Raw genomic sequence first — 72,089 nt, 5'->3', positions numbered from 1 at the left:
AGCATCTTTAAAAAGTTGGGTAAGCATTGGTTGGGATTCCCACCCCTAAAACGCGAGTGTGGCGCATCTCTAAACGCGCGAGAACTTACGAGAGCAAAAAAGGTTGATATGGGCGAGAATCTCCAACCCAAACACTGTCCAAATCGATAGTTTTCCACAAGTGAAATACACGTGTGTTGATTTGGGAGAGGGCTAAAAGAAGCATCTTTAAAAAGTTAGGTAAGCATTGGTTTGGACCCCTGCACGTAAAACGCTAGGTTGGTGCATCTCTAAACGCGGGAGAACTTACGAGAGAAAAGAAAGTTGATATGGGCGAGAATGTCTCACCCCATGAGGGGACGGAATTGACTTTTACTGTAAGTATCTCTGCCTGGGACTTTTTTTTAATGCTTTGAGAACAGGGCTGTATTTCTCTAAGGCTGTGGGTGTAATTCGTAAAAACACTGAGTTGCAATAAATCGTTTAGAAATTCTTCGTTCCGGTTCAAATTTATGTTCGTAGCAAATTAGCCTGCGAACGCAGAGGTATTTCCGGGTGTCACTTGGTTCCGCCGAAAAATAACGTCTGCGAGTCCGAGCCAGGAAACGATTTCTGTGACGTAGGAATTTTAAGTCAATCACCGTTTAGCTCAAGTAGCCCCAGAACTACTGCGAGAGGTTTTTGCTGCGAGGAGCACTCGAGTTTCATTCTATCATGGAATCTGATAGGGCAAGGAGAAACAAAAGTCATTACGGCACAGAAATCGTTTCCTGCCTCGGGGTCGCAGACGTTATTTTCGGCGGAACCAAGTGACAGCCGGAAATACGTCTAAGTTCGCAGGCTACTGACACATGGGTGGGCACTTTATATGTAGACCGTGATGTAAGATCCTTAAACTATTTTTACTGTTCATGATGCACTGTTACGTTAGTCTGCTTTGTAAATATTTAATTGCTTTGGTCGGGTTTTTAATTTCAATACGATTAAACGTTCTTTTTATGCGTTCCTGTTAAAAATGATGCAAAGTTGTCAGTTTTAGTAATTTCAATTTGAAGAAAAGGTCATGTTAGTACCTTCTTGTTACTTGAGGAAAATTTTGTTTTACCAGGGCGCTTCATGACGCATCCTGGAATAAGCTATACCTTCCCTAGTTGAATCGTCATCAGTTTATCGTACTCTATTCAGGTTATTGATTGGAAAAATATTATACTTTTGAACCTTAGTTCCTCTATTTTCAGGGGATGGGGGATGGGCTTACTTCTTTCGTGTACGAGCCATTGGCCAAGCGATTGGCCAAGACCTTGGTAGCCGTGCATGGTCACCTAAAGCACTGACAATCTATCTTAACTCCATGTACTAAGTTTCTCCTCGCGCTTGTTTTGCCCTCGACTGTGTAATTGTGTGATATTTTCTTTTCTTCTGATAGCTTCAATTGCCGAGCCTGATAATACTGTACGTGGCCCCGACTGCCAACGACATACTCAGACGAGTATTCCAGATCATCTGGGTTTTTATTCCCTAAGATCTGTTTTAAATTGATTAATCAAACGCTCCTTTACGCCCGGACAGGCATCTCGATGCAAGCTCAGAGTTTATTGTGATGGCTTTCATTTGGTAAACAAGACATTTACGTCTGCTCTCGCAGAACACCACTCAACACCCTTTCGTAGGCACTTTGGTATCTTCAAGTTCAGTTCGTAGATCTGAACTTGGTTCAGGGGGAGAAGCAGAGGAAGGTTTATGTTGTGTAATTCGTTCATCATTGCGGGATTACTTGATTTATGGGCATTCCCCGGTTTTGTCCCCTCACGTTTTTTTCTTGCCCATGCATTTCTTCACGTGTGTTTAGACGTGATCCGATTTATCATGACCTTGTTTTGTTCCAGATTATTGGCGTCGGTGGAGTCCGCCATCATTTGAAAGCATCGAGAATGACTCGAACGCACTATTTACTTTTAAAGCACTATTAATATCGTGACTTATACTCTAATCACCCTGAAACGATTATAAAATATTTTGTAACTAATCTTAATAAACACAAACACAGCATCAGGGGCGGGCATCTCGTTTATTGATGCAGGATACAGCGAGCGTTACATCATCATAAAGAAAATACAGCAGTCAATAAACAGAAAAATTAAAAAGCAAAGTTGAAAGAGATGCCTTCGAGTGGCTCTTGCATAACTTACAAATTCTTAAATAGCCTACTAGCCCCTTAGGGATTCACGCCTAAAATACTTCTACAGTTAACACGAACCATACATAGTAAACATACTCCAGTGTAATAGCGAAACGTTACAAAATATATTTATACTCTAATCACCCTGAATAAAATATTTTGTAACTAATCTTAATAAACACAAACACAGCATCAGGGGCGGGCATCTCGTTTATTGATGCCCGCTTTCGAAAATAAAGAAAGAGAACAAAGGAATTTAAGTGTGCAAACTTCTAGACACTGAAAGTAAAGATTCTAACTTATCGTAATATAGCTGTGACTAGCCGTCCTTGGCTCGATCAGTCTTCTATCTGCCGTGACATAAAAAGTGTAGATTGCTGATGCCTGCTCCTTAGCGGCCCCTGTTCTTAAGCTATGTAGATCAGTTAAACAAGTGTATAAGATATCCTAGTTCCGCAAACGCATGCCTAGTCTAAAACTTTATTTTAATACGAATTTTTTGAGAGCAAAATATGTTACATCTCCGAAGAAAATAAATTCATAAAATTAAAACTAAACATTTCTTATAATAAACATCTGTTTTGCTCTTACATATATAAATCTTGACAAATGCATCGCAAAAACTAACGTTACAGCAACGAAGGCTAGCTAACTCGTTGCCGCGGAGAAAAGCCCACTAGGCAGTCAAGCAAATTACGGCTAAGCGAAGATTAGCAGGATTAGCCTTGGCGCCCGCAAACCTATTATATATCCTCAAGATCATCTCGGGAGTAACAGCGCCCCCCTTTTTATGGAAACAGGTTTTGCAAGCTCAATTTTAGCCGCCTCGAGAAAACTTCTATCACAAGTCAAATCACAAGTCGGAAAGCCATACCGATGGTGTGCCCAATTTATGCCATAACAGGCAGAACCAAGTGTGGAGTAGAGGGAACTCTGCTGTAGCAAAATACTCCAAATAGGAGCAAAAGACGTCTCATCAGACGGCAAACAAGCGACTTTCTCAAAGCGCGAAGACCATTCTCTAAATGTTTGAAAGTCACTTGAATAACGCTCTGTTGTTGAAGGGGCCTTTGCTTCACAGGCACGCAAGGGAAGATCTTCCGCTGACTTGCGAAGTCGTCTGGATCTCTTGAGTGGGCAACCTTTGAAGTAAACACACATCCACTTTGTAGACTTGAAAGATAACAAAAGAAATGTGAGAACAATTAGAAAAAATAAAATGCAACAACACGCAGATCAGAACATAAGGAAGGCCCAGAGGCCTAAATCTTGCATTCAGCACACTATATACTGGCAGTCCTGCACAAAAATGGCATGGCTCAACGGCCTAAAACAGTGTAATCACCTAAGATAAACACGTGATAAACGGGCAGTCCCGCACAAAAATGACATGGCCCAAAGGTCTAAAACAGTGTAATCACCTAAGATCAACACATGATAAACGGGCAGTCCCGCACAAAAATGACATGGCCCAAAGGTCTAAAACAGTGTAATCACCTAAGATCAACACATGATAAACGGGCAGTCCCGCACAAAGATGACATGGTCCAACGGCCTAAAACAGTGCAATCACCTAAGATCAACACATGATAAACGGGCAGTCCCGCACAAAGATGACATGGTCCAACGGCCTGAAACAGTGCAATCACCTAAGATCAACACATGATAAACGGGCAGTCCCGCACAAAGATGACATGGTCCAACGGCCTAAAACAGTACAATCACCTAAGATCAACACATGATAAACGGGCAGTCCCGCACAAAAATGACATGGCCCAATGGCCTAAAACAGTGCAATCACCTAAGATCAACGCATGATAAACGGGCAGTCCCGCACAAAGATGACATGGCCCAACGGCCTAAAACAGCGTAATCGTGACCGCGCGGCATGACTTCTCCATAGACAGATTCTACTGGACACTGGACTGTACAGCACCGACAAGCAACTAAAATTCTCCGAGTCAAAAGGGAACTGTTATTTGCCCCATGGAGATAAACATCTTTACCGTTCTCAACGAAGAGAAAATCAATAACAAAAGATCTGAAACCCCACCTACGCTCCACCAAAAAGGCCAAAAGGGAGCTGAAAGGCCAATAAAGAGTAACCAGTTCTATTGACAAAAACATATGTGGCGGATGACATTTTCAACTAACGAAACAGGTGGCACCAGCCAACAGGTTTCTCCTACCCAACTAAAAATGCTAGAGAATCTTCGAATAGAAACTGGGAAAAACTTGATTTTTTTTTTTTTTTTAAACTGGAAAAGTAATCAATTGAACAGGGACCCCGATAAGAGGTTACTTCATGAAAATAGCTATCTTTAACTGACCAGTCATCAATCGACGATCTTGCATAAGTAATCAGCTTTCTCGTTAAATGAACGAGGTATCAACTCAGCCTCGATTTTGATATTACTTTCTTTGGCGGTATCAAATATGTCACCGGCGAGTTGAAGCGAACACAGTTTCATACTACCAGAATCGACGATCAAAGGTACAGATTGGTTGTCAGTAAACCACTTAACAGAGCACCCTGAAAGAAGATGTGCAAACTTTTCAAAGCAAAACAAACACAGTGGAGTTCTCTCCACGTGGTACTCGATCTGGTATTAGTCTACATAGAATCTCAGTTTTTGTGCGAATACAGGCAATGTTACCAATGGCAATAAAAGCAGCCAATCCAATAGCGCTAACATCCGAGCATACAATACAAGATAGTCTGCGAGCAACGTCTGGAAAACACTGGAATTGAGATAAGAAACATTATGATTCTTCCAGAACTCTAACTGTATGGAAACTGACAACGGGTTAACAACAGCAGGAGCACACGCGCACTCGACCACTGAACCTGTAGCCAGAAGATCAGAAATAGCCTGCTCGACAAATCACTATACTGGACTGGATGGCTGAGTGATTATTAGAAAACTGAGCTGAGGGTGGAATGTAAATAAAGAGAATCTAATACCCATCAAAAATAGTATCGCGAATAAAGCTAGAAGCACCTATGTGATTTAAAAAAATCTACATTAACCATAAGGTTGCCTTTAACTTAAATATAATGCGTTCTGTCCTGATAATCAGTCTTTTATTCATTCATTCAGTCATCAGGGCTAGTACAATTGTTAACCCTCGGACTAACACCCCCATTGTGGCACAAGGGGGATGAAACCCTCTCCTTGGGTTTTCGTTCTATTAAGGTACAGGAAGCCCTGAGCTTGCTCTATAAAATAATGACATATTTTTTGGTTGTGACGTCGCATGACGTCATTTGTCCCACCATCTTGGATAATACTATTTTCTTAAAAAGTCAAAAAATAATCTAGAATGCTTATGAAATGTACAATTTAGTGAAATTCAGCAAAATGATGAACAAAGCTGGAAAAAATAATACAGAAGTATGTAGAAAAAGTTGATTTTTGTCCAAACCTATACGAAGTTTGCGGTTGCCATGACAAAGTCAAAAGTAATGGACACAATTGACATAACCAAAATTTACGCGAACGATGAATGAACAGCTAAGGAAATTTTTCAGCCCCTTAGAGTAAATTGTCTTTTCAAGACTTCCAAAAAACCTTGAATCACATGGTTCAACAAAATTATCAATAAGTTCAACCGGGTCTCCCAATCATTTGATTAAATTGAAAAAATTATATACTCATCTTATCCCATTCTCTTCAATGCAGCTTGGTATTTGCCATAAGTATGTATTTTTACTGCTTGGAGGGGCTGCAGCGGCTTGGGCAGGAAGATGGATTTGCTCAGTGGCTTCTTTGGCCGCATCTGAAACACTTGTCTGCTAGTTGAGGCTGACGTCCACGAAAGGACTGCATGCGAAAAAAACAAAAAGGCTGATTAGAAGAAAAATAGTTGCCAGTGGACAGGCCATGAGTGGATGGAGCTTCACTGGATGTAGAGCGGGTAGCTGTAGAGTTGGCCAGCTAGACTCATTTTTCCGCTTTTTTTCCCGGATCTTAGCTAGCGTTCGTATTTCGGCTGATCAGAGCTTTTTCTCTTCCTCTGAATCTTCGGCGAGTTCGTCGATTCGTACTTGCACTGCTGCCCAAACAGCGGGGTTCTTGTCCGCGGAACGAAATAACTTGGCTGCTGAAAGGTTTCCTTTTGAGATGGTCTTGCTGGTCCCATCTGTTGCATCCAGCAGAGAGTTGCTGAACTCGTATTGTACTTTAGAGTTAAAAGAACTCGAAGCCTTGGATACCGTTTTTAGCTTCTACAGTTGAGACTGAGTGGCAGCTTGTTTCTCGTCGAGACCGCGTTTGAATGCAGCGAACTTCTGAACAAACTTAACGTCCAAAAGACGAGGAAACAATGTTCGTGAAGCAGTCTCATGAAAAAGATCTCCCTCAGTGAAGGATTGCGCGATCGAAGCGGGAACGCTCGCTCGTTCAGTATTCGGCGACATAACAGCAAAAGCAAAGTTGAAAGAGATGCCTTCGAGTGGCTCTTGCATAACTTACAAATTCTTAAATAGCCTACTAGCCCCTGAGGGATTCACGCCTAAAATACTTCTACAGTTAACACGAAGCATACATAGTAAACATACTCCAGTGTAATAGCGAAACGTTACAAAATATATTTCATGTTAAAGCTTGTCTCATATTCCATCGGCCCTTTCTGGTTTATTTTTTATTTTATATCATCGACATGTCACTGAAACAGATTATGACGCCTTCCCTGGCCGCAAGACGAAGATCCCTAGTGAGAGTATGTAAGGAATGCTAGGAAAATTTCCTACCATTTCTCTGCGGTACTTACAGTTGAAGCCCCGTGCGTCCCGTCATGAATCGCTAAGCTATTTTCAGATTAATTAAAATAATTTGAAGAAGTCATAAAAAAGACAAAAGAAGCTAATTTGTTTTTCTTTCTTTTAAGTTTCATCTTAAATAGATTTATCAAAACCTGAACTAGGTACAGATCACTTAGATGAAGAACGTGCCGCAAAAATGAATATTGTATTAGTGTACATATAAGACTTTGGTGAGGAGGTCATCAAGGGGGAATGAGACTCGGTTTCGAATACGGCAGAGGGAGAGTAGTCGGACACCGGAGGGCAGCCGTAAGCGGGGCAGACCGATAAATACACGGCGACGCACTGTCGAGAGAGAATGAGAGGCTAATGCCACAGCTGGAGCTCCATCCACAGGCTAGCCGGGGACAGATAGCCGTGAGGTCCTTTGTTGCTGCCCTGTGTCCCAGTGGGCATCACGGGCAGTGAGTGAGTGAGTGAGTGAGTGAGTGAGTGAGTGAGTGAGTGAGTGAGTGAGTGAGTGAGTGAGTGATATAAGACTTAGTCCCCAGTTAATCTCTCAAGTTATTTTTATAGGAGAATCTTTGTTTATAATATTTGTCTCATTAGCCTAAGCGATACAGTTCCTGTTATAGCTACAAAAATGTCAGTTCTAGATGTTGAAAGGGGACAACACGAGTAATTGTCCCAAGGAATTTGAGCCGGCCCGATATATTAAAAACTTTTTTGAGCGACGCGGGTTTAAAACCTCAAATTTTGCGAAGAATGTGTGAGCTCATTAGCGCTTTTGCCACCCAGAGATTTTGCAGTTTTTGAAAGCCAATTTTTCCTCGAATGTTACATCCAAAGAGCAACAAATTTCACTAGTCACGAAGTTTCAATCACGAAGCTCTTTCAATGTTTGTATTTAATTCGTGGTGGTATGTTAAAGAGGAAAAATACAAACAATCAAGTCAGCAAAGAGTGTCCTATTAGGCTATACCCAGCTGGTACCTTGTTCCCACGCGGATGTTAGCGCGCGCGTTGCGTAGATTTTAACTTGGTGGATGAAAATGCGTGTAGAGCCGCGTACGTGTAAATTCTTGTCTAAGGGTTAGCTATGTCTAAATCCTCCTGAGATTTAAAAAGTCGGGTGTAATCTTGGAATTGATAACGCGAGAGGAACTACCATGATTCGGAATAAGCCCTGCGTGAGGGACTACCTCTCTTAACGTTCGTCCTTTACTGATAGTAACTGAAGATCATTTGTATCTTTCTGTTACAGATCTGCTAAATGGTGGATTTTGTTTAATTCCAATATTCATGTAGGATAAAAATAAAATAAAACAAAAACGATGGAAATTAAAAAACAATGCAAAACAAAACAATGATAATAATAGACCTTCTATTACCCTTACACACAGTGGCAGTTATAATTCAGGGCAAGATAAATATTACAACCTTCTCGAAAAACATTCTGAACTCAGTGAATTTATGAAATAAGTGCATTGCTTTTTATTCCCTCGACATTACTGTTACCGTGACGATTTTTTTTATAGCCGCCAGGACTGCACTACTTTTCTTTGTTTCTTATCCGCTAGTTAGATGCCCACAATTCATTACGAGATACACTGAATAGTTTAAACCAGTTTTATTCGTTTTATACCCTCAATACATGCCACATTTCATGAGTTAGTTTAATTCATTTTTGACTTCATCAAAATCAGCCGAAAATATCCATGTACTTGCAAACAGCACTTTCACAGCTACAAAGACAACAGGAACTGAGTGTATTGCAGATGGCACCTTGGCATATATTATACTGGCCGCAGTGCTCTGGATGTATGCATTCACAGTTCCCTGCAGAGAGTGATAAAGTTGAAACATGTATAAATATTAACAGTCATGTTAGAACTACGGATGGAAATTTACTAAGGAAAGTTATAACAACAATAAAAAATATTGATTGAAAATCGTGTCAGGGAAGGATGAATGACTCGCCATTCCTATTCATTCCGATTTCCAAAGGCAAGACAGGATTAAGGGTAAAAGAGTTAACCCTCCCCCACCCCCAACCCTTATTCCTAAAGGACTCCCTCTCAAGTTATTTTAGGGTGCGTTCCTTTGGGTGATCTGTATCAGGATCATTGATCCAAGATCGCTCAGATCATGGTGCATCAAAAGAACCAGTAAATCCACTCTGGTAATGGATTCATCGGTTTCTTTGATGCATCATGATCCGAGCGATCTTGGATCACTGATCCTGATCCAGATCACCCCAAAGGAAAGCACCCTTAGATAACTCCCGGCTTCAAAAGTAGTTTAAAAGTAGGTAATTATGTCACGAGAACTTTCCTCACGTGGACTGCCGAAGCTGCTTTGCACGCATATTTCATCTAACGGTTGGTTTTCACTGCGATAGTGTAGCAGCTCTCGTAAGCTTGTAATTCTATTTGTCGTTTGGGGCTAGGGGGAATTGTTTCTGTTTTTGTTTTACTGTCCTCTCAAGGGGTTTCAAGCCATTCATGTCAGACCTCACGCCCTCTATATCAAAATGAGAATCACTGTCGAACTTAAACGTCATCATAGAGGGTCTTACATCTGATAAAACATAAACTTCAGAAGGATGTTAATTTTAATTTTTAACCGGCAATACGAAATCAACGTGGTAGAGAATTGGATGCAATATCTAAAAGTTACTTGAGAAGAATTACCTTGAGAATAAGGTCTTTAAAAGGGATTAACTCTAGTTAATTAACCTCCATGTTCACTTAAGAAAGGTTATTTCCCTATTATGGGAGAGCTTGACTCTAATTTCCAACCAATGTTCACCTTTGCACAACATTTCTGTGAAATGCATTGCTCTATCATTTCCTTTATGAGGGATTAACTCTCTTTAGTTAACCTTTAATTAACCTTCATCCCTTCCTGGTTCTATTTCCCCATCCTGGTTCTAGCTTGACAATAATCTCCAACCAATTTTCGCCTTTGCATACTGACTACCTTAAAATAGAATAACTTTGTCAACTGTTGGGAGTGATATGAGTGGAGAGTTTAAGACGGATTCCGACTAAAGTTCGAGCAGTAAGTGCAAAAATTATTTACTAAAAATCTATTCATAGCAAGGTAACTTTTGGAATGCTATTTAAAACAACTCACTTTAGTTAATTTCTCTAAGTGACCCCGTGATTAAATTCTCTAGCGTTTTCGAGAAAGTTAAAGCCAAACCTCGTAGGAATGCTTAAAGCGTGTGTTATTGTGTTAACGCGAAACGTCTGTTTTAATTGAAATATGGATAACTTTAACTTAAGGTCAATTTTCTCTCGCGGGGTCAGCTTGAGAGCTTTATTCTCGATAAGTTCTTCTTTTCTGTGTTTCAAATATTACCATGCTAAGAGGTCTTTTGGTAACTTTATTTTTGCCATTTTGCTCGAATGTTCTGCAGAAATCATCCTAATAAAAGATTGAAATGATTGAAACAAGTGTCTAGCCTAACCTAAATTAAGAAATTATACAGCCTTAACTTACCAATTGGTGGTTGGAATAAAAACTGCGGATTGAAGTGAAAACAACAGTTGGTTAGCTAAGAAAAAACATGTAATTCTGAATTACAGTTTGACCCAGCCGATTCGTACTCTGTTAATTCGAATTCCCTGTTATTTTGAACTTCAAAACCATTTGCCTTGGATTTGCCCCTCAGTCATATACTATCGGCTATTTTGAACTCCCACTATTTTGAACAATTTTTCTTTTCCCCTGCAAGTTCAAAATAGCGGGATTCAACTGAATTTAATGCGTTGATTGTAGACTAAAATCTAATAAATATTATAACAACACTCGTTAAGGGGGAAATATGATGTAATATTTGAAATAAATAAAAGAAATTCAAAGCAAATCTCAATGAAAGTTTGTGCTTGCCGTAATTTGATGGTTAAAACGGAGAAAGAAGAAGAAGAAAAAAAGAGCCCGCTCGCAGGCTAACTAAATTGTTTCCGAATTATTACAAGAAATGATCTGTACTTCTCCCGAGCAGCAAACGAGGTAATTTTTCTCTCAAGCTAAACACGGTTACATGTCCATGTCGTATTTAATTTCTCCTTCCTGGTTTTCTTCCTGGCTTTCACCACTAACTGCACCTTTAATGATCTTCAGAGTAATTTAAGGAACATAAAGGCAGCACAACGTTAACATGAAAGCGTTTTTATAGTGTGAATTCTTACCGGGGAACTGTGCACAGATGCGAAGCATACGATCATCAATACAAGCAATATCTTGGACATTTCGGTTCTGGTCTGTCAGAATGCTAAAAATAATATAAATGAATGCCACAGTCAGTTGTCTGTGAACAAGAAAACAAGCAAGAAAGCAAGAAGCATGAAAGCAAGAGAGCAAGAGAGCAAGAGAGCAAGAGAGCAAGAGAGCAAGAGAGCAAGAGAGCAAGAGAGCAAGAGAGCAAGAGAGCAAGAGAGCAAGAGAGCAAGAGAGCAAGAGAGCAAGAGAGCAAGAGAGCAAGAGAGCAAGAGAGCAAGAGAGCAAGAGAGCAAGAGAGCAAGAGAGCAAGACAGCAAGAGAGCAAGACAGCAAGACAGCAAGAGAGCAAGAGAGCATGAAAGCAAGAAAGCAAGAAAGCAAGAAAGCAAGAGAGCAAGAGAGCAAGACAGCAAGACAGCAAGACAGCAAGAGAGCAAGACAGCAAGACAGCAAGACAGCAAGAAAGCAAGAGAGCAAGAGAGCAAGAGAGCAAGAGAGCAAGAGAGCAAGAGAGCAAGAGAGCAAGAGAGCAAGAGAGCAAGAGAGCAAGAGAGCAAGAGAGCAAGAGAGCAAGAGAGCAAGAGAGCAAGAGAGCAAGAGAGCAAGACAGCAAGACAGCAAGACAGCAAGACAGCAAGAGAGCAAGACAGCAAGAGAGCAAGAGAGCAAGAGAGCAAGAGAGCAAGAGGGCAAGAGGACAAGAGGGCAAGAGAGCAAGAGAGCAAGAGAGCAAGAGAGCAAGAGAGCAAGAGAGCAAGACAGCAAGAGAGCAAGACAGCAAGACAGCAAGAGAGCAAGAGAACATGAAAGCAAGAAAGCAAGAAAGCAAGAAAGCAAGAGAGCAAGACAGCAAGACAGCAAGACAGCAAGACAGCAAGAGAGCAAGACAGCAAGAGAGCAAGACAGCAAGAAAGCAAGAGAGCAAGACAGCAAGACAGCAAGAGAGCAAGACAGCAAGAGAGCAAGAGAGCAAGAGAGCAAGAGAGCAAGACAGCAAGAGAGCAAGAGAGCAAGAGAGCAAGAGAGCAAGAGAGCAAGAGAGCAAGAGAGCAAGAAAGCAAGAGAGCAAGAGAGCAAGAGAGCAAGAGAGCAAGAGAGCAAGAGAGCAAGAGAGCAAGAGAGCAAGAGAGCAAGAGAGCAAGAGAGCAAGAGAGCAAGAGAGCAAGAGAGCAAGAGAGCAAGAGAGCAAGAGAGCAAGAGAGCAAGAGAGCAAGAGAGCAAGACAGCAAGAGAGCAAGAGAGCAAGAGAGCAAGACAGCAAGAGAGCAAGAGAGCAAGAGAGCAAGAGAGCAAGAGAGCAAGAGAGCAAGAGAGCAAGAGAGCAAGAGAGCAAGAGAGCAAGAGAGCAAGACAGCAAGAGAGCAAGAGAGCAAGACAGCAAGAGAGCAAGAGAGCAAGACAGCAAGAGAGCAAGAGAGCAAGAGAGCAAGAGAGCAAGAGAGCAAGAGAGCAAGAAAGCAAGAGAGCAAGAGAGCAAGAGAGCAAGAGAGCAAGAGAGCAAGAGAGCAAGAGAGCAAGAGAGCAAGAGAGCAAGAGAGCAAGAGAGCAAGAGAGCAAGAGAGCAAGAGAGCAAGAGAGCAAGAGAGCAAGAGAGCAAGAGAGCAAGAGAGCAAGAGAGCAAGAGAGCAAGAGAGCAAGAGAGCAAGAGAGCAAGAGAGCAAGAGAGCAAGACAGCAAGAGAGCAAGAGAGCAAGAGAGCAAGAGAGCAAGAGAGCAAGACAGCAAGAGAGCAAGAGAGCAAGACAGCAAGAGAGCAAGAGAGCAAGAGAGCAAGAGAGCAAGAGAGCAAGAGGGCAAGAGGACAAGAGGGCAAGAGAGCAAGAGAGCAAGAGAGCAAGAGAGCAAGAGAGCAAGAGAGCAAGAGAGCAAGAGAGCAAGAGAGCAAGAGAGCAAGAGAGCAAGAGAGCAAGAGAGCAAGAGAGCAAGAGAGCAAGAGAGCAAGAGAGCAAGAGAGCAAGAGAGCAAGAGAGCAAGAGAGCAAGAGAGCAAGAGAGCAAGAGAGCAAGAGAGCAAGAGAGCAAGAGAGCAAGAGAGCAAGAGAGCAAGAGAGCAAGAGAGCAAGAGAGCAAGAGAGCAAGAGAGCAAGAGAGCAAGAGAGCAAGAGAGCAAGAGAGCAAGAGGGCAAGAGGACAAGAGGGCAAGAGAGCAAGAGAGCAAGAGAGCAAGAGAGCAAGAGAGCAAGAGAGCAAGAGAGCAAGAGAGCAAGAGAGCAAGAGAGCAAGAGAGCAAGAGAGCAAGAGAGCAAGAGAGCAAGAGAGCAAGAGAGCAAGAGAGCAAGAGAGCAAGAGAGCAAGAGAGCAAGAGAGCAAGAGAGCAAGAGAGCAAGAGAGCAAGAGAGCAAGAGAGCAAGAGAGCAAGAGAGCAAGAGAGCAAGAGAGCAAGAGAGCAAGAGAGCAAGAGAGCAAGAGAGCAAGAGAGCAAGAGAGCAAGAGAGCAAGAGAGCAAGAGAGCAAGAGAGCATGAAAGCCAGAAAGCAAGAAAGCAAGAAAGCAAGAAAGCGAGAAAGCGAGAAAGCGAGAAAGCGAGAAAGCGAGAAAGCGAGAAAGCGAGAAAGCGAGAAAGCGAGAAAGCGAGAAAGCGAGAAAGCGAGAAAGCGAGAAAGCGAGAAAGCGAGAAAGCGAGAAAGCGAGAAAGCGAGAAAGCGAGAAAGCGAGAAAGCGAGAAAGCGAGAAAGCGAGAAAGCAAGAAAGCAAGAAAGCAAGAAAGCGAGTTTATTTCGTATAATTATAGGGAAAATATAATCTGTAGACATTTTACTGATGTGACAATAACTCTAAGTTCTACGAACACAAGTTTAAACTAAAAGGGCTGATTTTTCTAAATCACAGATACAATTTTACGAAATAATCATGCCACGTGTCGTCAGGCCGCATTGTCGAATAAGACGACTTTTATACCTGAATCTTGTTATTTAGCACCTCATATTTGTATTGAAGGTCTCCGGCGAATTACAAAAGTTTTAAAAGAAGTAAAACCCTTTTGATATTGAAAACAGAACAAAACAAAACGTTAACCTGGTGGTGTTCGACTTACCAGCTTTTGATGCTTAATGCGAGTCTCCGTCACGGAACAGTTCTCACCGCAGGCTATTATTACTAACCGTTGAAGACTGCGCAGCAAGGCATTCTTATCTTGAATTCGCATTCCGCGCTCGTGGATAATCAACATTGGCATCTCAAAGCAGCTGAGAACATATTCTAATGTTCGATAGAGATGGAAATGTTTTATACTTTTGCATGGCACCTTATAATTGGTCTTTCGCACTCTTGGAGTTAGCAGGGTGCAGCTAGGGTGCATGACTAGTGGTTCAGGCGTTGTGGGTTGCAAGATTTATTATGGTGATTTGCAAAATAAACCACGTGCTGTGTTTTCTGGGTAACTTGCCCATAATGTTGGAAAATTTTATGTTGAAACAGAATTAAAGTTATATCTCTTTATTTTACCTCATGGGTGAATATGACTTGCTAATGAACTTATTCAACCCGATATATAAGATTTGTCAACTCTGTGTTCGTTATATTTTTGACTTCATTTTTTAATTCTTCATTCAAAAAACGAATGAATAATCAAACGAAAGCAGGAACGAGAAAACGAACGAATAAAAAAATCATAGTCTCATTTTTATTCGTCCCATGGCACGACAAGGACGGACGATTCTCATTTAGCTCACACTTCACGATCGACTCCTTTCTCCTTAAATACATCTGAACAAGGCCTTGATTCGGAGAATCAATTTTATTGCTGCTTGTCTGATCTTCTTCTAGACATAGCATGCTATAACATTTCAGACACGACTTTCCCTTTTTGAAATAATATCGAGTCGAGATACCTAATACATTGTTTGTAAACACATGTTCTGTTGCAAGCGATGATAATTAAAACGTTCCCAGATCATTTGTGACGTGTGTAAAATTCTATTAGCTAGAAAAACAAATTTACCTTTTGGTGACAAAGGAGGTGACGAGTCGTCGAGGCTCATTGATATAGGGCGTGAATTCTGAACTAATTTCCTTCCACCACTTAAGAATAAATCAAAATGTGATGAATTTCTTTTTAAAAAACACCCTCCTGAGTTACTTACATGTTTTTTATCATATGCTTTCACTGTTGCTATACAGCGACCAGTAATGAGTGGAAACTGAGCAGCGCTTCTATGTTTTCAAATAAATCGTGAGTAGTAAATATATAATAAGGGTTGAGTGGTTAAAGGACTTATCCCCTTATACTCAACCATGCCACTTTACTATTTGGTATGCCCTTTTCGGTCAGAAACAAAATCTTGAGAGAAGAAGAAAAAGAAATCTATGGACATTTCAATGTTGCGAATCAACTGTACGTTTAACGAAAATTCTGTAGTCTTCGAGTGTTTTTAGGAATGTTTCATTGTACTTACATGTCAACAAAAAATAGCTACTTAAATCTGATGAAAGCAAAATCCAAAGAGTTTTACTGGTTCTCGGCAGATTTTTCTAGATCACAAACACAAGTTATATTTTACTAAATTACAACATGCCACGTGTTGGCGCTATTGTCGAAAAAGACGAAATTTTCTTGTAAAGAATATCTGATATTACTTGAAACTTATTATTTAAAATCGTTTTCCGGCGAATTACAAACCTTTTAAAAGAAAAGAAAAGAAACCATATACAATGATATCGCAAAACGGTTGCCCACTTTTCAACTCACCAGTTTTTGGTACTCAAAGTGTGTCAACTTCACGGAACAGTGCTCAACAAAGGTTATGACTGACTTTGGAAGAATACGAAGTAAAACATTCTTGTCATAAATTCTAATTCCGTGCTCGTGGTTAATATGTTTGGCAGTTTAAAGCAGCTGAGTACATTGTAACCCAGCCCTAGGTCACCTCATTATTACAGCCATTTTCTTACTGGATATAAGAATATTTCTTATAAGAAAACCCTGTTAATGCGGTCGCCATAAAATACGGCTAACGGTCTTATTTTGAAATGTCAAGCTGTATAATAATCCTGTACAATTTTACCTCTTTCATACAGCCACTCGAACCAAATACGCATTGATAATTCATCAAACAAAACAAATGTTAAAAAACAATAGCATGTCATTTACCTCCGTTGTTAACTTTAAGAGGTCACTTAAAAGAATAGACCTGTCATGAAATTTGACCCCACCCAGTAAATTCACGGTAAAATTTTCATGGCCCATTGGTGATCGAATTGATAGAGTTCCATAATAATGTACGCATAATGTGAAACACTTATTGTTGATTTAAGCTTACTGACTGTGTCCCTTTAAGTGGTAAATTTATGATAAGAGTTGAGTGGTTAAAGGCTAGTCTTCCTATACTAAATCCCACCACCGTCCTATTTCGTATGCCTTTCTTGGTAAGAAAGAAAACCTTGAGAAAAGAAGAAAGAAAAAAGTATGGGCATTTCTATGTTGCGAATATAACTCTATGATTAACGGAAATTCTGTAGTCTTCAATCGTTTTCAGGAATGTTTCATTGTACTTTCATATCAACAAAAAAATAGCTACTTAGATGTGATGATCTGATTGACCTTCTGTGGTCTGCAAGTCATCAGAGTAGGGGATGGAGCGCCAAATCGCATGGGTGAGTGGGCCCTGCATATGGGTCGTGGTTCTGGTGATTTATTATGGCGATATGCAAATCCAACAATATTTTTCAAAGGCGCGCTGTGTTTTCAGTGTAATATGTCCATAATTTTCAGATATTTCATGTTCAAATCGCTATTTAGCACTATTTCATGAGATACAAGGGAATTTAAAGATAGGTCTCTCGGCTTACAACTTGGTAAATATGACTCAGTCTTAATGAAGTTATTCAACTAGCTAAATGGGACTATTTAACTGTCTGTTTGGAATGTTTCTGGCTTCCAATTTTTTAAGTCCTCATTAGAGCCTTCTACAGAATAGGTCAGTGAGATTTTATGAGAAAGAAGATCGAACGAACGAATATATGAATTCTGTTCTTATTTAGCTAAAAAAAAAAAAAAACGCGATCGACTCATAGCGCCTTAAATGCAAAGTTTAAGATAACGTGCAATTGTCGTGATTCAGAGAATCCTTTTTCTTGCTGTTTCTGATCCTCTTGACATAGCTTAATCGAAATTTGATCAAGTTGACACACCTTATGCATTGTTTGTTAACACCTGTTCTGTTCCAAGAATTGATTATTAAAATATTCATAGAGCTTTTGTGACGATGATGCACGTAAAGGCTATTACCTAAAACAACAACATCTTAAAGAACGATGACACAGGAAGCTACGAGGCGGCGCTATTGGACTTAGAGCGCTCAGTACCGAATCACTTTACTCACAGTTCTTTAATGGGAGAATATATTTAAAGGAGCATTGAATTATTACTTTTTTTTTACAGTGTACAAAATCGCCTTGAAATTGAAGGGAACCTCAAAATAACACTTGGATAAGTTAAAAATACACCAACTTCTTGCTCCTGTTTTGTTTCGCTTAAAAAAAGAATCAGTTCTCTACAACTAGTAAGATACAGATTTGGTGACGTCAAGAGAATATGATCATAGTAATCTCTTGGTGACGTACGTTTGGAGTGCAATTTCAAGCTTTTGCATACAGCGTCATGGATACAATTAGTCCGTGCATTGATGTAACACGTTCTGGTTTTCTCTTCTTCTTTTTTTTTCTACTCGTTTTCGCCGGATACTTTCACTGCTTTATCCAAAATTAAATCGGGGTCATCACTGTGGTGAAAATTCAACAGAGCTTCCAGTTCCCACGTCTATTTTTCAAGTAAGTCTTAAGTGCCGAATGTATAGAGCATATCTTCAAAGAGAGAGAGAGAGAGAGAGAGAGAGAGAGAGAGAGAGAGAGAGAGAGAGAGAGAGAGAGAGAGAGAGAGAGAGAGAGAGAGAGAGAGAGAGAGACATTGTTTTCCATGGATGTACAAATCCCTTCCTCTAAATATTTTTTTTGACAGAATGTCAAGAATCTACGAAAAGTGTTAAAGAATCGGAAGAAATAAGGTGCACATCGTCTCAGTCTTGCAAAATACAGATCTTCGAATTTACAAAGTATACTCTTCCGTTGTTTTTTTTTTGTCTTGTTTAGGTTATCACACGGAGGAATCTGACTGTTCTGATACTTGACATGTTCATTTCAGTACAGGTTTACTCTTTTCGATTCATTTCTTTTCGCAAAATACAGTAAGCTTCATTGCGAGTTTTCGTTTATGCCAGTACGAATATCGATTGCCCAGATTTTTTGTTTCATGATTTCACAGTTTAAGGACTATTCCTCTTTCCAACAATGCCAATAAAAGAATTTAAAAGATTTTATCACTGCATGTCGAGATAGGGAACAAAATCTTGATACAGATAATACTCACATGATGTTATTATGTTGCTTAGTGTTGTGGGAGACCTTTCATGTAAGGCAGACTTGCCAAGATACATTTTAAGCTTGCGAAAATAGCCAGTTTGTGAACTTTCACATTAAGTTAGTTAAAACTGAAGATAGAACTTCAAAGGACACAGAAACCATTTAAAAAACTGCAGTACTTTTAACAGTGCCATTTGGAAGGTAGAATAGTTGCAATCTTTTTCAGGGTTATGTGTTTTTCCTAGCCTTGCAAAGTGTTTTAACACAAGAGAGTAGAATTTGGCCAATTTTCATATTAATTTTAGTGTGCATAATTAATGAGACAAAACTTGTCTTTTCCATTTTTGTGTTTTTTTTTTTTTTTCGGAATAAAAAATAAAGTTTTGCAAAGTGGCAATAGTATGTTCGAAGATACTTCACTAAAAGGGTTACTTGGGCAAAGTATCAGGATTTTCAATTTTTGCGAGCCTGACCGGCGATTCTAAGCTGCGATTCTTTATAGCTAAGCGTTGTTCCACGTTAAATAAGTGTTCTATTTTGTTGTATTTCAGCGAGGAATGTACCTCCGAAAGTCGTATCTAAACAAAATGTGTATGAATAGGCCATTTCCGAGTTACCTTGTGCCTCTGTTTCAAAATGAGTCCTCGTGCAAAACCTGTCATATGAAAACGAGGTTGATTCGCATGGAAATGAAACACATTCTCATAAGAATGATTTCGCCCAAAGACCCGGTTTGATACCGAGGCAAAAGACAACTCGGAAATCTCCTATTGAAATTTCTGTGGCGTGAGATGTGAAATGGACCAGGAAGCATAAAGAGTGTGGCCTATAGAGCCCAGTAATACCGGAAAATGTTCATTTCACTTGTCGTACATGCTGTTGTGTTGCACTTCAAGTTTTAAAGAGTTTCTGCGAGTATTACCACCTGTGCTGCATTTTGCCGCGACAGGTTTTGTGGAAATTTTGTGGAAATTTTGTGGAAGAGACTACCTTCAGACCCACGGCACTGCGATGGGCACTAAAATGGCAGTTCCTTTTGCCAATATCTTTATGTCCGCAGTTGAAACCGAAATCATCAACAAGGGCAAAACGAAACCACTCGAGTGGAAAAGATACATCGATGATATATTTTCTTTGTGGGATACAACAAAAGAAGAGATTGATCTCTTTATCTTAGAAGCCAACAGGCATCATACTACCATTAAATTCACGGCTAATGTATCAGAGAAAGATACAAACTTCCTAGACACTACAGTATTTAAAGGCGAAAGATTCTACGAGGAGTCAATCCTAGACATTCGCACACATTTCAAACCTACTGAAACCTTTCAGTACACGTATTTCTCTTCTTGTAACGCCGCCGGTGTGGCGAAGGGCTTCATCAAAGGGGAAGTCCTCAGACTTCTTAGAACTAATTCTTCAAAGGCACTTTTTGAAGAAAGCATTAATAATTTCAATTACGCAATTACACGACAGAGGCTATCTAAACAACATAGTTGAAAAGACCCTCGCAGAAGTCAAATTCTTAGAGAGAAAATACGCGCTACAGGAAAAACAGAAGGTGCAAAAAATCATATTGCCTTTCGTCACAAAATACAACCCATTAGTGCTCAAAAAGATTTTAATGAGCAAATGGCATATCATTGAGAAACAACCCCTGCTTCGAGAGATTTTTCGGGAACCACCCATTATCTCCTACAAAAGAAGCAGCTCTCTAAAAGATATACTCGTTAGAGCAAAACTATAAAGGTCAAACTAATTATATACAACATCACGAAACCCGCAGGAGTCGTGTCAGGCCTGTCACACTTTTAACAACATTGAAGAATACACGAGTTCAGCCTTGTGAAACATGTCTGTACAACTTGAAAATAATGAAACAATGTTGTGCGATCTGTTGAAAGAAAATGTTACCTAATATTAAGGCTTTAATTTCATATTCAAAAAGATTCTTAAACGGTGAAAAAAAAAAAAAAACACAAGTCTTATTATGATGATATAGAGCTGATTCCAGTTGGTCAGTTTCTGAATGGACCATATTCATACCCTGGTATAGGACTGGAACTAGCCTACAATTGAGGCTAATTTGTGGAGTCTTTTCAAATGCAAATGAAATTTATCCCTTTTGTAAAGTTTCATTTCCTTCATGAGCCTCCATCGGAACCTAGCTGGTTCCAGTCCAATGCTGAGAGAAGGATCCCTCATATAAGACTTAGGTCAGGAGGTCATCAGGAGGGAATGAGACTCGGTTTCGAAAACGGCACTCCACTGGACACCGGAGGGTAGGAACAAGCGGGGCAGACAGAAAAAAACATGGCGATATACTGTCGAGACAGAGATGAAAGGCTAATGCCACAGCTGGAGTTCCATCCAAAAGCTGGCCAAAGACAGACAGCTATGGAGGTCCTTTGTTGCTGTCCTGTGTGCCAGTGGGCATAACGGCAGTGAGTGAGTGATATAAGACTTAATCCCCAGTTAATCTCTCAAGTTATTTTTGAAGGAGAATATTTGTATATAATATTTGCCTCATTAGCCTAAGCGATACAGTTTCTGTTATAGCTACAAAAATATCAGTTCTGGATATTTACACACACACACACACACACACACACACACACACACACACACACACACACACACACACACACACACACGCACACACACACGACACGTTTAATTGTCCCAAGGAATTTGAGCCCAATGTATTAAAAACTTTTTCAGCGACGCGGGTTTAAAACCTCAAATTTTGCAAAGAATGTATGAGCTCATTAGCGCTTTTGCCACCCAGAAATTTTGCAGTTTTTGAAAGCCAATTTATCCTCAAATATTACACCGAAAGAGCAACAAATGTCACCAATCACGAAGTTTCACAAGCTCTTTCAATGTTTGTAGTTAATTCGTAGTCGTATGTTAAAGAGGAAAAATGTAAACAATCACGTCAGCAAAGATTCTCCTATAGCCGGTACCTTGTTCCCACGAGGATGTTAGCGCGCGCGTTGCGTATATTTTAACTTGGAGGATGTCAATGCGTGTAGAGCCGGGTAGGTGTAAATTCTCGTCTAAAAATTAACTATGTCTAGATCCTCTTGGGATTTAAAAAGTCGGGTGTAATCTAGGAATTGATAACGCGAGGAGAACTACAGTCGGAATAAGGCCTGCAAGAGGGACTACCTCTCTTAACGTTCGTCCTCAATTTTTATCATTCTGTTACAGATCTGCTAAATGGTGGATTTTGTTCAATTCCAATATTCGTATAGGATAAAAACAAAACAAACAAAAACAATGGAAATTAAAAACACTGTAAAACTAAACAATTATAAAGTATTGAGACCTTCTATTACCCTTACACACAGTGGCAGTTATAATGCATAGACAAGATAAATATTACAGCTACTCTTGACTCAATGGTGTTATGAAATAAGTGCCCTGCTTTCTATTCCCTCGACATTACTGTTACCGTGACGATTTTTTATAGCCATCAGGACTGTACTACATTTCTTTGTTTCTTATCCACTAGTAAGATACCCACAACCCATCTAGTGATACAAATGGTTTAACCCAGTTTTATTCGTTTTATACGTTCAGTACATGCCACATTTCATGAATTAGTTTAATTCATCTTTGATTTCATCAAAATCAGCCGAAAATATCCTCGGCTTTGCAAACAGCTGTTTCACAACTACAAAGACAACAGGATCTGATTAGAGAGCAGATGGCACCTTGGCATTTGTTATAATGGCCACAGTGCTCTGGGTGTATGCATTCACAGTTCCCTGCGGAGAGTGATAAAATTGAGCCATGTATGAATATTAACAGTCAGAACTATGGACGGAAATGTACTAAAGAAAATTATAACAACAATAAAAAATATTGATTGAAATCGTATCAGGAAAGGATGAATGATTCGCCATTCCTATTCATTCCGCTTTCCAAAGGCGAGACAGGATGAAGGGTGAAAGATTTAACCCCCCCCCCCTCATTCCCAAGGGACTCCCTCTCAGGTTATTTTAGGGTGCGTTCCTTTGGGTGATCTGGATCAGGATCATTGATCAGGGTTTTAAGCCATTCATATGAGACCTCACGTCCTCTATAACAAACTGAGGATCGCTGTCGAGCTTAAACGTTATTATAGAGGGTCTTACATCTGATAAAACTTAAACTTCGATTTCAGAGGGATTGTTAATTTTAATTTTTAACCGGCAATACGAAATCCACCTGGTAGAGAACTGGACGCCATATCTAAAAATAACGTGAGAAGAATTACCCAGAGAATAAGGTCTAAAAGGGATTAACGCTCGTTAGTTAACCTCATGCTCAATTAAGAAAGGTTATCTCCCTATTATGGCAGAACTTGACTCTATAATTTTTACCAATGTTGACCTTTGCCCAACATTACTGTGAAAATGCATTGCTCTATCAAGGCCTTTATGAAGGGATTAACTCTCTTAAGTTAATCTTTTTAAATTGACCTTCAGCCTTTCCTGGTACTATTTCCTTATTCTGGTTCTAGCTTCTGAATAATCTCCAACCAATTTTCGCCTTTGCATACTGATTAGCGTAAAGATGTATAACTCTGTCAACTGTTGGGAGTGATATAAGTGGAGAGTTTAACAAAAGATTGAAATGACTGAAACACCTGTTTAACCTAACCTAAATCAAGAAATTATATAGCCTTAACTTACCATTTGGCGGCTGATATAAAAACTGCGGATTGAAGTGAAAACAAAAGTTGGTTAGCCGAGAAAGAACATTTAATTCTGAATTACAGTTAGACCCAGCCAAGTCGTACTCTGTTATTTCAAACTTCAAAATCATTTTAATTGGATTTACCCCTTAATCATATACTATCAGCTATTTTGAACTCCCGCCATTTCGAACAATTTTTCGTTTCGCCTGCAAGTTCGGGGTTCAACTGTATTTTAATGCATTGATTGTAAACTAAAATCTAATAAATATTGTAACAACACTCCTAAGTTAAGGGAGAAATATGATGTAATATATGAAATAGGTAAGAGAAATTCAAAGCACATCTGAATAAACCTGGTAAAATTACGTGCTCGCCGCAATTTGTTGGGTAAAACGGAGAAAGAAAGAAAGAATAAAGAACCCGCTCGCAGGCTAACTAAATTGTTTCAGAATTATTTCAGTAAGGATCTGTATTTCTCCCGAGCAGCAAACTAGGTAATTTTTCTCTCAAGCTAAACACGGTTACATGTCCATATTGTAGTTAATTTCTCCTTCCTGGTTTTCTTCCTGGCGTCTCCCACTAACTGCTCCTTAAATAATCTTTAGAGTAATTAAAAGGATAATAAAGACAAGACACCATGAAAGTGTTTTTATAGCGTGAATTCTTACCGGGGAACTGTATACAGATGCGAAGCATACGATCATCAAGACAAGCAATGTCTTGAACATGTCGGTCCTGGTCTGTCAGAATGCTAAAAATAATATATATGAATGCCACGGTCAGTTGTCTCTGAACAGGAAGAAGCAAGAAAGCAAGAAAGCAAGAAAGCAAGCGAACAACCTAGGGTTATTTGACGACCTTTTAAAATTAATCATGGTAAGTGTTCGATTAATCACACATCATTTTTATTCGTTAAATCACTGATATGATGGTCGGTTCCAGTCAAGTGGCCAAAAAAACATAAAATAAAAAAACGTTGACAGGTTAAAGATACCAAATCACAAATACAATTTTACGAAATTACAATCATGCCAAGGGGCAGGCCGTATTGTCGAATAAGGCGATTTTTTCTCGTACATATGGAAGTAGTATATCATTTCTGTATTACTTGAATTTTAATGTTGTGAATATGATTGTACGTTTAACGAAAATCTATAGTCTTCAAAAGTGTCCAGGAAATGATTTGAAAAAGGTTGGACTTTTCTAGACCAGAATTACAATTTTAGGAACTTACAATCATGCCTCGTTCAGAAGAAGTTACTTAGAACCTAACCTTTTGATGGACGGTTTAATATTCGGCGAATTACAAACCTTTAGAAAGACGTGATACTCTATCGAATTATATTGAAAAACGGTTTCCTAGAGAATCATTTTTCGTGCTGATTCTGATCTTCCCCTTAATGACTGCTCCCTCGAGAAATAGTGAGTTTTGTTTCACCTCGATCTCGATGTTCACCGCGGCGAAGGAGAACAGGACTTAGTTGAATCGTGTTATTTAACACCTCATGTTTCTATGGACGGTCTCCGGCGGATTCCAAAAGTTTTAAAAGAAATGAAACCTTTTGAATGATATTGAAAAAAAAAAAAAACGAAAATCGTTTACCTACTTTACAACTGATGCTTAAAGTGAGTCTCCGTCAAGGAACAGTTGTCACTGCAAAGGCTATTATTACTGACTGTTGAAGTTTGCGAAGCGTTCGTATCATAAATTCGCATTCTGTGCTCGTGGTTAATTAAATTTGGCAGCTCCAAACAACTGAGAACATATTGTATTGTTTGATAGCGATGAAAATGTTTTATACTTTTTTTATGGCGCCTTATAATTGGTCTTTCGCAGCCTGGGAGTTGCGTTGTGGGTCGCAAGATTTATTTTTACCCATAATTTTCGAAAATTTTATGTTGAAGTAGAATTAAAGTTATATCTCTTTATTTCACCTAACGGGTAAATACGACTTGCTAATGAACTTATTCAACTCGATAAATGAGATTTGTCAACTCCGTATTCGCTATATTTTTGACTTCATTTTTTAATTCTTTATTGAAAGAAAGAATGAACAATCAAACGAAAGAATGAGCGAAAAAACGAACGAAGAAATAAATCATATTCTCATTCTAATTTAGCTCACACTTCACAATCGACGCCTTTCTCCTTAAATACATCTGAACAAGGCCTTGATTCAGAGAATCAATTTTATTGCTGCTTGTCTGATCTTCTTCTAGACATAGCATGCTATAACATTTCAGGTACGACTTTCCCTTTTTGAAATAATATCGAGTCGAGATGCCTTATACATTGTTTGTAAACACATGTTCTGTTGCAAGCGATGATTATTAAAACGTTCCCAGATCATTTGTGACGTGTGTAAAATCCTATTAGCTAAGAAAACAAATTTACGTTTTGGTGACAAAGGAGGCGAATTTCCCTCCGCCACTTAAGAATAAATCAAAATGTTATGAATTTCTTTTTAAAAAAACCCTCCTGAGTTACTTACATGTTTTTATCATATGCTTTCACTGTTGCTATACAGCAACCAGTAATGAGTGGAAATTGAGCAGTGCTTCTATGTTTTCTAACAAATCTTGAGTGGTAAATATCTAATAAGCTAAGAGTTGAGTGGTTGAAGGACTTATCCTCCTATACTCAACCATGACCTTACCATTTCGTATGCCCTTTTCGGTCAGAAACAAAATCTTGAGAGAAGAAGAAAAAGAAATCTATGGACATTTCAATGTTGCGAATCAACTGTACGTTTAACGAAAATTCTATAGCCTTCGAGCGTTTTTAGGAATGTTTCATTGTTTAGCTCTTATTAACCGAGCTGGAGGTCTGTATGGGAGAATCTTGACCGAGGTCGTGAGTACAGACCGAACGCAGTGAGGTCTGCTCACACGACCGAGGTCAAGACTCTCCCATACAGACCGACTTAGCTCGGTTAATAAGATGTTTATCATATGGCAAAGAAGAAAACTTCAATTCGTTTAATGTAACTGGTTTGCTGACATTTCGCTTGCGAACGACGATGAGCTAAACTTAAACCTGCCGAAATTTGCTCGTCCTCTTTACTTTTTTTTTTTGTCATCGGGCTTTTCGGCACTTCCATAAATGATTGAGAAGAATAAAAAAAAAGATGGTGACCATTTTTGTATTTCAGTTTGCCACTTTTTCAACGCAAAATGAAACCGGTCTAGATGCAGGTCTAGATGGGAAAATCTAGACCGCGGTCAATATCGATTTCAGCCAATCAAATTCGTGAATCCGGTAGTTCCCAGGCCTTGTGAGACACAGCTATATAATAAACTTTCATATCAACAAAAAATAGCTACTTAGATCTGATGAAAGCAAAATCCAAAGAGTTTTACTGGTTCTCGGCGGACTTTTCTAGATCACAAACGCAAGTTATATTTTACTAAATTGCAATATGCCACGTGTTGGCGCTATTGTCGGAAAAGACGAAATTTTCTTGTACAGAATATCTGATATTACTTAGAATCGTTTTCCGGCGAATTACAAACCTTTTAAAAGAAATGAAACCATATACAATGATATCGCAAAACGGTTGCCTACATTTCAACTCACCAGTTTTTGATACTTAAAGTGTGTCAACTTCAAGGACCAGTGCTCAACAAAGGTTATGGACTGACTTTGGAAGAATACGAAGTAAAACATTCTTATCATAAATTCAAATTCCGTGCTCGTGGTTAATATGTTTGGCAGGTTAAAGCAGCTGAGTACAGTGTAACCCAGCCCTAGGTCACCTCATTATTACAGCCATTTTCGTCCTGGATATAAGAATATATGTTATAAGAAAACCCTGTTATTGCGGTCGCAATAAAATACGGCTAACGGCCTCATTTTGAAATGTCAAGCTGTGTTATCCTGTACAATTTTACTTCTTTCATACGGCCACTCGAACCAAATACGCATTCATAATTGACCGAACAAAACGAATATATAAAAACAATATTGAACGATGTTCTTGTTCTTTTTAAAGCACCCGTAACATCTCATGTAATCGACCTCTGTTGTTAACTTTAAGAGGTAACTTAAAAAATAGACCTGTCATGAAATTTGACCCTACCCAGTTAATTCATGGTAAAAGTTTCATGGCCCATTGGTGACCGAATTGATAGAGTTCCATAGTAATGTACGCATAATGAGAAACACTTATTGTTGATTTAAGCTTACTGACTGTGTCCCTTTAAGTGGTAAATATACGATAAGAGTTGAGTGGTTAAAGGCTAGTCTTCCTATACTAAACCACGCCATCGTCCTATTTCGTATGTCTTTCATGGTAAGAAAGAAAACCTTGAGAATAGAAGAAAGAAAACAAATATGGGCATTTCTATGTTGCGAATATAACTCTACGATTAACGAAAATTCTGTAGTCTTCAATCGTTTTCAGGAATGTTTCATTGTACTTTCATATCAACAAAAAAATAGCTACTTAGATCTGATGAAAGCAAAAGCGAAGGTTTTTACTGGCTCTCGGCGGACTTTTCTAGATCAAAAACACAATTTGCATTTTACGAAATTACAATCATGCCACGTGTTGGTGCTATTGTCACAAAAAAAAAGAAATTTCCTTATTCGGAGTACATTCAAATTCCGCGCTCTTGGTTAATGTGCTTGGCAACTTAAAGCAGGTGAGAAGATATTGTGACTTTGTGATGGAGCTGAGAATATTTTAGACTTTTTTTGAATGGCGCGTCATAATTGGCCTTCCGTGGTCTGCAAGTCATCAGAGTAGGGGATGGAGGGCCAAATCGCATTGGTGAGTGGGCCCTACATATGGGTCGTGGTTCTGGTGATTTATTATGGCGATATGCAAATCCAATAATATTTTTCAAAGGCGCGCTGTGTTTTCAGTGTAATATGTCCATAATTTTCAGATATTTCATGTTCAAATCGCTATTTAGCACTATTTCATGAGATACAAGGGAATTTAAAGAAAGGCCTCTCAGCTTACAACTTGGTAAATATCACTCAGTCTTAATGAAGTTGTTCAACTAGCTAAATGGGACTATTTAACTGCTGTCTCTGATCTTCTTGACATAGCTTAATCGAAATTTGATCAAGTTGACACACCTTATGCATTGTTTGTTAACACCTGTTCTGTTACAAGAATTGATTATTAAAATATTCCTAGAGCTTTTGTGACGATCACGTAAAGGTTATTACCTAAAACAACAACATCTTAAAGAATGATGACACAGGAAGCTACGAGTCGGCGCTAATGGACTTAGAGTGCTCAATACCGAATCAATTTACTCACAGTTCTTTAATGGGAGAATATATTTAAAGGAGCATTGACCAATTTCTTTGCAGTGTAGAAATCACTTCGAAATTGTAGGGAACCTCAAAATAATACTTAGATAAGTTAGAAATACACCAACTTCTTCCTCCCGTTTTGCTTCGCGTAAGAAAAAAAAGAAGATAATTAGTTCTGTACAACTAGTAAGATACAGATTTGGTGACGTCAAGAGAATATGATCATAGTAATCTCTTGGTGACGTACGTTTGGAGTGCAATTTCAGGCTTTCGCATATAGCGTCATGGATACAATTAGTCCGTGCATTGATGTAACACGTTCTGGTTTTCTTTTCTTTGTGTTCTACTCGTTTCTGCCGGATACTTTTACTGCTTTTTCCAAATTTAAATCGGGGTTATATATCACTGCGGTGAAAATTCAAGAGAGCTTTCAGTTCCCACGTCCTTTTTTTAATGTTAAGTGCCAAATATATAGAGGATACCTCCGAAAAGAGAGAGAAACATTATTTTCCATGGATGTACAAATCCCCTCCTCCAAAGATTTTTTTAACAGAATGTCAAGAAATATAAATCGCCATTCTAGTAATTCTGGTCTAAGCTTGAATTTTCTGGTCATTAGTCACTGTTTAAACAAATTGATACATCTTTGCATTCACCAGCTGTTGTTCATCATGTTAGTCCATGAATATGCACTGGTATTTCTGCAAAATGTCACCAATGGGAACAGGATTGGGCAAAAAATAGGTTCGGAAATGTGATTTTGGCAAAATTTAGGCTGAGCATTAGGATTTTGTATCCTTCACCTTTCTTTCACGAACGTTAACCCGTTGACAATGATTCTTTTAATGTTATAGTTAAGCAATGCTTGTGAAGACAATATGTCGTGGAAATGCCAATACCTCAAAAACGCATACACAAGATCGAGGCATGCGACTTGTAAGCTAGATAACATCTACGACATTTTCTGGAGTACGTCTGAAGTGACTGCTCGTGCCATGGATTATAAAAAAATGTCGATAATTCATTTAACGTCTTAATTTCTGTTTTAGTTTTTAATCCTTGTAACATTTCTGACAATGTTTGTCTCCAGTTCCACAAACATCTATCCATTTGGCATTTTCTGTAAGCTCAGGGTGATGTCGTTTGGTTTTATGATCAAATGCTATTCGCATAGGAATGTATTTAGCTGTTAAGACACCATTCCTGGAGAGAGAGAGAGAGAGGGCGAAAATAATATTATTTATGAACTAACCAGTGCGGCCATAACAATGATTCAATACTGCGTTTTATTTAAAAGTATCCAATGACAATAGTAATAATAATGATAATGATAATAATAATAATAATAATAACGATAATGATAATGATAATAATAGTAAATTTAATAAAATAATGTTTGTTAAGAATAGTTAGTTTTTTTTTTTTGTCATTGTAGATAGCATACGAACAGTGTCTGGTTCCTAAACTTCAGCCAGTATTTCATAAAATACAGAATATGGGCAATATTCGTATTCCTAGTTTTGGACTGGATCTACCTTGCAGCTGAGGCCAATGCGAGGATTCTTTTAAAAAGCAAATGATTTTTTATCTCTTTTTAGTAATATTCTCTCGCCTCCTTTGCAGGCTAGTTCCAGGTCAATACCGAGAATACGAATATGGTCTATTCAGAGAACCATGGAAAAGACTCTATTGATTCTTTTGACATGGCTTGAGATATTTAAAATCTACCCGCCTACTTTCACAACACATATGGCTCTGTGTTGTTAGAATAACCTGGTCTGTGTTGCACTATTATCTCATCCACTGAGAGTGATAATTTGATAAGTCGTTTCATATCACAGGGGCAGGATATTGGCACCAGCGTAAAAGGGTCACAGGGTTCAGAAGCAGACTTTGCCTGGTGATGTTCACCTAACTATGGCAAAAGATCCTTAGAGCTAGAAACTGAATAAACAATGGAGCGAATCACTACACCTTGAAACTGTAACTTGAAGCATCCGGCTTAACTTGAAATTTTCACAGCGTTCAAGGGTATAGCTCTCGTATGCTTTAATCTGCTGTTCATCAGGTTTCACTCCAGGTGCTCCATACAGTTTCTGTATTGAAAGACATATACCAAATTATGTCGTCTGACGTTCCGTGAAATAATGATCAGATGTTGATCAGTTTGATACGACCTTAGGACAATCGGAAAAGCCATCCCCAATGACAGATCAAGTCCCCGATATAGCAACCCAAACCTTTGCTAGTTAGTACTAAGGATGCGTTTGATTGAGTTCATTCCTTAATGAGTACAGTTGCTTCAGATTATTTCATTAAAGACATGCCTCCTCTAACTGTATCCCAGAAAATGGTATCTGGATTCTCGGGTAATTTAGAATGGCTTGCATTGTTGATTGAGCTACGTTACTCATACCTTTTTTTCGCATTTCTTAATTCCGTAACACCTCGCGAATTTTACACACGCAACAATTCATAACTCCGTAATGACTTAATTTGTAAAATCAAACAGCTGCATTAAAAATCGTTCTTTCACAGGAAAATGGTGCCTGAAAAAAGTAGCAAATTTCGTTTCTTTCGCTTTCCTAGCTAGAGTATCTTCCTCTGAATCGCTTTCTTCTGTTGCAATCTTCAAATTAAAGTGCCTGTATTTAACTGGGTCCTTGTGGTTATCATTAAAAAGCTGCCAGGCCGTCCCTTAGCGGTGCAGTGACAACTACAGTTGCTCCATGGCATTGCAATTGTTATGCCTGCCTCTTGGACTTCAGTTGTGCCGGATTTATTTGATGAATTCGCTCAGAGGGCCATCAATCCCATCGATCATTTTAAGTTTTTTCTCCATTCACTTTTCACAGTAAGATTCATTAAATAAAGCAATTCAATACTTTTAAGCTATCTAGCCACCAGCCGAAATACCATCTACGGAAAGATCCTAGAACTAGTAGAGCACTTTCCCTATCTTGGAGTCGAGCCTCAGTCAGACCTGAAGTGGGACCGCCACATAAAAAAAAAACATGACAATACGCTCACTGGCATTCCTGAGAAGGAACCTCTCAAAATGTCCACAACAGATCAAGGAGCAGGCGTGTATAGCCCTGGTAAGACCAAATGTAGAATACGCACCAGCTGTGTGGGATCCCCATCTTAAGAAAGACGTGAAGAGTGAGCAAACCATCCAGAGCCGGACAGCCAGATTCGTTAAGGGGGAAAATAGAAGGGAAGATGGAATTGTGACCCAAACGATCTTGAATGTCTCCCCTTGAATTAAGAAGGAAATGTCACCGAATAGAAGTTTTTCACGAATCGTTGCATAGGAGAAACACGAATTCCATCGCAGCTCACCTAGTGAAGGTGCCTTCAAGTTACAACACAAGATCACAGGCAACATACATCAACTCAGTGAAACGAGGAGAAATCTGCAAGAACAGCTTCTTCCTAAGAACAATGACAGAATACAACAGCTTGCCATGCAACATACGCCAGTTCAAACCAGAGACTCTTTTCAGACTGGCCCCACGGGCACACTTTAACATTAAACAATTTTTTTCATTATATTGTTTTTGGAAGAGCACCATGCACAGCAAGGTATTACTTTGCACTACAATAAATTGATCACATACACCTGCCCCAGCACTCTGTGGCGGGATGGGCAACCCATTCCTTGTAAAAATGTAAAATGTAAATTTATTTAATTTTCTCTAGGAAAATTCCATCCTATTCCCTGCTTTTGTTTATGCAAGATCATTTGCGGTCCAAGTATTGGCATCAATTCTGGCATGCGAATCATTTGTTTAGTCGGGATCATTTGCGGTGCCGTGCAAGTTTGAAAGTGAGATGGTGATGGAGTTTGTGGATAAAGACAAGTCTGGTATAGGGTAGGGATGTTTGCTAAATAATCCAGCGTAAGGTAGTAAAATGCAATTTAACATGACCTACTATAGGTTAAGATTTCGGATTCGAGCGGCGCACCTCTCAGCAAAATGCTTACCGAGCGTCCCTCTTTCCCACCAATTCTACAAACGTTCTTTGTTTTCTGAAAAGTCGGGATGCAAAGAGGAAGTGACATTATTATTATATTCTTCCGGTTTATTTCGAGTATCCTGTTCACGGAACCTCGGCTGAAAGAAATCTCGCGAACTGCGGATTCGGAGCAGTAACTCAATCGAAATATCGTTATATCACTTGACATTTAGTTGTTGCTGTTTTGTATAAAAAAGGCGGGAAGACGATTTTTGTCTATTCAAGAATAAAATCGATCAAAAGCATTCTCAAGTTGCACACCTTACCGGATCATTTCCACCTGGTGTGCGGCTCGGAGGAAACAAAAAATTTCCCAAACTGTATGCTATAAGCTTGTTTCCGTGGATACAATGTGGCTGCAGCACATGGGGATGTGATCCAATGATAACTTGTACACCAAGGGACACAAGATGTTTAGTTATATGAAGCTGGTAAGGCCGTGGTTGTAAGGAAAGTTCTTTACCCCAATGCATGTACACCACTATAACGTCGACGTTGGCCTTGAAAAATAAAAATAGACAAAAAGGTCGCGTTACTATCTGAGAGACAGGTCGGTGAGGGCTGGTAAACACGACCCAGTTTTTATCAAAACATTCACGATAATAATCCATCAAATATTTTCCCTCGCGCGCGATTGGTCTAAACGCGTCACGTGACCGAATATTCCCCAGCTAAAACTGGGAAAAATCCGAGAATATTCCCCAATTTTCATTACTGCGCGTGTTGCGTAAAATATATGAAGGATAATAAATACAATAGTCTCTAGCTGACTTTGAAAATATGTTCGGATATTTGTCCACTTCTCGGAACAGATAATGTCCGCGGAGAAATATCCGAGCATATTTTTGCGCTAAATGGAAGCTATTGTTTATATAATTCAGTTATCTTTTCAGAAAGCACTAAGCTTTTTTTTAATGCATTATTTAAAATTTTGAATAAAAATACCTCCTTGAGCTTTTTGACGTCCCTGGTGGCAATGTCATCTCGATAAACGGCAGGGCCAGCGTTAAACAACAACCGCATCTCACTACAATTTTTAAACTTGTAATCGGTTTCAAATTCACAATAACCTAGGAACCCAATTCTGATGTTGTTTTTGGTCATGATCAGAGGCTCCTACAAAAGAACAACAACGACAACAACAACAACAAAAAAGAAATTGTTAGCTCGACATCTGTCGATTTGAGAAAAGTTTACGCAAATAATGCATCACTTAAGTTTGTAGGTAGAGTCTGCGCTGGACCACGTTATCCGCACAACGACGACGGCGACGGAGTCGCGCAAGATGGCGGCCATACTCCACCTAATAGGCTGACAGAGACATGCAACCTTGGTTTATAGCGTCCTTCTTTGATATTAGACATCCATGTTATGGTCAATTGACACCTGTCAAAACATGGTATCCACCGACCAGTATCATGTGATCCTATCGCGGGCTCAAGTTTAGAGCTTATCGAGGTCACGTGTTTTCTGATTTTTGACCGCTGACCAGGTGCAGGTTTTTGACTGGATGGCGGGCTCATGTCAGGTTAACTTATAGCAAACAGGGTCGAATTGTTCGGAAGCCGGTTAACGCTAACCAAGAATTATAAAAGTTCACAGAAGTATAATTTTTTCTCGTACACAAATGTTTTTTACTGCTTTTGTTTTGTGTATTTTGGGGACCTTAAGATTATTCAAACTCAAAACAGAAGGCCAAACAGCACAAAGAGAAAACCTCACAGCAAAACTCAAATCAAAATTCTCGCTTATCGTAGGTTAGCTTAAAGTGTCCATACGGCCAACAGGGTTTTTTTGGCTTTGGTATCTCTATAACATCTAAAAATGTAAATTAAATCCGGTGCTTTTTTGCCATGAAATCAAGCTTTAAATTTCCCGCTTCGACCACGCCCAATGAAGTTGACTGCGCAATGAAAGATTGGTGACGAATGACGCAACTTCAGGAGCATTTCAAAGCCTCATGTTTTTATTTTGCTTGATTGATGACCGCATTGTTTCACCAACTTTGGTTTGTTTGCTTTTTGTCGACGAGAACTCCTAACCACCACTGAAACAGCAGTGACCTGAACTAGCAGGCTTAGGCAATTCCTGACTTGACGTCACGACGCATTCAGAAACCCAGACTCTTTTTTTGCACTGACTCACGGTCAACTTCATTGGGCGTGGCTGAAGCAGGAACTTTAAAGTTAGATCTTTGGGCGCCAATTTTTTTTCTTAGAATACCTTTTTACACATTATAGAGATACCAAAACCACAAAAAACCCTGTTGGCCGTATAGACACTTAAATCGGGCTTTGAACAACCCGACCCAGGAGCTCCGCTGTTAGGCCTGGCTAAATCTATATATTACTTATGTTAAGCTAGAGTCACTGTGAGAGTAAAGTGCCTTGCCCAAGAACACCACACAATGACCTTGGGCAGGGCTCGAACCAACAGGGTTCTACATGGTTCAAGGTTCACTGCCCTAACCATTAGGCCACCACGTGTAGGTCTCGTGAACAGCCTGATCCTAATTGGAATTACAGTGTCAATTGTATTCTTAGCAGAATTATAATGTTCGGTACTCGCCTGAGAGGAATTCAATGTCCCATAATTGACACCAAAATATTTTATGCCTACTCTCTTGAGAACTTGTACAGTAAAGTTTGCTCCTTTAGATGCAAAGTCATATAGGTGATTGTTAGCCAGTGTAACCACGTCAAATCCTGCAAAACTAGCAAACCACACAAGCAGAATTTGCTTTCATCACGATTGGCAAAGGATAAAATAGGTAGTAAAGTTCGTAGCAAGCGCCCCTGCGTGTGTTAATAAGTATAGTATATGCCGCAATTTCCTCGGGTAATGTTGCAAAGACACGTCGCCTCGTTTCCACTTATACTTCGAGGTAGTTGAACTCGAACTTCGATATTTGATAATTAACATTTGATAGTGAGATCCATTGAAATGTACAGTTACTGTCTGTTATTTTCAAGAAGGTGGATAGAGGTCCAGAATGGGGTTGCTAGGGCCTCAGCTTTCATGATCAGTCAACATTGCAAACTCAGTCATCATAATCAGGAAATTTTGCAGGTTTGAGACCTGGCCTATCAGCCTACCTGGCCACTTGTTACTAAGAACAACTGACAAAATTTTTCTGATGGAGAGAAAAAAACCTGCGATGGACTTCCAGTCGTTTCAGTCTTGTTTTCTTTCAGGTCATTTTCCTGCAGCATGATGCAGCTGAAAAATCATTAACAGCCGACAATTTGTGATCTCTTAATCTTTCTCCCGAAGTTTGAATAATTTGTGTAGATTGCCTTTACATGTTCAGCATCGTGTTGTATTATTCTCTACGGATATATTGCAAAGTCAAAAAATGGACAGCTCCCACTTGTTTGGGAACAAAATTGGGAGAAGAATGCATCGGTATTGCAAAGGTCATGACTTCAAATCCCGTTCGGGTCTGTTTTTCTTTTTTTTTTTTTTCCCAGGGTTTATTTAACTGCCTACATCGTAACTACTTACATCGCTTACTGCTAACTGCTGAGATCCCTCATTTCTTTCAAATTTTCTCCCGCAGATCAAAATATTTGGTGTATCATTTATTTTTTACAGTTTATGCTGTCTAAGAAAATTCAACAGTTATGATTAATAACTGCTGATCTATCGAGGAGATGGATCCACGACCGAAACTACTAATTGTGGCTACTGTACCTCAACGCCGAGGCCGCTTCGGGACTTGAATACAGGTAAGTACCCTTTTTTCCTTTGTACTTGTAGCGATACACGTCTTTGCTGACAAAAGGAGACTCCAGATTTGCGACTGAAATGTCCGCGTCTCTGATGAAAGGAGCCACATCTCTGAACGAGTCGTTATATGACTGGTAATTATGTTCCACGTAATATTTCACCGGACCACAGAAGGAGATGTCACCAACGAACAACAGGGTGACTTGCTCTGAAAGAAAAGAAAAAGGTAACCTTTTCTTTTCAATTTCCTGAATTCGTGCGCTTTAACCAGCTGAAGGTTTGAGTACGAAGTGGTTCAAAATGAAATCATTAAGACTCAATAGATGACATGCAGAGACTAAACAAAAAGAGAACAAAGAACTACACCTGAAGAATAGACAAAGGACATCAGCATGGAGTAAAGACATAAACTTTACCTTTCCGAGCGGTGACGGTTAAAAAGGACAGAGCTGCATGTAAGATGTACGTTACGTAAATCATCGCGAAATGGCACAAAACCAGTGCCGAGTTATTTGGCAAACACACACAAAAATAAATAAAATTACCCGGTCACTGTGTGCCACCGGTGAAATGAATGGCGAGGCATGAGTAACAGGTAAACAACAATGCGCCACCAAAGTGTCATTTCTCAGCAATTTGAACTTACGGTGAACGTTGTGAAAAAAAGAAAATAGTATGATATATTGTAACGTCTAAAGGATCACGATTTCAAGCACTTTGCCTCATTTGGATCTGCGACTGAATCCCTTTGGTGAAGAGTTTAGGAAGACAAACAACAATTTTATACAAGTCTTCAAGGTACAAGTAAGTGACGCAAAAGACAACACGTTACAGGTTTTTGTTTTTAGATTGGATTTTTTTAAATTCCCGTTATTTTATAATTTCACTGAGTTATAACAAGGTAAGTCCGATGCCAGGTGAAATTTTACTCGTTTTACAAGTCTGTAATAATCGCCATCTTTCCGCCCCTCCACCTCGTCAGAATACGCTCACCATAAAATAACCAGTAGGAAATTCAAAAGCTATTTGGTCTTCACTCGACATTTAACAATGAACCTGCTCCTCCCCCGAAAGGGGAGCGGGCAACATTACAATATCTATGACTTCGTAGGGTAACAGTGCACTGTTGCCCGAGAATAGCGAGCATAAGCAATGAAGACATTGAGGTCAGGGAGGGAGCCTAGCAAAAAATGGATTTATATATTATCCTCGAATTTCGTAACCATCTGAACCTGTTTAGTTCTCAAATCTGTCTAAAGAACTACTCAAACTAAATATGCAATGCCAGCGATCAATTCAAAACGGAATTTTGCCATCGTGGTCTGAATTCTCCTAAAGGAACAGAACTTGGTCTTTTCACGTTGCATTGCTGTTTTGCAAAGGGTGGCTACGAAATGGACTAAAATTTATAATGCGCGTGCAAAGCTATTGATCCGCTCATGAAACCTTCTATTTGGTGACGACGACTGCCATTGCATGTGAGTTATTTTCACGTGTTCGCAAGGTTGTTTCCATATAATCGCTTCGATCGCTGCAAAAAATGAAATAAAATAAAGGTTTAGCGATCATAGCGGTCGATAAGGGACACTAGGGAGTTTCAGAAGCCAAGACGCATGACGACGCCGAGGACAACGTCGATTAAAAAGTACAGTTATGTTTTGCCTATGAATCTTGGAATACTCTAAAGTCATTTTGTTTGTTTCTCTCTGTTAAAACTACAGCACGAAACTAAATGAACACGGCGATACATTTGAACTAGAAACTTTAAAAAAATAGCCACCGTCGTTCACGGTCTCCAGACAACAAAGAATTTGGTCATTTCACGTTTTTTTTTTTTGAAGGACGGCAAAGAAATGTACTAAGAATTATAACGTGCTTGCGTAGCCATTGTTTTGCTCATTAAACCTTTCGTTTAGCAACGTTCCCGTTGCCGTTGCCGTTGCCGTCGTGAGATTTTTTCAACTTCCTACTCCGTGGCGATCAGAGATAGTAACTGAGATAGCCTGGAGATTTCGGTTGCAGACAGGATGATGTCCTTGTTCAGTTCATTTGATGTCAGGCCATTTCCTACTTTTTTAACATTTTCTTTTGTAAAGCATCGGATTAAAAGCAAAAGGCCTACCAAGAAAATCAAAAGGAATCTGGAACTAGGAGGCCCGGTACCTCAGCATCATTGCCGTGGAGTCTGGGAACAAGAAGATTAACTTAGTGGCGGTGGGAAAGAGGCACTAGACAAGTTATAAGCGTGTTCTGTTCTTCTCGAGTTTCGCCACGTACAAATCAACTTGTTTCTTGGAAACATCAAACAAAGCTGAGAGACCAACATGAAATCAAAACAACCTGGTGTTTTTCAAATAACGTTGTCAAGTGCCAATGTGGCAATACTTCGTGAAATCCGTTGAAAAAACGCTCGATCTTTCCCTTCTCAGTTAGTTTAGGAAACAACACACCGGTAATAATAGTAAAAAAAAAAAAAAGAAAAAAAGAAAACCTCATTATTTACGCCTTCCTTGAGTTGCCGGACCGAATAGAAAATTCTAAGACTATTTTTTTTTCATAAACCCTTGAATACCTGGATAATGTTTCTTCCTTCGATGGCCGCAAAGACATGCGCTTCTGGATGTGTTTTGAGCAGACTTTTCTCGATTTCAGGCAGCTTTTAAGACTTCAGGAAACAAAATCAGTGGTTTTGTGCGGGATTGCTTTCAAGCTGGATTCGATCTTTTAACGAAATGGTTATTAAGCTACGACCAAGAAAACGACTGGAAAGCCTTTAGCAATGAAATTCAAATTAGGCTTAATCGTAAATAAGTAACTTGAACACGCTGAATGCAATACCGCACGTTTTTAATACTGTGGACGTTTTCCTGATTCTGAATGCATTTTTTGGTTTTACCTTGAATAGTGATTATTCTTAAATAAAGTTTCTTTAACAATTCTTTCATTCGGTCACCTTTCGTTAAAGTCGACAGGAAATTCTAGTAGACACTCACACGTGCTGATTTGCATGTAGTGTGTATAGCAATTTCCTTGGTTTGCTCGTTCAATTCATTTGGTTTGGTTAAATGTTTATTAGTGAATTTCTTTAACCAAAAATGCATATGCTCGATTATCGGCCCAAATTTTGCTCGTTAGCGACTTAGATAGGTCAATCAGCCAGAATTATCGAGAAAACAGAAAGTTTTGGGAAAATGTGCTTTTCTCTAAACCTCATTGTTTAGGGAAAATGATTGATTACTTTTTTAGTGGAGCGCCGCTTTTAGGCTTAGCTAAATCTATACATTTTCCTCCAAATCAATTGGCAGGCCGCTAAAGGTCGTAAGGAAAGAATCAGCAATAACAGAGAAAGTGGAATATTAGGAGTTTCCACTATATATTTCATTCGATAAAACAAACAGAATGAAAGTCCCATAGAGATGTCAAGCAATAGAATATTCTTTAATATTTAATCTCTTATTGCTAAGAGGAAACGACAAGTACTCAAAGTGAATTGTTTGAGTAGGTATGGAGAGAATTACTGCACTGTTCCTAAGCAAGTACGCACCTGACCACTTTGACTAATTCACATTCGATTCTGATTTCTCCCAAAAATCTCGATTCTTGGCGCTAAGAAAAAGGATACCAGCTTCAGAGAACAATATTGTAAACATAGCTCAACAGAGAAGCGATTTCCTCCACTTATCTTATTACAAAAATTATTATAAAAAGAAGCAATGTTCTTCATTATGTAACACGCCGGATCCGCCTCTGGCACTGCCGTTGCTACAGCCACTGCCACCGCCGCCACCACCGCCAGCACCACCCCCACCGCCACCGCCACTGCCACCGCCACTGCCACTGCCACCGCCACTGCCACTGCCACCGCCACTGCCACTGCCACCGCCACTGCCACTGCCACCGCCACTGCCACTGCCACCGCCACTGCCACTGCCACCGCCACTGCCACCTCCACCGCCACCGCCACTGCCACCGCCACCGCCACTGCCACCGCCACCGCCACTGCCACTGCCACTGCCACCACCACTGCCACTGCCACCACCACTGCCACTGCCACTGCCACCACCACCACCACCACCACTGCCATTGCCACTGCCTCCACCACCACCACTGCCACTGCCACTACCACTGCCTTCACCACCACCGCTGCTACTGCCACTGCCACTTCCACTGCCACTGCCACTGCCACTGCCACCACCACCACCACCACCACCACCACTGCCACTGTCACTGCCTCCACCACCACTGCCACTGCCACTGCCACTGCCACTACCTCCACCACCACCACTGCCACTGCCACTGCCTCCACCACCACCACTGCCACTGCTACTGCCAATGCCACTGCCACTGCCACCGCCACCACCACCACCGCCACCACCACCACTGCCACTGCCACTGCCTCCACCACCACCACTGCCACTGCCACTGCCACTACCACCGCCACCACCACCGCCACCACCACCACCACCGCCACCACCGCCACCGCCACCACCACTGCCACTGCCACTGCCGCTGCCGCTACCACTGCCACTACCACTGCCACTGCCACTGCCACTGCCACCTCCACTGCCACCGCTGCCACCACCACTGCCGCCACCACCACCGCCGCCACCACTGCCACTGCCACTGCCTCCACCACCACCACTGCCACTGCTACTGCCAATGCCACTGCCACTGCCACCGCCACCACCACCACCGCCACCACCACCACTGCCACTGCCACTGCCTCCACCACCACCACTGCCACTGCCACTGCCACTACCACCGCCACCACCACCGCCACCACCACCACCACCGCCACCACCGCCACCGCCACCACCACTGCCGCTGCCACTGCCACCACCACCGCTACTGCCCCCACCACTGCCACTGCCACTGCCACTAATACTGACACTGAGACTAACACTTCCACTGTCACTGATACTGATACTGCCACTGCCACTGCCACTGCCACTGCCACTGCCACTGCCACTGCCACTGCCACTGCCACTGCCACTGCCACTGCCACTGCCACTGCCACTGCCACTGCCACTGCCACTGCCACTACCACTTCCACTGCCACTAAAGCTAATACTGCCACCGCCAGTGCTACTAACACTTGCACTGCCCTTGCCACTGCCACTGCCACTGCCACTGCCACTGCCACTGCCACTGCCACTGCCACTGCCACTGCCACTGCCACTGCCACTGCCACTGCCGCTGCCACTGCCGCCGCCGCTGCCACTGCCGCCGCCACTGCCGCTGCCCCTGCCGCTGCCACTGCCGCTGCCGCTGCCACTGCCGCTGCCGCTGCCACTGCCGCTGCCGCTGCCACTGCCGCTGCCACTGCCACTGCCACTGCCCTTGCCACTGCCACTGCTACTGCCACTGCCCCTGCCATTGCCGCTGCCACTGCCACTGCCACTGCCGCTGCCGCTGCCATTGCCACTGCCACTGCCATTGCTATTGCAAGGCATAAGTAACTTCTAAAATTAAGAAGTAATTAATACAGGTAAACAGCAATGTTCCAGCAAAATAGTAAAGATGTAATGATATATTGTGACATCTAACTGATCAAGATTTCAAGCACTTTGGTTCATTTAGATTTGCGACTGATTCCCTTTGGTGAAGAGTTTAAGAGGAGAAACAACAATTTTATACACTGTCTTTAAGGTGCAAGTAAGTGACGCAGAAGGTATCACGTTACATTTACTTAATAGGAATGTTTTTTTTTTGTAATTCGCCTCCTTTAATAATTTCATCGAGATAAGTTTAAATGTACGTTTTACACGTAGAAGTCTATGATAATGACAATCTTTCTGCCACCCACCTCGTCAGAATAGGCTCACCATAAATCAGCCAGTGAGGCATTTCCATGGCTACTTGGTATCACTTGACATTTCACAATAAATTTGCTTACGGTCATTTAATCATGAGCTCTGAAGCGGCAAATTCGAATGCGAACTCACTATGAATAACCGACAATAAGAAAGAACGTGAAAGCCGTTATTGGCCTGTGGATCACTGACGAAAATTGCTTCTCTGACCTTCTCGGAATTTCCAAGAGGAAAGTCGTATCTACAATTATAACCCCCAAAAGATACATTTTTAGGAAGCGTTCTACCGTTTCCAAATTCATTTTGGCTTCAGGCCATGCCGTTCTCAAATTTGTTGTGAACGGCAATTCGGCAATTCAATTGAGCGATCAGTTCCAAAAGGAATTACTAATTCGGAATTAGAAATTTGTTGGTTAATGCTATATTTCTTCTCTTTACATTGACTGTTTGGAAACGACAACGTGCTTCGCAATCTCGAAAACATGAAATTCCTCCACGTTAACCCGTTTTGTAACAAGCTATCTTGATCTAAGTTTCGCTGAGCATTTTCAGTGGCTGTAGTTACCTGGTTATTGTCGTTGCTTTCCATTATAGCTTCCTTCTGTCTTTCTCGAGTTCCTCAACGTGCGTTATGGAGTATTGGACCTACTGGATTAAGTTGCTGTTCAAATGAAACAAATCAACCTTTCCCTTACAGACATCACACAAAACTGAGAGAAAATATGAAATCAAAACCACCTCGTGTTATTTAAATAACTTTGTCAAGTTGCAATGTGGCAATACCTCGTGAAACCCGTTGAAAGCGCTCGATCTTGCATTTTTAGGAAACAACACACCGGTAACAAGAGTAAAACAAAACAAAAACCTCATTGATAAAAAGTGACAAAAGTTCAAATGAGGCCTGAAACTACTGTAAAATTGATTGATGTTAAAACCTTTTAAAATCCAAGCTTTCGCCGATCCACGGCATCATCGGGGATAAGGAAAATATTCCGCGTAAGGCTTAATTACAAACGTAATGTAAAAACGTGTGAAAAGCGAAAGAATGCCGAGAGTAAAATGTGTAAGATAAATAATAAGGTACAAATATGAATAAAAAAGGGATAAAATCATCTAATAAGCGGGTGGTATTGTACAAAGAGCCTCTCTAGATATGATAAAACAGTCATTAGAACAAAAGATCCACGAATTTGCTGCATTCCTCTCGGGAACTGAGGGTATGTGTGTACTTTCGTATGTAAAATGCTTCGAACAGGCGTAAGTTTGCGGGGTCGTTTTCCAGTACATGGTATTGATTTCGATGCCTTTGTGGACTTCGTTGTGGCACTTAGAAATATGTTTCTTTACAGAGGAGTTTTTGTTGTTTAGGTGGCTTCCTCTAGTTTTACGATCGCACGTGCGCATAGGACGAAAGCTCAAGTAATCTGCGCGCTCTCAAAGGAAAACGTCAGTGGTTTTTCGATATTTTATGACGTCAACATGAGCACAAAAAGCAAAACTGACAGTGAATTTTGTCGCGTTTCCTACTGTGAAATTCCGTAAAATTTGGCAGATTGGTAATAAATATTTTACTTTAGTTGGAGCTCGTTTTTCAGCGGAATCTATCCGACCAGTTTTTCTGTAGCGGTAAAAGACATAAATCTGCAAAAATCTAAAAAAAAGCTGTCCGCACAAACCCTACTTTTTTCGTGTTTAAAATTCGTATCCCGCCGTATTCAATGTACCGTAAAAATTTTGGACAACTTCACAGAAGGAAATTCAACCAAATCATAAATAAACCATAAAAACGGTGAAAAACGCATTTGTTTGGGTATTTATAATTCAACAATTAAAGCCAAAAAAATCTAAATCCAAGATTTTAACAGAGATGATAGTAAATCAACATATCATCATTGCTTAATACATTTAATAGGTTTGAAAAGACTGGGTGTGAAAACGAATGTAAAAACAGCATTCAAAACATAACACTAGCGCGCGCAACGTGATGAATGATTACCCTATGGAGCCACCTTAACACGATCGTGGATAAAGCGTGTAGTGCTCCCGATGTAGTGTTGATTGCAGTTGTTACACGTGATTTGATAAACAGCGTTTCTATTTTAGTAAGCACAATTTGGTGTTGGAGGTAGGGCAGTTGTCCCTCGTGCATGTCCGTTCCGTGGTGTTGTGGGAGAGAGCTTGTCTGAGGGTGTATGACTTGTGCGTGACAAGTACTGGTATTTCCTCTTTTCGGAAAATATGCTAGTGATCCTGTAGTCGAGTAGTTCAGAAATATATGGAATCTTGAGGTACGACCATTCTGTTTTGAAAGGTCGATTGTCTTTCGGATAGCTCTGGGGGTGTTTCGTTTGTTCTATGCTGATATCTGAATACCCATGAAGACGGAGGATGTCCTCAAACATGTTTAGATGCTTTGTGGTTGTCGTTTTTGTAGAGCGTTTATCTTGGATATGTTTCAGTTCATTACTAATGAAGTTGATCCTTGATTTTCTTGGCCGGGTATTGCTGATTGATGGTGATTGAATAGTGGTTTCTTTGCTGTCTTTTTTTTTGTAAAATTCGAAAGAGCTTTTGCCGTCTTTAGAGACGGTGACTTTGAAATCAAGTAGTGACAGTGAGAGGCCGTTGGGTGTTATTTCTAATTTCTCAATTTTAAACGTCAATTTAGGCTATAGATTGTTCATTGTATGGTGTAATTGGTCTGCCATTCCCTCTGATCTTTCGAATTGTACCATTATACTGGAAAACAATCCTGTAAACCTACGCCTGTTCGAAGCATTTTACGCACGAAAGTACAAACCTACCCTCAATTCCCAAGAGAAATGCAGCGAATTGGCGGAACTTTTGTTCTAATGACTGTTTTATCATATCTAGAGAGACTCTTCGTGCAATGACACTCGTTCATTAAATCATTTTATCCAAAAAGAAACTCTCGCACTTAGGGGTCGTGAAAAATTCGACAATTCATTTTATTCCAAAATTCTTGGTATAGTTTGATAGCCAGGTCTGAAATCTTTAATTTGATATGGGGTTAAGGTATCTACAGCTTAAAACGAACGCGCGCGCTACATCGCTTGGTCACGAGAAACCTCTAAAGGTATACGGTAACCTTACAATGGTTTCACGTCCAATCGTGTTTTTCACAAAATTCCGTAATTATATTATAATTTCACCAGTCTACGTTGCATAACGTTGGCCATATGTAAGAAAGACTTTATTGTCTTTTTTATTCTTTTGATGTTTAATTTTTGTGTTAGTTTTTAATTCTTGAAACATCTCTGACAGTGTTCGTCTTCATTTCCACAAACATCTATCCACGTGGCGTTTTCTGTAGGCTTAGGGTGATGTCGTTTGGTTTTATGATCAAATACTATTCGCACAGGAATATATTTAGCTGCCAAGACACCATTCCTAGAAAAAAATAAGAGGCAACAAAAGGATGTTACTGTAGAATTCAATAATTTGGTTTGCAAGTTAAGCTTTCAAACTAACCAGTGTTGTCATAACAACAACCAAATTTTGCATTTTATTCAAAAGTAACAAAAAATAAGTAAAGAGATAAATTAAAAATTCGCGATGTTTTTGTCATAGTAGGGAGCATACGAACAATGTCTGGATTCTAAACTCCAGCTAGTATTTTATTTAAAATACAGAATTATGATCCTAACAGCACTGCGACCCCTTCCCCATCCCCTTCTTAAGGTAGTGACTTGGAATATTGAAAACCTTCCCAATCACTTTCCTAATTACTGAAGGTTTAGTTCTGTGTTGTTAGAAATACGTGGCCTGTTGTACTAAGATCCCATACAGGTAGAATGAAAATTCCATAATACGTTTCATATCACGGGAGCGAGAGGTGCCAAAGGATCCTTGAAACTACAAACTGATTAAACAATGGTCAATTCGTTACACCTTGTAACTGTAACTTGAAGAATCCGGCTTAACTTGAAAGTTTCACAGTTTCCAAGAGTGTAGCTTTCGTACTCTTTGATCCGCTGTTCATCAGGTTTCACTTCCGGTGCTCCATACAGCTTCTGTTGAAAGATAATATCGATATCGAGTTAAACCCGGGATGAAATCATGGCAAATATGAAGGTCGCTAAAATACACGACAAAGAGGGTCGTTCAGGGGTATTCTCGTGATGTGTTGAATTTATCTTCTGTGAAACGTGAATTTAAGAACGTTTTCTTCGGGATCCGTGGCCTCAAGGTTTTGCATGACCCGCAAAGAACTTGATTTACTAGCCGATATTCGTGATTTCACCTCTCTGTTCTACGTGATATTGATAACTGAGTCCTCCGAATGGTTAGAGTCGTCTGTTGAAAGTGATTTAGGTATGCGATTTGCAATAAGGAGCCTTTACTTAGTCTTTCACGATTTTGCTTTCTTTAAACACTCTTTCTAGCGTGAAAGCAGGACGTTAAAAAGGCACCTTACCTGCTCAAGTTCGTAATTCGGGAAAATGAGATTTTGATATTCCTTATCCGTGATTCGCTATTTTTTCCACTCGTGAGCCGTGCCAGAGACCTCCCCCCCCCCCCCCCCCCTCCCCACGCCCTGTTCGACCTTCTGACAAGATGCTGATCAGCTTGACACAAGCGTGGATTAAAAAAACGCGTCAGATTGGAGATCAAGTACCTGATAGGAATCAAACTATAATATTATCTAGAAGTGTAAGCTGTGTTACTCAGTAACAAGGGTGCGTTCAGTTGACTTTATTCGTGAATAACAAATTATTTTCCGGATTAGTCCATGAACGCCGTGCCTGTTCTGACTTTGTCAAATAAAATAGTTTCCTTCCTAGTCGGGATTCTCAGGTTATGCTTTGTTAAGTGAGCTACTTCCCATAGTATCATATCTTAAGTACTCGACGGCTCCTGCCGATATACCGTAGAATTCCGAAAGTAACGGGCCCCGTTACTTTCGGATTTAGCAGGCAAAAGGGGCCGCTACTTTCGGGTAGCCGTTACTTTTGGCTGTATTCCTAAATGGTCGTTTGTCCCGTCTTTCCTATGTTATTCTTATGTTATTTCCATTGTTGTAATTAGTTGTTCCGCTCTTGATGTATTATGTTTGTAACATTTATTTACAAACATAATACATACAGCAACGACATGTATAGTTAAGAGTTCGAGTTCTCCACAATTAAACCTCTTTACGACCTAAAATTATTGCTGGTGCGTTGGTTATAGACGTTATCCCGGGGCACTTTGGACGTTATGTCCGCATTTAGGACTTGTGATTCATGACATAAAAGTCTTCGCCTTTAATCAGTCCTGTACACCCTCATGGAAAAATTAATAAAGAAGAGTCCTTGAGCGCGAGTCAAACGCAAGAAGAAACGTAGCCCCTAAAAATCAAACACAAAGTCAGAAAAGCGGACAGCGAGGAATTATGTTTTTTAAAAATGATTAATTCGCTGGAAGAGTCATCGACCGATCATTTTAGTTTTTACCCCGTCCTCTTTTCACAATATTATGCAATAAAATGTATCATTCAATATTGCTCGTACGCGTTTCCCTGCGAGATCATTTGCGGCTCAGTTTTGACAACAATTCTGGTCTGAGAATCATTTGACCGGTCGGGATCATTTGCGGCGCTGTGCAAAACTTTGAAAGTCACTGGGTTCATAGAATAGAGTGTAGGAGTATAGAGTAAAGTGAAATGCAACTGAATATTATCTAGTGTAGGATAAAAGTTCAGATTATAGGGCACTCCCTATCAAAATGTTCATCAAGTAGTTACCCACCCCCCCCCCTCCCCCCCCCCAATTCTACCGATATTCTTTTTGTTTTGAAAAGACGAGAAGCAAAAGAGGAAGTGACGTTATTATTCCTGTTTATTCCGGGTACCTGCTACCTAAGCCACGCTTGAAATGCATCTCACGAATTTCGAAATCGGAGTAGACCCTTGTAATAAATGGCTGCAATACTCACAAAAGAATTTTTATTTGGTAGCCAGCGAGTTTTAAAAGCTTCTATAGTCACTCAATCGAATGGGTGTTGAACAATCATCGCGCAATCGTGCGCTGGATATGAGATTTTGGATGATCAACGAGTGATTTAGCGCCAAGTTGGCGGGGATCAACCTTTATGCTTTTTTTTTTTCTTGAAAATATTTACGAAATATTACTAAATCTTTTTTTTTTTGAATTTGTTTTGGATAGAAAAATACCGGAAGACGATTTCTGTTTATTCACGAATAAGTCCAATCGAACGCAGCCTTTGGCAGTGCACATTACCGGATCATTTCCACCCGGTGTGCGGCTCGGAGGAAACATAAAATTCCCCAAACTGTACGCAATAAGCTTGTTTCCATGGACACAGTGTGGCTGCAGCACATGGGGATGTGATCCAATGAGAACTTGTACACCAAGGGACACAAGATGTTTAGTTATATGAAGCTGGTAAGGCCGTGGTTGTAAGGAAAGTTCTTTAACCCAATGCATGTACACCACTATAACGTCGACGTTGGCCTTTGGAAAAGTAAAAAAACAAACAAACAAACAAAAAAACAAAACAAAACAAAAAAACAAAAAACAAAAAAACAAAACAACAAAACAAAACAAAACAAAACAAAACACAACAGCAAAATAAGCAGAATGTGTTACCATCTGTGAGGTAGGTCGGTGTGAATATATTATGTTAACTGCTACACACCGCCCCCTTTTATATTTATCATTCCATTTATAATTTAGCTTCATTAATTTTTATCCTGGATGCGATTGAGGGCCGGGAGGGGTTGGGTGGTGCAGTTTGGCACAAGCTAATATTTGAGGCTTCTAATGCAAGAAATGAGGGACACGCAGTGACTTCATACTGATCACCATCAATCCTGTTACAAGAAGAAATTAAGTCATCTTTTCCATCTGGAAGAACATAACTTTTTTCTTGCATAAGATATTAGTGGTGAAAGAAGAAACTATTTGCGGTATAACTTTGTTCCATTTGTTTTTTTTTTTGAAGGGGGGAAAGGGGGGGGGGGGGGAGTTCGACTATACCCTCAGCTGAATTTAGCTCTCTCCTATTGCAGTTGGAGATGTCCTTCGGTGTGTTGCCGTATCGAAAAGGAATTGCTTCAGTTTTTTATGGGTTTCCTAGGGCAATAGTCAATGGGTTTTGACCAATTGGAGCACCTGTATTATTTATGATAATGATAATTATTCTTTTACAAAGATATGATTTTTTCAATAAATGAATTAAGCATTCGTACAAATCTTAGCTATGTTGACTAAGATTCTTGAACATTTCAAATAAAAATACCCCCTTAAGCGTTTTGACGTCCCGGGTGGCAATGTCATCTCGGTAAACAGCAGGGCCAGCGTTAAACAACAACCGTATCCCGCCACATTTTTTCAACTTGTAATCGGTTTCCAATTTACAATATCCTAGGAATCCAATTCTGATACCGTTTTTGGTCATGATCAGAGGCTCCTGTACAATAACAAAACAAGAAAGAAAAACGAAATGACAAAGATAGCATTAAGGAGGCTTACTATAGTTTTGATGGATTATAACAGCCCAACTTCTAACTCTTTTGAAAAATGTTCCAAGATCTTTTTCCTTTCTATATTTACTGTTTACTTAAGTCTTTTACCATTCTATGTGAAACTTGAACAATTAAACGTCAACAAATGGCCAAAATGGACGACTGAGTACCTAAGGAAAGACTGGGCACTAGTAGGTTAAATCACGTTTTTCGCAAAATCTACCTGTATGACCCCACCTCAAAATTTCAGGAATAAGAAATTGGCTCTGATTTAACATTCATGCAAAGTAAAATATAAATCTGAGCTATTTTGGATTTCACATTTTCTTAGTTTGCAAAACATCTGTCTTGCAGATTTTTATTTTACTTTGCATGAATGTTAAATCAGAGCCAATTTCTTATTCCTGAAATTTTGAGTTACGGTCATACGGGTAGATTTTGCGAAAAACGTGATTTAACCTACTAGTGCCCAGTCTTTCCTTAGGTACTCGGTCGCTCATTTTGGCCATTTGTTGACGTTTAATTGTTCAAGTTTCACATAGAATGGTAAAAGACTTAAGTAAACAGTAAATATCGAAAGGAAAAACAGCTTGGAACATTTTTCAAAAGAGTTAGAGGTTGGGCTGTTATAATCCATCAAAACTGTAGTAAGCCACCTTAAGCGATTCGGAGTATATCTAGTTCTCCTTGCATGGATTTTTAGTTGTCTATCGCGGGTTTACTTCGCTGGTACCCATTTATACACCTGGGTGTCTTGCTCAAGAACACAACGCCGCAGTGACCCTGGGTAGGGCTACGAAGTTCAACCATTAGGCCAGCACATCTCCAATGGAGCTTGTAGGTCCCGAGAAGAGCCTTATCACGAATTGAATTAAATAACAGTTATATCCTAAGCCGAATTAGAATGGTCTCTACCTGCCTGAGAGGAATTTAATGTCCCATAATTGACACCAAAATATTTTATGCCTGCTCCCTTGAGAACTTACACCGTAAAGTTTGCTCCTTTAGATCCAGTCATTCAGGTGATTGTTAGCCAGTGTAACCATGTCAAATCCTGCAAAACTAACAAGCAATACAACACAATATTTGCTGTCATGGAAAATGGCAAAGAATGAAATTGGCAGTAAACATAGCTGCCTGGAGGCCATTGTTAACAACAGAAAAACAGAAGTGTTAAAACTGTTCTAAAATCCGACAAAACGGTAAACTTAATCACGTAGCGAAATATACAAATTCTCAAGCTAGCGAGCGCTTCGAAAAAAGACATTATATTTCTTACGAAGGCAGAAATTATACTTTAGAAGTAACAGTACAGAAACACCACTTGAGCCGTCTATGTTTATGATAAGAAGTTTTATTTTTGAAAAATACTCAAACAACACTGACATGCATGCGCAGTGTAGTAACGCATATTCGCTAAATTAAATAGCGATCTCCAGTCATCTCAGCGAAGTAAAACTCAGCAATTACAACGCTCACTACCCGACAAGCGATCAGTTGAAAGCGTCCTGTGACATTCTCGGATTAGAAACAGTGGAAGTAGTTTAGTCTCTCCAACTTTGACGCTAGTTCGGACAATCTTGCTTACCGCTGTGAGCCGTAAATATATCTAGCTCCTTTCAAACACAGCTCAGTATTTCGCATTTTCACTGTTTTTGTTTCGTAACTTCCATTTGAAAAGTGTGCGTTTTCATGAGCCACAATGCGGCGGGATTCCTGTGAACTAGAATCTTTTAGATCCCTATTTTCAAATCAAACTAAAACGAGAACATTGAAGCGATCGTATTTCTCATCTTGAAAGCAACTCGAAACCAAAGGTCCAGCTTTTGATTGACAGCTGTTGTCTCGATAGCTAATCATCTTATTTGAACAATTCTAACAAGGATTGTGATTGGCTCATTTTAGCGTGCTTTATCAGAGAACAGATGCACGCTGACGCCACTTTTCCTCGTTTGGAAAATAACGTTTGACACCGTGGAGTGGCCCTTAATTTAAGAAAAAAAAGAAAAAAAGGAAAAGAAACTTTCAACAGTTTGATTTTGGTCCCTCAATGATCAAATGGATTAATATCTGTTATAGCAACATCAAGAGCTGCTCTCTAAACAACGGGTGGTCCACTGATTTTTTTAAACTTAAAAGGGGAGATAGGCAGGGCTGCCACCTTCCGCCTTACCTCTTCGTTCTTGGCGTCGAAGTTCTTGCTAAAAAAATTCGGAAAACGAAAACATAAAAGGAATAATGGTATCCAAAAACGAAATTAAATTAGCCACTACGCCGATGATACAATACTTATTCTTGACGGCTCGAAGTAATCTCCGATATCTGCTTTAGAAGTTCTGGAGAGTTTTAGTAAGGTTTTAGGCCTAAGATTAAACAACAAAAAGGGAAGTTCTTTGGATCGGGGCCAATAAAGATAGAGGTGACAAACTACGCCTTGAAAAAAAACTTAAAATGGATTAAGCACAAAGGAAAAGCATTAGATGTATGGTTTTCTACAAGCCCAGAAGAAACTTTGGGGGCGAGTTATGCTGATAAATTGCAAAAGTGTCCAACTCTTTAGGTCGTTGGGAACTTCGAAGACTGTCCTAGCTTGGAAAAACAACGGTACTTAAGAGCCTGATAGCTTTTCAACTAGTTTACATCTTGTCGCCCCTTCCAACAAATCAACGCCGGTGTGATGGGAGAAATAAATACTCTATTTTTCAACTTTTTTATGGAGCGCCAAGGGAGACAAGATCAAACGAAACACAATGATTAGCGATTACCCAGAAGGTGGTCTGAAAATGATAGAATTAATGAGCTTTAACAAAGCTCTTAAATCCACGTCAGTAAAGAAGTACCTTGATTTACAAAATCACGGCAAATGGAAGTACTTACTTGACTGGCAGCTGCAACATTATGGTGGCCCTGCCGTTTTCGCTAGAGGGGACCTTAACAAACATGACTTCTCTAATTTTATCAGCACAACACATGCCTTAACGACGGAAATTTTACAAATTTGGTCGGAGACAAGCTACGAGGTGAATGTGAGCTCTACCAAACTTTTTTTTTTTCATGACCTCTATGGAATAACTCTCTGATACGAATCGAAAACAGACCCATATATTGTAAATCGTGGAGCGGTAAAGGTATCCAGAACGTTACAGACCTGTTTTAAGACCCGAATACCTTTTTATCTTCTCATGAACAATGTTACAGCAAACTTTCTAGTTCTTAATGGTCTAAAATCTTCTTTAAAATCTCTCGAGAGAAATAAGCAAAGACAGCCGGTTGTATAGTACCACCACCTCTCAAAGATTTCATCAAAGTTTCTTAGAAGCCAAAAAGTCTACCAAGGTTTCTTTTTTTCTGAAAGACTGGTTACTATAAAGAAAAAAAAAAAATGCCCTTTTCGAAGTCAGGAAAAATGGTTGGCTGAGTGTGAATTTAAAAATAGCGAAACAATCGACTGGAAATCGGTTTACCTACTCCCGTTTAATGTTCGAAAATTAGTAAACTAATCATTTTTCAAGTTAGACTTTTATATAGCAGACTTGCCGCGAATTCTTTTCTCAAGAAAGTATGAATAAAACATAGCGACCTATGCACCTTCTGCAAAACTGAGGTGGAAAGTTTGATTCATTTATTTTGGTCCTACAGTGTAACCTCGCTTTTTGGCAAGAATTTAAACAATGGATAGAAACCAAAGCATGTAAACGTAACCAGTAATTTTAGTTCAGCAATAGTATTAGGCTTTAAACCATTTTTCTTTAGCAAGAAAACTCGTCTTTTCTGCTTACTTGCCAGATATTACATATGGATCCGTAGAACTCGAGAGAAGATTCTTAGATTAGAGAATTTCTTAACTTTTCAACTTAACAAATTGACGTCAGTTTATCATGCCTCTGTCCTGTTATTGATGATGAATTTCGTCATAACATTGTCAAAGTAGCTGTGGATCCGCAGACTACCTTGACAATTTTATGACGAAATTCATTGTCAATAACAGGACAGACGTATGAAAAACTGACATCAATTTCTTTTTTACGATAACAGACTGTCAAATTGTCCGCTCTCGCTCGTTGACGCATAGCATAAATTATAAATTCATGTGTCTGTCCACATATTGACGATGAAAATTAGCCAATGAGCGCGCGAGAATTTCTGCAGTTGTCATAAAACTCGTTTGTTACCTGTTAATTTGTCACCTATGCCTTTTGTCAACTTAATAACACCAAAACGTTATTCACAAGGCAGTGTGGCTGCTCTGTTGTTATAAGTAAATATTATATAAGTAGGAGGGTATTCTAATTTACGCATTAAAATGCAATTGTAGCGGACTGTAATATCACCTCATGTTATTAATGTATTGTACTTTAATGTAAAGTCATGTCATATAATACAATGTAGTGCATTGCATTGTAGCGTAATGTAACGAAATGTAAGCAGAGTAAGTATTGTTTGGCAAAGAATAGAGTTAATCTTGTATCTTATCAGTAGCATAAAAATCGTGCCGTATTGCAAAAGAAAAAAACGTTTGGTTGAAAATATTAGCTGAATGTGTATGGAAATTAATGGATTCTTTATCATAAAACAAATAAAGAAGCCTCCAGTGTGCTCTGTTCCGTTGTCAAGCACTTGGAAAGAGGTACAGCACTCAAGAAATAGAAAGAAACACTCGACTACGTCTCGTGTTTTCTCCTAAACTTCTTTCGTGCTCTAACGCTTCCTGTGTGCTTGACAATAGGGCAGAGCACAGACGAGGCTTCCTTATTAGTTAAATACAGCTCAAAATCGATTTACAGCTGACAATTTATGATCTTTCCTGTCTGTTGATCTTTCTCCCGCAGTTCGAATATACGATGCATCAAAACGTTTCTTTACATCTTTTCTATATACGGCGGGTATATTACGAACTCCCAACATTACTAGCAACATTACTTTTCTCTTTTCTTCTTTTCCTCTCACAGTTAAAAGTATAGTTAACAATTATTCCATGAGCGCACGTTGGATATGAGATGGTAAATAGCCAACGAGGCCCGTAGGGCCGAGTTGGCCTTAACCAATCTCATATCCAACAAGCGCGAATGGAATAATTGTTTTATTGAATTCGGTGCGTTTGTATGCTTGGAAATTATAGCTTAATTTTATTGGATTTTAATTTTACAAAGCGACCGGAAGTCGATGTGGCAAAAACAACAACAAGTGGGAAATCACATGACATGCGCGCCGTTTGTAAAATAGCCCTTTTCACGGTTAATTTTTCTCATTTGCATTACAATGTAATCCAACGTGGATGCGAGGCAATCTCGGGCTAATACTACAAAATAGCCCGAAATTGCCTCACATACATGCTAGATTTTATTGTGATGCAAATGAGCAAAGGTAACCGTCAAAAGGGTTATTAGTTGAATGAAAAATTTGAAAGCGAAGCAAGCGAATTTGTGAGTGAAATTACAATCAAGTAGAATTCAAGGAACGTCTATCAAATGAAGGAAATATATCCCTGGACAGAAAGTTTGAAAAGCGTTCAAGCTCGAGTCATGGAGAAGAGCCGAATAATTGTCCACTTGCACATTGCCGTTGTAATAATGCTGCGGAAAACTTTGATCGCCCTGTGACAAAGACGTTGAGCCAAAATTATCCTCGACAAGACCTCTTTCAGAATTCCCTTACTTTGAAAGCCTTGGCATTTCGAGATGTATGTGTGGAGCTCATTGTTGGCCAGATTCAGAGTCAGGGACAGAAACTATCTCAGCGTCAGGTTCATCTTCAGAATCTCCGAGGCCGCCCTGATGGTTTTTCGTGGCTGGTAAAGAACCGGGCTTACTTCGGTTCACTTCAAAACACTCAACTCCTTGAGGTGTTTTTCGCAAGGACAGAATTGTTGGCGCAGCTGTCGTCGATTCTCCCGTCCTCGTCGGCCAAAAAAGAGAGCGAGTTAAAACTCGGGTCGTCCTCTGTAACCGTGCGGGATTTTTGCTCTCGGCGGATCCGAGCTCGCTCTAGTCGAACAGTTTCCTCATCTGCTCATTGGAAATTGGTTTCTTATGGACAACACCGGCAATTATGCCTGTTTTCCTGAGGCCTTTTACAAATGCTCTAATAATTTATTTGCCTGGTCAGAGAAAATGGAAAACGGTTTGTTGTGCGGCGGCGTTCGAAGAAAATGATCAATGGCGGCTCTAAGGGGTTTCGCAATACGTGCCATCTTTCTTCCTCGCGGACGTGTAAAAACATTTCAAACAAACATTCAGTTCTACCTTTGACGTTTCTTATATCGGTTTCGAAATTTGGTGCCACCAGGACTAACAAGCCATTTTGTTAAGGTAAACATTGTTTTTGTTATATAATCTTCATGAATGTGACGGTCATATTTTAATTTTGCAACTTTTAAAGGAAACTTAACGTGCACGTACCATTAAATAAGCTAATCTCGAACTTTGTGGCTTTTTTGTTGTTACTGGGACGGCATTGTCCATAATTTTCTGTATTTCTTCGGTAGATAGCTCACCGAATCTGCTTTTTTTCATTTTTTTGTCGACGAAACTTGGCTTCCAGCGAAAAAGTTTATGCCGAGAGACATTTACCGCATTCATTTCCATATAAGGTCAAACGTAAGTATACTGGCTGGTAACCGAGATCCAGCGAACCAATCAGAAAGCTAGAATTGCATTATCCGAGGTTAAGAATTTAATAATGTATGATATCTTCCCTTACAGTTTATGCCGTCTAAGAAAATCCACTTGTTATAATTGATATTTACAGCTGGTCTATCGAGGAGATGCATATATTCACGACCGAAACTACTAAGTGTGGTTACTGTACCTCAAGGCCGAGGCCGCTTCAGGACTTGAATACAGGTAAACCCCGTTTTTTCCTTTGTACTTGTAGCGATACACGTCTTTGCTGACAAAAGGAGACTCCAAATTTGCGACTGAAATGTCCGCCTCTCTGATGAAAGGAGCCACATCTCTGAACGAGTCGTTATACGAGTGGTAATTATGTTCTACGTAATACTTCACAGGACCAGAGAAAGAAATGTCACCAACGAACAGCAAGGTGACTTGCTCTGAAAGAAAAGAAATGGCAAAACCTCACTTTTTTCATTTTACTGATTTCGTGTGTTTTGATTACCCAGCTGACTTTTCTCGTACAATATGGTTAAAATAAAAATACGGATAGAAATAAGAACAAAATAAGAACAAAAATAATCCGCCACAGGGACTCAGTAGAAGACAGGACAGAAACGGCACAAAAAGAGAACACGGAATTACAACTGCAAAATAGATACTGTACATTAACATAACTCTACCTCCTCGAACAGTGACTGTTAAGAAGGACAAAGCCAGGATGTGCCCAGCGAAAATCATTATTAGATGGCACTAATGGCTGAATTACTTGGCTCCAAAAAACTAAAATGATCGGATGCAATGCCATGCAGGTGATATTTTTCACGGCCAAGTCAATGAAAGGGATAGTTTTTCCGCCCCCTACGCCACCGCCACATACGGTCACCAAAACATAACCCGTAAGACATTCAGATTTCACTGCCCTTTGTTGTCTGATTATTTGTCAAAACTGTCCCAGACTGGAAATGTTTCAAACAACATATGAAAAACTAGGGCGTTTGCGGTGCTTCAGGGCGGGTTTTCGTATCGTTGATGGCGATCGCTGCGGAAGAAGTTAAGCGATTCATATCATAGCCATTCTCCATACAGACCATCGCCACGTTATGATCGTAGCGATCATTAAACTCGTACGGAAATCAGCTTGTATAGAGACTATGCATTATAAATATGTGTGGTTTCCACGACAGAAATTTGTAAAATGGGGTAAGTTCTGTGAAATAAATATTCTCTGTTTTGTAATTTAATCGGCGAAAACTGTCATAAATTGTTGTCAACGAATGGACTTCAATTGAAAGCTATAAGGGACCACTTTTTCCATTCTTAAAGTCAGAATTTAAGAAAATAATTCTTCTTCACTTACGCCTAACAACCTCACACAGTTTGCAAACTAGTAACAATAACAATAATAAATCGATTCATTAAAATTCGCGTCCAAGTCATTTCCAAACTATTTGTCAAGGGACAGGGCGATCGGTTGTTTGCTACTATAGTTTTTAACAAGAAATAATATATAGATTTAGCCAAGTCTAAAAGCGGAGCTCCTGGGCTGGGTTGTTCAAAGCCCGATTAAGCTAACCCAGGATGAGCGAGAGTTTTGATTTGAGGTTTGGAAATTTGGGGTGAGGTTTTCTGTATATTGTTTGCCCTTCTGTTTTGAGTTTGAATAATCTCAAAATACACAAAACAAAAGCATGAAAAATATTTGAACAAATGAAACATTTACACCTTGGTTAACATTTAATCCTGGGTTAGCGTTAACCGGCTTCCGAACAACCCAGCACTGTTTACAACAAGTTAACCTGACAAGAACCTCGCGGCGATCCAATCGAAAACCAGCACTTGGACATTAGTCAACTTCAAAAAAAAACCGTGAACGTAACGAGCTCTAAACTTGAGCCCTCAATATGTTTGTTAAAAGTTTGTTAAACGCCAAAGTTTTCTTAAAGAGTTGAATATCATTAGATGGTATTCCAATCTACATGTTATGATTCAAATGTACTAAACATTATTAAATAACTTCGGCCCAGTTGAATCTGATTGCTATTGCGATTGTTCAAGATCTTAAGGATGTTCGCGCTCATTGTTACTGCGCATCCTTTCTGCGCACAAAATTCCTGTCCATGGTCACCGATGTCATACATCAAACGCGCGCACTAAGGAATAGATATAAGCGCGTATGGGGCTTGGCACCGGGAGCGCTAACTTCGCCTGCAATTTAATCTCTTGGATGCCCGTTGAACCCCATTTTTCTTTCCGTAGATCAATTCTTTTCCCGATTTTATCCATTTTTACAAAACAACAAGAAAAGTCAATTCGTGAGAAGTTATAATTATTTTACTTTTTCTGCTCTTGTGTGAGTGGAGTTTTCTTGGAATGTGGCCGGACAAGGCTAATATTTCCTATTCGACCTCAAGCAAAGGCATTAGCTCCAAAAGTAAACTTAATATACTTAGTTGTGTTTAATTGAGTACGTTTACCTGATCTAAAATTCACTAATGGAGCTCTTTTTAAGTCTGATAGTTGTAAGCTAACTTCGTCTTAAAAGTAACAAAACCTCTGAAACGCATGGTCTTTAACGAGCATGCTAACCCCATAGTTTTGTTTTTGTTTTTGTTTTCTTTTTTTTTTTTGGCAAAAGTTGACCTTTACCTTAGTTCGTGACTAGTTAAAAAAGATATATTCGTTGAAACATTTTGAGCGCGAACCACCTTAAGCTGGCATGTACGGGCGTACGTTGATATAGGTGCCGATTTGTGAAACCGGTACAGTCCATTTTGCTCAGACTACATTTGAATAATATGCCAGACATTGTCCATTTACGATCTTCGGTTCTTGTTACATAGTCTTGAGGACTATGTCGATTATGTCGGACCGCCAAGTAAAGAGGGTGAATGTGGTGCATTCATCTGTACTGGCCGACGACTGCGGAATTTCTTGTAGAAGCTGACTGGACATCTCTCCGTATGGGTGGCATGAAGTTTAGGCTGGAATGCTCTTTGGTGTTCTTGTTTCTGACGACGTCGGGTCTTCGTACCTCGCTCGGCTAGCAAACCAAGATATTTCTTGACCATCATTCTGCTGTTAAAGCTGAACGTCTCCCCAGCGTAACTAACGACCTTCATTTCTTGCTCGGAAACCAAAGTGTAGGGATAAAAAACACCATACAGTTCTTTCAAGTGCAACTGGATTGAAGTCACCGAGTTCTCCCGCTTCAAAAATAGCATCTTCTTCATTATCGTCAATCGCCTGAGCGGCTTTTTTCCTTTCCCGTGCTCGTGAACCAGTGACTTGCACTTCGCAGCTAGTATGCTTCTCGATTTTTCAAACTCATTGTCCTTGTGTATCTTGAATGGTTATTTCTTCTGAAAATGGGAAATTGCTGCTGGCTCGTACTCTTCTCCATTTTTCCTGCGTACGTTCATAAAACATTTGGACAAAAGGTGGTCAAGCTCCGATACAGGAAGGCTTTCAATTCATTTGCCATACCGTTAGTTTCCATGTAGCGGAGAAGAGTTTTCATATCAGAAGCCGTCTTCTTATTTGTTTTTACACTTTTCTGTTTGTTTATAAAATCGTCTATGACCTCCTGACTTTCGCTGATGCCTCTTTCAATTTCTACATCAGACTTTTCCAGATCTTCAGGATAATAAAATTCGCTAGGTGAATATTCGTCTTCCTCTTCGATGTTGTAAGCTCTGCAAAATATCAATCTTTTAGGCAATTTCTTCGCGAAATCCCGACCAAGAAAGAACCAATCAGTAGGCACCGATTTACTCTAAGACTACCTTGCCATATAATAAATACTAATATCGTGATTTTTGGCTTTTTTAAAGTTAAAGTATTAGGGAATTAGTGCTTATTTAAATGTTTGCTTACTCAGTTCAGAACATCAGTCGCATAGATTTCCATAGTAAGTTCCAGATATTTACGCTATTTTCTGGTCGCCATGTATGTGTACAACGGAGGTACACCGAAATTGGCGGCTCCATATTTGGCTTTGTAAGTTTGTGCAAAATATTTCGACGAATATCTCTCACAATGCCTTGAACTTATACACTGAATGGTTTTCGAAATATTTTTCTTATTGCGTGGCAGTGCAAACGAAGAATGTATTGAATTTATTTAAAGGTCATTGTTTACAGTAAATGATTGATTAGTATTTTACTGGTGTTACGCTTTTAGGCTGGCTAAATGTATATATTTCCCTCCAAATCACCTGGCAGGCCGTTAAAGGTCGTCAGTAAAGAATTGGCAATTACAGAGAATTTGAACTATTAGGAGTTTCCACTAAATTCCATTCGTTGAAAACAAGCATAATGTAAGTACCATGAAGATGTCAAGCAATAGAATATTCTTTTAATATTTAATCTCTCATTGCTAATTTCTGTCGAGGAAACGACAAGTACTTAGAGTGAATTGCTTGAGTAAGAACAGAAAGCATTATTACATTGTACGTAACCACGTACGCACCTGACCACTGATACTAACTCACATTCTAATTTCGCCCAGAGGTCTCGATTCTTGGTGTAAACAAAAAAGATCGCTGCCTCAAAGACGAGATTTAAAAAACAAACAAACAAACAAAAAATCGCAGCGGGTGTCCATACGCATATGCACAAACACATCTGGTATATCAAAAGTGATTTCCTTGAATTATCTTGATTTATTAAAAAAGAAAACAAACTCTTCCACTGCCACTGCCACTGCCACCACTACTACCACTGCCGCAACCACTGCTGCTGTCTCTGCCGCTGCGACTATCGCTGCCGCTGGAACGGCCGCTGCTATTACCACTGTAACCGCCACTGCCACTGCCAGTGCCACCACCACCACTACTACCACCAGCACAGCCATCACCTCCACCAAAACTTAAAATATCGATGCCACCAACAACGACGCTGCCAATGCCACTGCCACAGTCACAGCCACAGCCACCAACACCGCCACCACCACTGCCACTAACACTTAAAATGTCAATGCCGCAAAAACTGATACTGCCACTGCCACTGGCACTAGCATTGGCACTGGCACTACCACTGGCACTACCAATGCCACCAACACCGCCACCACCACTGCCCCCACCACTTCCACTAACACTAACACTTAAAATGCCACAAACACTAATACTTCCACGGCCACTGCCACTGCCACCACCAGTGCCACCGACACTGCCACTGCCACTGTCACTAATACCACCATCGCCACCACCAACACCTCCACCACTGCCACTAACACTTAATATCTCAATGCCACCAACACTGATATTGCCACTGCCACTTCCTCTACCCTTTCCCCTACCACTTCCACTTTCATTGTCACTGTCACTTTCACCACCAACACCACCCCCACCACTGCCTCCTCCACTTCCACTGCCCCTGCCACTGCCGCTAACACTTAAAATGCCACCAACACTAATACTGCCAAGGCCACTGCCACTGCCACCACCAGTGCCACCGACACTGCCACTGCCACTGTCACTGCCACTGCCACTGTCACTGATACCACCATCGCCACCACCACCACCTCCACCACTGCCACTAACATCTAATATCTTAATGCCACCAACACTGATACTGCCACCGCCACTTCCTCTACCCTTTCCCCTGCCACTTCCACTTTCATTGTCACTGTCACTTTCACCACCAACACCACCCCCACCACTGCCTCCTCCACTTCCACTGCCCCTGCCACTGCCGCTAACACTTAAAATGCCACCAACACTAATACTGCCAAGACCACTGCCACCGCCACCGCCACCGCCAACGACACTGCCACTGCCACTGTCACTATCACTGTCACTGTCACTGTCATTGCCACTGTCACTGTCACTAATACCACCATCACTACCACCACCACCTCCACCACTGCCACTGACACTTAATATTTCAATGCCACCAACACTGATACTGCCACTGCCACTTCCTCTACCTTTGCCCCTGCCACTTCCACTTTCACTGTCACTGTGACCACCACCAACACTGCCCCCACCACTGCCCCTGCCACTGCAACTAACACTTAAAATGCCACCAACACTTATACTGCCACTGCCAACACCACAGCCACCGCCACTGCCCCCAAAACTGCCACCGTCATCGTCACGGCCACTACCAATAACAACGCCACTGCCACTGCCACGGCCACTGCCACCAACACTTAAACTGACACTGCCACTGCCAACACCACCGCCACCGCCACTGCCCCCACCACTGCCACCGTCATCGTCACCGCCACTGCCAATACCAATGCCACTGACACTACCACGGCCACTGCAACTAACACTTAAAAGGCAACCTACACTAATACCGCCCATGCCACTGCCACTGTCACCGCCAGCAGCACTGCCACTGCCACTGCCATCCCGACTGCAACCATCACGGTCGCTAGCACTTAGAATGTAACCGTCAATGCCACCAACACTGATACTGCCACCTCCACTGCCACTTCCACTGACACTGCCACTGTCACCACCACCGCCACTGCCCCCACCACCACCCCTGCCACTTCCACTGCCTCTGCCACTGCCACTAAGAGTTAAAATGCTATCAACAGTGATACTGCTACTGCCATTGCCATTGCCATTGCCATTGCCCTTGCCATTGCCATTGCCATTGCCCTTGCCATTGCCATTGCGATTGCCACTACCACTACCACTACAACAACCACTGCCACTGTCACTGCCTCTGCCACTGCCACTGCCACTGCTACTACCATCGCTACCACCACTGCAACCACCACCTCCACCACCACCAACACTGATACCGCCACTTCCACCACCATTGCTACTTCCACTTCCACTGCCACTTCCAATCCTACTGCCACTGTCACTGTCAATGCCACCAACACTGATACTGCTTCTGCCAATGCCACTGCCACCGGTACTACCCACAACATCATCACCATCACCACCACCACCACCACCACCACCACCACCACCACCACCACCAGTTCCACTTCCACCGCCACTGCCACTGCCACTGAAAATGACACGGCCAGTGCTACCAACACTGATACTGCCACCACCAGTACCACTGCCACTGCAACTTCCACTTCCACTGCCACTGTCACTGTTGCTGTCGCTGTCACTGCCACCACCAGTGTCACTGCTGCTGTCACGGCCACAGTCAGCAGCGCCGGCACTGCCACTGCCATTGCTATTGTAGGGCACGAGTAACTTCTAAAGAAACAATGAAAACAGGTAATTAATGAACCATCAGTAGTAAATATATGTATGATATATTGAAACATCCAAAGGATCGTGATTTCTAACACTGCTCCTTTTAGATTTGCGATTCATTCCCTTTGGTGAAGAGTCTCGGTGGATAAACGACATTTTTTTTACTGTGTACAAGGTACAAGTTAGTGACGCAGAAGGTAACACGTTACATGTACTTAATTAAGAGTATTTATTTGTAATTCACGTTACTCAGATATAATAAGGTGGGTCCGATGCGAGTTAAAATTTTAAGCCTTTTACAAGTCTATGATAATGAATATCTTTCCGTCACTCACCTAATCAGAATACGCTCACCATAAAATGACTAGTTAGACATTCAATGGGTATTTAAATGTCACATGATAGTTTACAATAAAACCGCTTCACCCCCCCCCCCCCCCCCCCACCCCGAAAGGCTCTGGGTAGACAACATTGCAAAATCCAGGACTTCAGAGGGTATTACAACAGCGCACTGTTGTCCGCGAATAGGGAGCTTAAACAATGACGACATTGACGCCAGGGAGGAAGCCCAGCAGAAAAACAAAGATTTATATTTTACCCAGGAATTTCGTCACTCTCTGAACCTGTCCGGGACTCAATTCTGTATAAAAATCTGCTCAAACTAAGTATATAATGCCAGCGATCAATTCGCAACCGAATTTTGCCGTCGTGGCCTAATTTCTCTAAAACACGCAGAACTCGGTCATTTCACGTTGCTGTTTTGCAAAGGGGGGCTACGAAATGGACGAAGATTCATAATGCACATGCATAACTATAGGTCGGTTCTACGTGGTGTCACGGCAGCCATATGGATGTTCCAAAACAATGAAGCGGTGACCATGTTGGTGTACCAAACGAATGCCGTCCGAGTTGAACTCGTCTTTTCGTAAACACTTCCTGTCTTCCAATAAATATTCATGTCTACAGGCCACGTGAGTGGAAACGCTTTATTGCTCTGTTCATGAAACCTTTTGTCTGGTGACGACGGGCACACCTGAATTCTTTTAACTTGGTAAGGCTGTTCCCGATCGTAGCGAAATTATACATACTTGTAATCTTAATAATAATAATGATAATAATAATAATAATAATAATAATAATAAGAAGAAGTAATGGTAATAGGACTGAGTAGAGTCCAATTCTGTCGGTTATCATAAGAGTGATAACAAAATCGGACGACCGCGCAGCGGGAGTCCGATTTGTTTAGCACGAATATGATTACAGACCGAATTGGACGACACGAAGTCTTATTACCAATTAATCATAAAAATTACAATTTCCGAGAAAAGAAGAATAGCCAAGTTATGAATGAAAGGGAAAATTGGCATCAAAATACCTAAACAGGAGATGTAAACATTCTAAAGCCACCGCGCCTCCTACCGGGAATTAGGCGCCAAAAACGCAAACGCAAGCGCGCGCATACACGCACGTAACTACAACATTGAATGTATTTGGTTGATTTAAACTACAACTTTGAATGTGATTGGCTTATTGAACTGTCCGATAGCAAACTGTCCAATAACGAAATGTCCAATAACAAACTGTCCGATGACAACTTGGCAAGTGAACTAGTGGAAAATAGGTGTTATTTAAACCAAGCACAATCGAGGACATTGTAATTTTTTTATGATTAGAATAATGATGATGATGATGATGATGATGATGATGATGATAATAATAATAAACTTTTATTGAGGGTAGCACGCAACAGTGATAACTGAAAAACCAATGGCCCTTATATAAACATTTACAGAATAAAAAAGATGACTTGTTAAGAGGCTGTCTCTGTAAAAACCGACCACTGATTTTACTTCGAAAATTCGATTTTTCTCATTAGCTGGGATTTCGAAGCCCTTACCTAGTCAATCACTAAAATGAGTTTTATTTGATTAAAAATTCGCATTGAACTTTTCTACGATTGACTGAAGTTCGGTCCGCTCGACACAAGTTGCATGGCTGCCGAAACTGAAAAAATAGCACATATTGCCGGCGCTGTAAAAAAATTACTATTCGCTCAAAAGTCCCAATTCTTTTTTTCAACTATAGATATATCATAGCAGTTTGTTTAGCCATGTTGCAATTATAATTCAATGTTGTTCCTTCAACGCTTAAAAGAGGATTTTCTACCCGTTAAATCGAGTTTTGAACCAAACACAAAAATAACTCTACTTTGAAGGCACGTTTTAAAAATGTGACACCTGTTTGAAACTGCTGAACTACATCAATAGAAATTATAAATGGCCCTTAATTTAAAACAATAATAAAATTTGTCTGCTCACTAAGTCAGTTTTCAAAACTAACGACCGCTCAAAGTTCACGAAATTTTGAAAATATTCCAGTGAGTAACTAACATACTCGCCTTCGTAAAGTGCTCCGATAAATTCACGTAAATCTCTTACCTGGCTTCAAGATTTAAGTATGTGATACTCACGGGAACTAGAATACCTGTTGTAAACACCAAAAGGCCGTGGCATTTATCAATCCTTCCTTGGATCCCCGGATCACTGTTTGCTGTTCATACATGTAGGTGTACCGAGAGTTGTCCAAAAGAGTGCTTCTACAAACCTTACAAGAGGACTCTACATGATTAAACCGGCTTCGAGGAAAACAATGGTCAGTAATACAAAGAACATCGAAGTATGTGACCGTCACGCTCGACACAGATGAGAACGTATAAATGCACCTTGCATACAAACCTACCGCTGGAAGGAAAAGCCGGCAGTTTTAATGCTACCTAGGTTTCAAGGATCGCTACAAAGGACGAAAACTTTAATCTTTAAAAAAGAATTGGGACTTTTGAGCGAATTGTATTTTTTTTACAGCGCCGGCAGTATTTGCTATTTTTTCAGTTTCGGCAGCCATGCAACTTGTGTCGAGCGGACCGAACTTCAATCAATCCTAGAAAAGTTCAATTAGAATTTTTAATCAAATAAAACTTATTTTAGTGATTGACTAGGTAAGGGCTTCGAAATCCCAGCTTATGAGAAAAATCGAATTTTCCAGGTACAATCAGTGGCCGGTTTTTACAGAGACAGCCTATTAAAAATTAAAAATTAAGAAACTGATTCTCAAATATGCAACGATTATATAAAAAAACTGAGATATTAAAAAGCAAAGCATTGGATCAAGTCTAACAATTAAAATACGAAAATTGAAAAATTAAAAATTTACATGATAAAATGGCCCAATTCCTTATATTTGTCCATAAAATGTTCAAAAATGGATTTTTTTAACGATCATAGAATGTTTTCTATAGTACTGTTATGGCAAAGATCGTAGCGATTATTTAACAATTATTCGCCAAAGGCTCAGTAAACATTGGTGAATATTCACCAAGACAAAGTAGAGGTGAATATTCGCCAATGTTTACTGAGCCTGAGGCGAATAATTGTTTTAGTATAATTTTCAGAGGTGAATATCAAGGACTAGAAAATAAAGGACTAAAACATAAAAACACAGACGCAATTGTTCGTGCGCCTACGCGTATGCAGCCGTAGTTTTAATGATAAGCTTACATGTACTTCGATACTCAATCAATTTAATCATCGAGTTCGGCACTAAAACAAACAAGTGAAACACTACGAAAAACAAATTGATCCGGTACCTTTGTTTTATCGTTATTGACTTCATTCACAGTTGTCATCATCACCTAAAAATGAGTCGCTTTAGTTTGAAGAAAAATAAATTTCGGTCGATCGATCTGACCTGCTGGCGACCGACGCAACTGCTGCGTTCACGATTCTTAAAAGCCTTGAATGCGAGTTCTTGAAAAGATTTTTGGTCCAAGGGCGACAGTAGTCATTTTGAAAATTCTCCATCCTTTCGATTAAATATCCTGTACTTGGAGTGATGTCTTTCGAATAAATGAAAACTTCATTCAGCAACTTTCCGCCATGTTAACTTGCCGAGTTGGCAATTAAAAGATGGCGAGCTTAGTAACGAAGCTCTAGCGAGGTGAATATAGCGTCATATGATGAGCTTTTCGACCAATCAGAATGTTCAATTCTTATATTCATCCCTGGAAATTATACTAAATCCGGATTTGTTGAAGACGGGATGATGCCCTTGTTTCATATGATTTCAGGCCATTTCCTACATTTTTTTATTTTGTTTTTTCGCAAGACATTGAATTTAAAACAAAAATGCCAAAAAATCAAAAGGAATATTGATCTAAGAGGCCCGGTACCCCAGCATCATTGTCGTGGAGCCTGGAAACCACAGGATTAACATGGAGACGGTGAGAAAGTGGAACTGGCGTTTTATTAACGGGATCATTTTCGTGCCATTATATAAGAAGTAATATTAAAGTAGTAATTACTCGTACAACAAACTTGCTGTCGTATTTTTTTTTTTCTGTAGCACTGTTTATTTCTCAAATTGAAGGTATAAAATGCATTCATTACCTTCCTCGTAATGATTAATTTTTTGTAAAATGCTGAACATTTACATCCATCGAACGGCGTTAAACGGAGCAAGTGGGAAAGCGGCTAAAATCGAACCTGATAATATCAGGGAGCTTATGCAAACCACGGCGAAAAAGGCAACGAAAACGTCGCCAAACTGAGCAGAAAAATGGCTATATACGTGCGTTCTAAGTAACTGTACATTTCGTAGCCGTCCTTTGCAAAACAACAACGTGAAATGAACAACAGTGTATTTTTGGAGAATGTAGCAGGGAAGATCGGGATAGATTGAGTTTGTCATTTGAAATGAAGGACTTACGCATTTACCCTGAAACGAAGGATCTATGTTTATAAGGAATCACATTCTCACGCTGGACCAGTTGAAAACTAAGAGAAACTGAGAAAACTAGGCAGGAAGTCACATAGCTCAAATAATCAATTTTGCTCAAACTTGGCACAAAGGTTGGGTTGGGGACTGAATGATTATAGCAAAAACAGAAGGTCAAAATATTTTATTCCCTTGCAAAAATGGCAAATCTGGCACTAATTTATGCATATTTAATTAGCTTTCTTTAATTTAGTATTTCAATGACAAGAAAGGCAATGTGAAAATGAAATCCACTGGATCATGTTCTACAATTATCAGTCTCAAAACACAGATATTCATTTAAACTAGGCAATTTGATTTGCACATCTTTTAAAGTAAGGTTCATATTTCGTAGTGTTTTGAATAGCTTTTAATTAATGGCAGATATCTACAATGGGAAACAGCAAATACACATCATTCCAACATGGCTAGTGAGAGCAATCACCAAAGAAGTTCCTAAACAAGCCACAAAATGTTTGGGGACTTTAATACCTTTTTTCTGTGCTGGCGTACCGTTAACATAGGAATTAACGATTTATAGTCATTTTATATCCTCAAAATCCACAAAGAGCAAACATTGCTGCTATAACACTGATACAGACCTCTTTCAAAACCCACCACAAAACTCCGTCATCTTTGACGTCATGTATAATGATGCAAATTGTACCGCATAATATCGTCAAAAATGGCGAAATGTTTTGTGGTGGGCTTTGAAAGAATTCTGTATGTTACAGCAGCAGTTATGGTTCTCTCTGAATTTTAAGCGGCCGTTTTAAAGAGCTTTTTCGACAATCTGCTCATATCTCTGACGATGAAAGCGGGATGGTAATGGCTATCCTTTTTTGAAAAAGAAAAAAAAAACAACGTGCGCCGAGGTTTGTTACGAAGGCACGACACAAAACTGAACATTTTGAAAGAGAATCAAGTTGAGGGAACTCGTGAGTTGAATCTTCTGCTGCAGTATTTACATTGATATCGTGAGAATGCCAGATATTATAGCTCCGAAAATATTTGAAAGCAATCTCAAGCAGTTAAAGGCCTGGGCAGGAAAGTAAAGTGGGCAGCTATCTCTCTTGTTATATTTGTTTCTTCAAGCTGAAATTTGCCTTGATTATAAAACTCGGCCTCTTGCCTTGCCTTAACATATTATTTTGATCACGTGACGAGTGTGTGTGCTAAATGGCTCACGTGTCAAAGGCATCCGTCTCGATCGATACCTCGATCAGCATCTCGATGGATACTTGTTCGAGATCCCGATCGATGCTCGGTCGGAACTTGATCATCATTCTGTCGATAGACAGCTGAGTGTCGACCGACTCATATGCATTGATCGAAAATTAGTCGACTCTCGAGCGCCGATTGTCGACCTAGATGTCGATCGACGCTCGCTCGAGGGTCGATCGAGAATATCGATCGATCGAGGAATCGATCGACACTCGACCGCGGATGCCTTTAGTTAACACGTTTGTTCTTGGTTAATACTCTAATCCTCCGTAGGAAAAAATATGGCGGCTGAACATTTTACCTCAGTACCATGGGAACCTAATACAGCCCATTAGGTACAGGGTAAGCCATATTTTTGCAATATTTGTCTCTGTACTTAAGATATAAAGTATACTAGATTTGAAGATGTTGAGACTTTTCTGTAAGTTTTTATGAGTGTTATAAAGGTTTTCGTGCGCTTAGAGTTATGGGTAAATGTACCAGTCGGCATCTTTTTTCCTGCGGAGGATTCTTCTCTTTACATGGACTGTTTGGGAACGAAAACGCGTACGCGCTTCGCAATCTCGAAAACATGAAATTACACCTGAACAGTTTCAGTGGCTGTAGTTACCTGGATGTTGTCGTTGCTGTCCATTATAGTTTCTTTCTGTTTCTCTCGAGTTTCTCCACGAACGTTTTGGTCTGTTCTACTGGATTAAGTCGCTGTTCAAAACAAATCAACTTGTTTCTTGTACGGCAATACGCAAAGCTGAGCGAACAACATGAAATCAAAACCTTCTGTTATTCAAATGATGACTTCACCATTAATACGCCATTTTACTAATGCTAGCTCCAGTCCCTTGTGATCTATTGTATTGTATTGTATTGTATTGTATTGTATTGTATCTGTTTAATGAATTAATGAGGCCATTCTTGGCCGAGTGATCACTTCTTGCCCCCACAAAGGAAAGGAACTAGGAAATATTTGCATTAGCAAAATGGCCTATTTATGTCAAGGCATTATTTTCACATGATTTTCCGTTCTTGAAGGTTGCACCAGGTAAAAAGCTAAATAGACCAATTTCGATATATTAAAATTCAGCCTAACACAATAGACCTCAGCACGAGGCTCTGGGGAATAAACCCCGCAAACTCTGTAGTTATTCCCCAGAGCCTCGTACTGAGGTCTATTGTTTTAGGCTGAATTTTAACATACCGAAATTGGTCTGACAGGAGGCGACCTCAAAGGAGAGCCTGTCGCGTACGTTGAATATTCCATCAGTATACGAAACGGCGTGCTTTTGTTACAAAACTAGGACAATTGTTCCGTTTACGAACTCGACTTTGAATCGCCTTGGCTTTGGGACGTTAACCGTGGAAACAGCTATATTTCACTAGCTGTATTTTGATTGCATTTGTTGATTAGTTCCAGTGGCGACAAATAATACAGTATCCAGCCAAGGTTGAAATTGTTTGGAATTGATGAAAAGTACTCTGAAGCCAAGATTTATTAGAGTAAGCCGGAACCAAAGAACGGCAATGTAAATGCTGCCTATTTTGTTTTTTAATTAGTTACCAGTGGAAATATTGGAATCAGTCGCCAGAACCGCGGAGTTTGTTTACGATCATGAACGAGCACGCAATATCAAATGTTAGCTAATATTCGCGCTTCCAGCCTTAATCTGTAACATTCAATAGAATACTGTATGCAAAAATATTCATATTCTTTAACAAATGCTTAAACATTGCCATTAAAAGTACAATGGTTAGCATGAAGTTTGAAGGTAAATGTAAATGTTTTGGTCTACAGAAACTGGCGCTGTCACGCAACGAACGTATCGTTCAATCCCCCTAGCTTTTTATTCGCTCACTCCAGGCGCGTTCCTTCGCTCGCCCGCCTTCTCGCTAGACGTTGTTCGATCTCTCCGCCTAGAAAAGGAAAGGAAACGGCTGCTACGCAGGCTACGTCCATGCTCATTTACGGTCATACACTTTTCATCGCTGTTTATTTTATGTTTCTTGTTACAACGAAAATAATATTGTCGAGAAGAATTCTTTATGCTTCGGGGATCCTAATCCATTTATAGCCCCCGCAGAGGCCAAAACCCGAGGAGGCACCCTAGGATTCCCCGCGTGTATACATACAAGGAATTTCAAAAAAAGTAAGAAATGTGTTGGTAGTATGCGTAGCGTTCTCGATTTGACGAAACTAGGCGCGCACGGTGGTCTTGGGTAATGTGGGGCAAGGAACGCGGGCTCTTGCTACCACGAGTTCGCGTTTCGCCATCTTCTAGCAGCATTTCAAGGTTCTTGTAACCACGAGTTCGCGTTTTGCCATGTTCGAGCAGCAGCATTTCAAGGTCAAAACTACACTCCAATTACAATATGACCTGCACGACGATTTTAGCGCGATCAAATAAATTCGCTTCGAAATGGGCGAGATTCTCAACTAGGACAAATTGAAGACGATTTCAAAGATCCTGAAGATGGATTTTGGGAGAAAAATTAAACAACTCAGAAGGCATCGTAAGAAATTCTGAAGAACACTAGAAATTCGAGGCCAGTGTGGTTCAATTGTAACTAAATAGCTAAATGGGATAAATACCCTTCCGATCGCCAGTTTTACCTTTGACTACCTTTGGTACCTCGTTTATTCCGATCGCTTATTTGTATTGAGTAATCCTACGTTGCGTAGAGCTCATTTGACGGCTGGGTGACTTTGCAGGGATCCAAATGAAAATGGAAATGTTTTGCAGCGTTTTCGTTGAGGTAAAAAA

At 40.2% G+C, this 72,089-nt stretch overlaps 1 protein-coding gene, 3 long non-coding RNA genes and 2 pseudogenes across 9 annotated transcripts; all 6 read right to left on the bottom strand.

Annotated features, from left to right (window-relative positions):
- Positions 1 to 5,566: 5,566 nt before the first annotated feature.
- Positions 5,567 to 6,898, bottom strand: LOC149103660 (uncharacterized; annotated as a pseudogene).
- Positions 6,899 to 8,538: 1,640 nt separating this feature from the next.
- On the bottom strand, positions 8,539 to 15,974 carry LOC110045107 (uncharacterized). Of its 3 annotated transcripts, none has more exons than XR_002296185.2 (4): positions 15,840 to 15,974; positions 11,123 to 11,205; positions 10,431 to 10,452; positions 8,539 to 8,762 (listed from the first exon to the last, which is right to left on the bottom strand). It is a non-coding gene; the product is annotated as an uncharacterized LOC110045107 (long non-coding RNA). The 3 variants fall into 3 exon arrangements; XR_016202036.1 differs by lacking the exon at positions 15,840 to 15,974 and adding an exon at positions 15,093 to 15,158; XR_016202035.1 differs by lacking the exon at positions 15,840 to 15,974 and adding an exon at positions 14,187 to 14,285.
- Positions 15,975 to 22,045: 6,071 nt separating this feature from the next.
- Positions 22,046 to 26,876, bottom strand: LOC110045106 (uncharacterized). Of its 3 annotated transcripts, none has more exons than XR_016202033.1 (4): positions 26,773 to 26,876; positions 23,864 to 23,946; positions 23,191 to 23,212; positions 22,046 to 22,281 (listed from the first exon to the last, which is right to left on the bottom strand). It is a non-coding gene; the product is annotated as an uncharacterized LOC110045106 (long non-coding RNA). The 3 variants fall into 3 exon arrangements; XR_016202034.1 differs by lacking the exon at positions 26,773 to 26,876 and adding an exon at positions 24,799 to 24,936; XR_002296184.2 differs by lacking the exon at positions 26,773 to 26,876 and adding an exon at positions 24,803 to 24,935.
- Positions 26,877 to 29,291: 2,415 nt separating this feature from the next.
- LOC110045165 (uncharacterized) lies at positions 29,292 to 36,934 on the bottom strand (annotated as a pseudogene). The gene is made up of 7 exons (XR_016202130.1): positions 36,630 to 36,934; positions 36,178 to 36,421; positions 35,053 to 35,197; positions 33,430 to 33,600; positions 32,751 to 32,984; positions 30,439 to 30,560; positions 29,292 to 29,667 (listed from the first exon to the last, which is right to left on the bottom strand). The product of XR_016202130.1 is annotated as an uncharacterized LOC110045165 (transcript).
- Positions 36,935 to 38,450: 1,516 nt separating this feature from the next.
- LOC149103659 (uncharacterized) lies at positions 38,451 to 44,857 on the bottom strand. Its single transcript, XM_089273313.1, has 3 exons — positions 42,592 to 44,857; positions 41,435 to 41,675; positions 38,451 to 38,524 (listed from the first exon to the last, which is right to left on the bottom strand). The coding sequence occupies exons 1-3, from the start codon at positions 42,613 to 42,615 to the stop codon at positions 38,451 to 38,453; spliced, it is 339 nt and encodes a 112-aa protein (XP_089129439.1). The 5' UTR covers positions 42,616 to 44,857.
- A 1-nt stretch (position 44,858) lies between these two features.
- LOC149103658 (uncharacterized) lies at positions 44,859 to 46,560 on the bottom strand. Its single transcript, XR_016202044.1, has 3 exons — positions 46,465 to 46,560; positions 45,939 to 46,060; positions 44,859 to 45,437 (listed from the first exon to the last, which is right to left on the bottom strand). It is a non-coding gene; the product is annotated as an uncharacterized LOC149103658 (long non-coding RNA).
- Between the last annotated feature and the right edge of the window lie 25,529 nt (positions 46,561 to 72,089).

This window comes from Orbicella faveolata, unplaced genomic scaffold (genome assembly GCF_042242905.1).
Source record: "Orbicella faveolata isolate gen_17 unplaced genomic scaffold, um_ofav_v1 contig_35, whole genome shotgun sequence".
Taxonomy (NCBI): Eukaryota; Metazoa; Cnidaria; class Anthozoa; order Scleractinia; family Merulinidae; genus Orbicella; species Orbicella faveolata.
Note: the sequence above shows the minus strand (reverse complement) of the source record. Positions and strands in the feature narration are given on the sequence as shown.

What these genes read in the sequence shown, in the direction of transcription:
- LOC149103659 (XM_089273313.1), bottom strand. Translation starts at nt 42,615, where the DNA reads ATGGAAAGCAACGACAATAACCAG. An exon ending in AAAGCAACGACAATAACCAG is followed by an intron (nt 41,676 to 42,591) that starts GTAACTACAGCC and finishes TCTTAATTTTAG; the next exon opens with AAGTTACTTATGCCTTGCAA. An exon ending in CAGCGGCAGTGGCGGCGGCA is followed by an intron (nt 38,525 to 41,434) that starts GTGGCAGCGGCG and finishes TTGGTCTCTCAG; the next exon opens with CTTTGTTTGATGTTTCCAAG.